General features: G+C 40.3%; 2 long non-coding RNA genes across 2 annotated transcripts; both read left to right on the top strand.

The window, feature by feature from the left end:
• Nucleotides 1–25,085: 25,085 nt before the first annotated feature.
• On the top strand, nucleotides 25,086–47,875 carry LOC114480430 (uncharacterized). Its single transcript, XR_003676109.1, has 5 exons — nucleotides 25,086–25,097; nucleotides 26,246–26,247; nucleotides 33,485–33,494; nucleotides 44,030–44,037; nucleotides 47,743–47,875. It is a non-coding gene; the product is annotated as an uncharacterized LOC114480430 (long non-coding RNA).
• A 6,283-nt stretch (nucleotides 47,876–54,158) lies between these two features.
• Nucleotides 54,159–55,129, top strand: LOC114480429 (uncharacterized). The gene is made up of 3 exons (XR_003676108.1): nucleotides 54,159–54,292; nucleotides 54,742–54,806; nucleotides 55,002–55,129. It is a non-coding gene; the product is annotated as an uncharacterized LOC114480429 (long non-coding RNA).
• The last annotated feature ends 16,960 nt before the right edge of the window (nucleotides 55,130–72,089 follow it).

Here is a 72,089-nt window from a genome sequence, read left to right as displayed (position 1 = left end):
TGTGAACAGGGAGAATGAGTGAGTGGTAATACCTAAAGCAGGTATTTGGGATTAACGTGTCTAAAGTTAAGCCCAGTATGAGTTTTATCCCACATCCCAAGGCGTGTCAGTGCATCGTATACCAGTATATGTGCAAAAAACCGCTACCGCAAACCCAGGAACTGCCCCGGGCCCGCAGATGCAGCCAGGCCAGCAGAAAGAGTGGGGGCCAGATAGCCCCAGGCCACCCCCCCACGGCTGAGCAATCCCCCAGACGCCCCCAAGATCCCAGGCTGAGAGGCAGCCAACGCCTCCCACACACACATCCGAGGAAGCCCCAAGCAGCCGAGCACCCAGCGCATCCCGCCACTGACCCCAACCCCCGACCCCAAGGCCCCCCGCCATCATCCCTCCCCCCACACCCAAGCACCCAACCCCCAAGGGGAGGGCCCAGAGAGCCCCCCACTCGAGACCCCAGCAGCGGAGCCAAAGCCCACGCCCAGCAGACGGCCAGAGCCGCGCCGAAGGGGCAGCCAGCGGGCACCCACCGGCGGGCCCAGAGCCAGCAGGGAACAGACCCCACGCCAGAAGGACCCGGAATGGAAGCAGCACCAATAGCAGCGCCCCCACGGACAGCGACCATGCCCATAGTCACCGAGGGCACCAAGGGGATGCTGCAAGTTGCCCCGCCGGCCCCCAGGCACACCAACTAGGCACCCCAGAGCGCGCCAGACCGCCTTTCCTTGATGCCGCCCACGCGATGAGCCTTAAAAAGCCCCCCACCCACCCCACCAAAGGACCCAGCCACGCAGAGCCTGGCTTACAATGACGTGAAGTGTCCATGTAGGAGGCCTGTCTGGTATGAGCCCGGCCCAGAGCGGCCCGGCCCGCCAAAGTAGGTGACGGCCGAGCAGGAGAGAGGCCAGCGCCCACACCAGGGCCAACACAAGCCCGAACGACACCACAACATAGCACCCTCCACAGGGGGGCGGCCCTGGACCCCCGACGAGAGAGGACGCCACCAACCGCCCAAGCAGGGCCACCCCGCCAGCCATGGACCGATAGGCAGGCGAACCCAAGCTCCCCCAGCTAGGCACCGCAACCCCACACCAACGCCGCCAGCAGAGCCTCCCCCCACGGAGGCCACCCCCAATCACCCACGCGCCGACACGAGACACCCCCCAACGCCAGCACAGCCCGGAGGACAGCGGGCCCCAGTCACTAGCCCCACCCCGCCCAAGGCGGCATGGTGCCTCGCTGAACCGCGGCCAGTCCCCGGGCAGACGGCGGGGGAGCGCGCCCTGAGACACCAAACCCAAAGACCCACCCCCAGGGACACCCCTGCCCAGACATGGCACCCACAGGGCCCAGCACACCCAGCCAGCAGACCAACCACCCCCGACGCGGATCCGCCAACAATCAGTTATTTTGAGCACCATGTGTCTTATATTTGCAATGTCATGTCATATACAAGATATACATTATAATTTTCAGAGGAAATTGTTTTCTCAGTGCAGCAGCTTCCTGCTAATGGCTGCCTGGAGACGATTAGAGCCATATAGAGAGAGACTGCGTCCTAATAGTCCCTCCCATCTCCTTTCCTATCCACTTTTCCTTAACCCTGTGGATTAAGGAAAGGAGTTAGGAGAGGAGTAAGGAAACGGCCATCACGTTTGTTTTGACAATGAGACACACTTCCACTAGGTGACGTAATAATCTGACAGACACACAGACAGACATGTCTCTAAGTTCAATGTAATTTAATTCAAATTAAGGTTAACCTAATTAGCTTTACTATTTGTTTGTTTTTTACAATTCATTTTATAACTTATAACTACTTAATTTATTATTTAATAAAATTATTTAAAAGTCAAATCATTTAATCTTATTTGATAAATTAACAATGAATAATAATATCTAAACAATACAATTTAATGAGTTAATTGTTTAATGTTATTAGTTAAATGAACAATGATGAATAATATTTAAACATTAAATAATGTAATGAGTTAAACTCAAGGATCCTGGGCCTCCCTCTAGTGGTCAAAGCTGCATCACCTCCACATTAAAGTCACTTCCTGTCTTTAGAGGTCCTTGTCTGCATCCTAATAGTCCCTCCTATCTCCTTTCCTATCCACTTTTCCTTAACCCCGTGGATGACGTCACAGGGTTAAGGGAAGGTGTTAGGAAAAGGTGTTAGGAAAAGGCCATCACGTTTGTTTTGACAATCAGACACACTTCCACTAGGTGATGTAATAATCTGATGGTGGTGAAGGTTAGTGGCGTTTGCCGTGGTGAAAAAACTACACATTTCTTAAAATGAACTAAAAGCTCATTTCTAACACTTTCCACTGATATGTCATAAATCACAGGTTTAAATGTAAATCAAAGGAAAAGAGGTTACCATGGCTACGAGGAACTAAAGGTAAACTAAAAGAACGTCACATTGACAATGGTTGCTCACACTCACCTTCCACTCACTAATATGAATTATGTTGAATAAAACATCGTGTGGATGAAAATGTCTCTGATCCTTTTTTCTACAACGGTAAAATAATCACATTGGATATTATCATTATTATTATCACTGTCCATTAAAGCATGTTGGTGGATTATCCTCCGCCAAACTAGTAGATTAAGGCTCTATTAGCAGATAACAGATGATACTAGGATATGCTAACGTTACTGGATAAAGTTAGCAACACAGCCTTAACCACAAGGTTCAATTTTAATAATTTGATTTCATCCACCGATGTGGAATTAGAAAAAATACTTAAAAAAAAAAAGGAATTCAAATAATAAAATAAATAAAATAATTTTTTTTTTGTTGTTGTAGTAAAGTAAATTAATGAATCCAATATAACTTTAGGACATCTGATTGTACAGTGATGAGTGTCAGCAGAGAAATGAGGAATGGATTCTGGAGTACGAGCTAGCATGATAAGTGAACATAACAAAAACAACAATGAAGAAAGCTGTTTTTGTGATATTGCTATGAATTTAAAGTACATAATAGAGATTTTTAAACAGCAAGCTTAAACATAAAGGTAACTTATGGATTGAGTGTTTTAAGCGTTGTGTTTCTCTGAACTGTAAATATCATGTATAAACTCAGCTAATTATGATCATGGCAGAGAGAAAGGGAAGTTAGAAACCCTCAGTGAGATTAAAAACACACAAGTTTAAAATATGCCAACAATGTTGAAAATACATTGTACCAGACGAAACAGGGAACTATACTTAATACTATAAGTATTATAGGCTACAACTGTATTATACAAGTTATTATACTAATCATGTAATTTTGTTTGGGTGTAAGTGAGGACCAAGGATGCTGCATGGTGAGGACCAGTGATGCTGCATGGTGAGGACCAATGATGCTGCACGGTGAGGACCAATGATGCTGCATGGTGAGGACCAATGACGCTGCACGGTGAGGAATCTGAATCCCCTGCTGTGGGAGCTTGCATGAAGGGCGGAGCTACAATTCCGTGTTTAGATATCGATTTTGCTTATTATTAAAACTAAACGCAGATTGTTACGATCATGCTTTGATTATCAAAGATGGATTATTATTCATGGTTTCTTTTTTAAACATACAATAATTAAATGTTATTTTCAGAACATTTAATTTCAACTTAATCTAAATCTAACAACAAAACCATGTACGTAAGCAGAGACAAAACTGATGTAAGATTAACACTAAAAAGAGTTTGAGCAAAATACATCAAATCTAAATCGTTAACAAATAAAAATTTATATATTTTAAATATTAAACTTAACACACATTAAACCACTCATACAGTGGTATGCAAAAGTTTGGGCACCCTTGTAAATGTTCATGATTTTCCTTAATAAATAATTGGTTGTTTGGATAACAAATTCCAGTTAAATTTATCATATAGGAGACAAACACAGTGATATTTGAGAAGTGAAATAAAGTTTATTCAATTTACAGAAAGTGTGCTAGAATTATTTAAACAGAATTAGGCATGTGCATAAGTTTAGGCACCCTTGCATCTTATTGATTTTAATACTCTTAGCACTAATTATTGGAACTCAAAATTGTTTTGGTAACCTCAGTGATCCTTGATCTCCATACACAGGTGAATCCAATCATGAGTCAGGGTATTTAAGTAGGAAAATTCTAGGTGTTTCCTCTTTGCATCTTCTCTGATTAGTGGCAACATGGGAGCCTCAAAACACCTCTCAAATGACCTGAAAACAAAGATAATTCAACATCATGGTTTAGGGGAGGGATACAAAAAGCTATCCCAGCGATTTAAGCTTCCAGTTTCAACTGTGAGGAACATTGTGAGGAATTGGAAGACCACAGGCACAGTTCTAGTTAAGGCCCGAAGTGGAAGACCAAGAAAGATCTCCGAAAGGCAGCGGCGCAGGATGGTGAGAACAGTCACAGTCAACCCGCAGACCAGCTCCAAAGACCTACAACATCAGCTTGCTGCAGATGGTGTCACTGTGCATCGTTCCACTATTCAGTGCACTTTACACAAGGAGATGCTGTATGGAAGAGTAATGCGGAAAAAGCCTTTTCTCTGCACACGCCACAAACGGGGTCGCTTGAGGTATGCTAAAGCACATTTGGACAAGCCAGCTTCATTTTGGAACAAGGTGCTGTGGACTGATGAAACTAAAATAGAGTTATTTGGGCATAACCAGGGGCGTTATGCATGGCAGAAAAAGAACACAGCATTCCAAGAAAAGCACTTGCTACCTACAATAAAGTTTGGTGGTGGTTCCATCATGCTGTGGGGCTGTGTGTCCAGTGCAGGCACTGAGAATCTTGTTAAAGTTGAGGGGCGCATGGATTCCTCTCAATATCAGCAGATTCTGGAGAACAATGTCCAGGAATCAGTGACAAAGTTGAAGTTGCGCCGGGGCTGGATCTTTCAACAAGACAATGATCCTAAACACTGCTCAAAATCTACTAAGGCATTCATGCAGAGGAACAAGTACAACATCCTGGAATGGCCGTCTCAGTCCCCAGACCTGAATATTATTGAAAATGTATGGTGTGCTTTAAAACGGGCGGTCCATGCTCGGAAACCATCAAACCTGACTGAACTAGAGATGATCTGCAGAGAAGAATGGTCCAAAATACCTCCCACCAGAATCCAGACCCTAAGATCAAGGATCACTGCGGTTACCAAAACAATTTTGAGTTCCAATAATTAGTGCTAAGAGTATTAAAATCAATAAGATGCAAGGGTGCCTAAACTTATGCACATGCCTAATTCTGTTTAAATAATTCTAGCACACTTTCTGTAAATCGAATAAACTTTATTTCACTTCTCAAATATCACTGTGTTTGTCTCCTATATGATAAATTTAACTGGAATTTGTTATCCAAACAACCAATTATTTATTAAGGAAAATCATGAACATTTACAAGGGTGCCCAAACTTTTGCATACCACTGTATATACCTAATAAATCAAATAGGCTAAAGTCTAAGCCGTGGAGAACCCCGCACGGCGCACACACATCACACACACACACACAACTCTTCAGCTGCTCTGGTTCTGCAGCGACAACACACTTTTCTGACTCAAAATCACAATAGCCGCTTAAATATCCATGTGTTTTACTGTAGTGTGCAGTTTTTGGGCTGAAAACTATAATAAATGTGTAAATAGCGTCTACAGACACACCTACTCATGAAGCGAGGTGAACAGGCGAGCACTGTCTACATACCCCTCACCTTCAAAATACCGTTAACAGGATCGATAAGAATGTAGCTAGTCGGGACCGACAGACGTGGCCCCGGGGCTGTTTTGATACAGGGTTTCGGCACCCATACCTAATCACTAGACATTCAAACCCCATTTTAATTCCAGGCTGACCCCACATGGGGTCCTGACACGAAGGTTGAAAAAAACTGCAATGACCTAATGACGCCATATCAATTGCTTGAATTTTATAAATACTTTTTTTTTTTTTTTTTTAAAGTTTTTTGGGGGCAGGGGGGTATACACACACACACACACACACACACACACACACACGTACAAAGGTTAATATAGAATGATTAGAATCATTGGGACACTCTGGACACCTACTTAGGACTTAGTGACAGCAAAATTAATTTATTTCCAGTTATGATTTGATGTGCAAAAGGAATTTTCCAGCATTTAAATGTGAGAGTGCACGTAGTTAACTTCAAACTAAATAATATATTTCTTAAAAAAGATGCGAGTGTTTTAAATCTCTGAAGAACTGAGTAAACAGTTGTTTTCCCTCATTTCACCTTCTCTCCCTTTCTTTGACTTGTTGTCCTGGTTTTCCTTTCTTGAGGAAAGACATGCTGCTTTCTATCTCCTGCTCCACGTCACATCCATAGTTCAGACTACCTGTATACATACGTATACCTGACTCAGCGCTGCAGAAGCTGATGTGGGTCGTACCAATTGCACTGTTTTAAAGGGATGGTAGTGTTCACCTTGCTTCATGAGTAGGTGTATCTGTTTACGCTATCAGTAAAAATGCAGTCAAACACATGGCTATTTAAGCGGCTATTGTGTTTTTGAGTCCAAAAAGTGTGTGCCGCTGCAAAAGCAGATGACTTGTGTGTTGTGTGCGCATCATCTCCACGGCTAAGCCTTTAGCCTAGCTGATAGTCCTCCACTGCAGCCACGCTTCAGTCGTCTGTCGCGCCGCCTTCGTTGCGCCGCCTTCATCTGCTTCAGTGGTAGCGGGTGCTGGCAGGAAAACCAGCTGCTTCATAGGCCGCGGGTCATCCCGGCGTTTACCCGCACATCAGCAGGGCCGCTACAGTGCCTCCCCTGCTGGAAACGTTTAGTCCGAGACTTGAGTAGTGACTTGTGATCGTATATTATCTTACAGCTAAAACGTTGAGTTAATTTGTTTAAAATATAATATAAAAATACATTACCAATTAACTGCATGCATGAGTATGTGGCTAGCTATTACCGTTTTCAAAACTCTACCAAAATACACGACCGAGTGTGATTAAAAACACTCAAAGTAGGTTAAGACAATATCAATTTCACACTGTATTTTTGAGGAAACATTTTTGCTTACCACACTTTTGAAGGATGACGACGGAAGGAAGCCGTGCACAACCTGCGCACATGGAGAGAGAGCTGAGTCCTGCATGTGTAATATTGCTTGCACGTCTGATATAAGTTAAATGGTTGTGTTTGATTTAATCTCCCATGTTTTGTAGCCTTGACATCTATTAGTATTAAATTAATCCAATGAAACCTGGTTATTTTTACAGTAAAAACCTCAAAGTTAGTGTAATTTTAAGACAACAGACGTATATATTATGAACAGCATCATTAAATCATTGTGTGTGTGTGTGTGTGTGTGTGTGTGTGTGTGTGTGTGTGTGTCTGCGGATCAACTTAAATAATTACCAGTTTAGATAGTTGCTGATAATAGTGGTGACGTTAGACAAACATGGCAGCAGACAAATTAATCAACTCTCAAAAAAACGACATTTTCATTAACCATTCCTGCTTCAACACAGATGTGGAGGCGTCACCTGAGGACTGGAAATCCCTCAGACACCGCCTGCTCAACACATTACACAACTTTTGGACTTTCTCTCGTATTTGTATGGTATGTTGAAACGGAACCGTTTTTTCCACCATTGGTAAAAAAAAATAATCTGAATGAAATAACCCACACTAATCCTGTTCCTTTAATTTTAGAGGGGTTATTTATCTTCAGAATGACTAGTTTAAGATCCAAACACTGAGGGACCCACGATGGTCCCCCTCGTACAAGTTAAAATATGCAATGTATGCATATTGCTTTTACTTTCAACACTTTCATTAATCTTTCAATTTACTTTTGATCTAATCATAGATTTCAGTTTTTGTCATTTAAAGGTGCGTTCACACCGACAGACCCTACAGTGGGTAAAATGTTCTAGGATTTAGGAGGTTGAGTGAGCTCCCAAACCAAGTCTAAACAGGCCAATTCTAGAGCTATTGTTTCCGCCAGTCAAAGAGCGTTCCCAATCAAAGTCTAGAGCGATTAGGTAATATCTACTAAACACAAGTGCACTATCAAACCAAAGTGTGGGAGATGATATAGCGTGCACTGTTTTCCAGAACTTCCTAGCATCAAATTCACATCTCCTTTAAGTGGGAGATTTTGGCCTTACTGATCAACTATGCACTTTTATTCCTGCATTGCCTGAAGGCAAGCCAGTCAACATGGGACTGAAAGGAAAAGGCTTTCCTCCAAAGGGCATTCTTGTGATAGATACAGTAAGTTCTGCCAGGTCATGGGAGAACCAGGGACTATAATGATGCTTGGTCCTACATTTTTTCAGCGGGTCATGTTTGCTGATGATTAGGCTAAAAATATTCTTGAAATATGACGAGGCACCATCTAAGGAGGAGAAAGGGTTAATTCTGTCCCAATTTACTGCTACAATGTTTTTGGAGAAAGGACTGCATGTTAAAGTTCTTTAAAGAGTGCTTGGTCATAATTACTGATGGCCATTTGACTGAGCAGCCAGAATGTGTACATGCAATGACACAGAGGTCACTCACTTGGCTGAAAACTCCCGTTGATAGTTCAAAGAAGCATTAGTATTAATTAGGTCAAATAATGTGGAGGATGAGGGGAATTTGGGGTTGGGTCTGGTAGGCTTAGATATAATGTGGGAGAGGTTTAAAGCATTACATTGCCGCAATACTATGTCAGTTGGATTGATCACGTCCCAGTTTAATTCACTCAGGAGAACAATTTCAGAAGAGATGTAAGGTGCTAGGAGTTGCATACCAGCCCACATAAAGCATGCTCTTATGTGTGGGAGAGAGCGAAGGTGAAATTGCACTGATTTAATTCGCGGATCTCACCGGCGGTAACTGTGCTGCTCTAACTGCAAGTGGCAAATAGCGCTGGTGTTTGTGGATGAGATGCTATTTGCTCTGAGGCCTTTTTTCATACGAGGATGGCAGATTTGCACAGAAGTATGAGTATTCCCTCATTTACATAAATGTGTTCAATTCAGCTTCTGCGGTCAGATTCAGAATGTTCAGAGTCAGACAATTCCGACTTTTTCACACAAAGCGAAACAAAAAAATGTGTACACAAAATCCGTCCTCTTGCATCATACTTTGAGAAGACTATTATCAGGAGAGCAACATGGTTACATGACTAAAGAATGTTGTTGTTCAGTGAAACACATTGGTTGAATGGAGGGTTGGGTTTACCTTCATGTGTTTACTTTGTTTTTCTTCACACCTTTGATTGGACCAATCCCTGTGGGACTGAGGCTGAGTCAGCAGGTAATGATACAAGGTGTGGCCTCAGAGAATAACACACACACAGTGTAGTTCTCTATCACTATGATATCTGATGTAATGAATCCTCTCGCTACCTGTGAACAGCCCCCAGAGTCAAACCTCAAAGGTCAGGTACTGAAAGGTTACAGGTATAGTGTATATGTGAACATTAAATATTACATGTATCTTTGAGTCTGAGGTCCAACTTGTTTTCTAATCAGATTCTGTCACAAACAGATATGAATATAAATGTAGTTTAATACCAATATTTTCTTTGTAAATTTGTACCAAGTAAATAATCCAAACTGGTGGTTCTTCATTTGTCCTACTTCATGTCAGAGTTTAGTCCCTCTGTGTCAAAACAGAAAAACTTCTACCACTGGTTCTTGACTGGTGTGGCTTTGGAGCCCAAGAACTAGCCATGATCTGAAAATCATCAAGAAGATAGCTTGATCCTCAATCTGTAATCCGCACCAAACTGAATCAAACTAAAAGAGCAAACAGAGAAAGTAACATTTATTAGTAATTCAAACCAGCAAATGCCTGTGACCCTCTGAAAACAGGTCTGCAAACAACTGACAGATCTCCACCCACGAGTTAAATCCTGTCCAAAGATCCCACAACCTCCACTAGCTTAAGGTTGAGTTTACAAAAAATGTGTTCCCGAAAACAATACAACACTTAATTTAAGAGAAACTACCATCATAGCCTTAATGAACATAGGCTCTATACTCTGACAATACCCCAAAGGAGCACATATGCTCCAAAAGTCTGATATTTGGGAGCAAAAATAGACATTTATTCAGAGACGTTAACAAATACACATCTCACATTTTTAATTTACATTAAGGTTTCTCATTCATGAAAGGGGAATGTTCACTGCAGTGCAGGTAAGTACTAACCCAATTTTCACAGATCTGTTAAATAATAGAAAATGCATATTTTATAAAGATGTGATGGAATAAAAGCTAATTATTAGCTGCCAAAAACAGATCAGTTTACACAATTAAGATTATCAGGTAAATGCTATGAGACCATTATTGTAGCAAAAACATTTGCAAATGTACTTTGATGTGTGATTTGTACATTTTGGGCCGAGATTGGATGAGTTCTGCGACTTTTGCTATGCTTTATTTGCAGAAAGGTTACGTGTGTGCAGCAATTTGTAAATTTGTGGGTGGGAATACCACCAGGGCACGCACATTTTAGGTGTTAATTTTAAGCTTTATCAAAGGAGATAATTAAACATTTGCTGCTATTTTGCACAGAAGAGTTGTAGTGGCTGTTGTGACACAGTCGGTGACCAGACTAAATGGTTGTTCCGGTTGCTCCAGTGAAGCCACCATCCACCACTGGCTCCAGTAGCTGATTGTGACTGTTGGTAGATGAAACAAAGTGGCTGGAGTTTGCAATTACTGATTGGACCGGAATTTGTCATAACACCTGTCCGAAAAAGTCATAGTGGCTGGCGTTGTGATTCTGTACCCAATGAAGAATATTTATTGTCTCTTAATTTCTCTGCCTGCTTTGTCATTTATGAACTTGCAGGGCTGCCAAGTTTCAGAAAATCACAAGAGTGAGACTTTAGTGACCTGATGCGTTCCAGTGTCCTTTTTGAACATGGCTTTGGCCTGTTTTAACGTTGATTTATACCTTAAGACTGATGTCCTCACCTCCATGCCATCGGCTCTCCCTGCACTGTGGCCTCCTAATGCTAGTTTTAATCTCCAACATTTATCTGGGGACATGTCTCATGTTGTAGGTGTTTGTCACAGATGTTGATGCCTTGATGACAGAGGCAGGGGGCTCCCACTTAAAACACTGTGGCCCAAGGCAGTGCTACCTTAACCTCAGCTCTCCTTGTCTGCAACAGAAAGCTCATTAAAAAGCTAATCATGGAAAAAATATTAAAAAATTACTATCACATACAAAAAATAATCAAATAAGAACAGTTCAAATGATCTTTAGATTAGACAAGGCATTTGTTTCATTTACTATGTATTTATGCTGATATAACCTACAAGTACAATTCAGCTACTAGCAGTGTTCATAACACTGCTAGTGGCTGAATAAGAGTTTTAATTAATTTAAGTTAATGTCTAGCACAGACACACACGGAGTGGGCGATATGGGGAAAAAAAATCATATCATAATTTTTACAAATTTTTTCTTTTGTAAAAATCATGATCACATCACGATTTTTTTCATTCAAATCATTGACTATTTTAAAGTTATTTACCAATAAAACAAACCAATTCACTAACTTAAAAGCATCACCCTAAATGTTAAAAAGGAATAAAAGATAATTTAAGACAAGGTAATTTTCTAAATATTTGTTTTAAATTGTATGTAAGCAATTTATCAAACTGGTTCCAAGTACAATTAACATCAAACAAAAGGGTTGACATGTTCTTATAGTGACACAGTCTTTTTACTTTGTTTAACTAAAGTGGTGTAGCATTATCATTAACAACACTTGCTACACAACAAGGCATCATATCAGTCTAGTGATTTCTATTTGTTATTGAGGTAACACTCATATTAATAAAATCCTACTTTAAACAGTGTTTGAACGCCTCATTTCACACAGTTTAGACAATCATATCCTTTACAAGATAAAACGTTACTGCTTTGGTTACATTAGGCCTGGGTGATATGGACCGATATGTATATCTCTATTTTTCCTCAAAATGGCAATAAGCGATATAAACCATTTATTTTTTATCAATAGTTTTACAAGAAAAACAATAATGGGTCAAAATCTGTGGAGCCACAAAAATCCTTTCATAATCACTAGCAGCACAATAACAACATTTTGTGTCATTTTTGACTTTATCCTCCATTAAGGCTGAAATGTGATTAAGTCAAGAAGATATACGATTGTAATAAACACGGAATGTCTAGACTGTTTGTTTTATAACACCTTTTATCTTCAGCTGCTCAAACACGTTTTATCCATACAGAACACTTTCTGACTGCAGTAAATGGCCGCCCCACTGTCGTAACACTCTGTTATCTTAAAGAGACAGTACACAAACACTCAGCTACTCTGTATCTCCCCCTTTTTTCTCTTTTTAGTTTTACTTTCCTTAAGTAATCCAAAAGCATAAATTTTCCCATGAAGAACAAAACTTTTATATGGGAATGTGAGTGAAACATCGATTAAACAACGATGAAGGACATTCACCATATTGTCAGTCTTTAGTAAAACTGAAATTCAGTGAGCACCTAAATTATCACTATTATTATCAATATAACGTAGTGTACAGTACATTCTGGAACTTTTTTGACAATACAACAGTACAATATTTCTGGAACTCCTTTGACAATAATCATTGACAAGACCACTGTGCAATATTTCTGGAACTCATTCATCACCCTTCACAGACCGAAGGTGGGGCAAGCACCATGGCCTTTATTGTAGTAAAACGCTTGCCTCTTCTTTTCAACCTCGTCCTTTTGCTTAATGCGTTTCTTGTCAGGCCACGAAGGCCGTAGATTTTTCTCGAGGCTGGACAATGTTGTTCGGATTTTCCGGCCCATTAGAAGTTCAGCTGTGCTGGCTCCTGTCACACTGCATGGTGTTGACCAATAACACATTAATGCAATAAGAGGGTCTTTCTGTTTTAATCTACAATTTTCAGTCTGCACAGCCCTCTCTGCATGACCGTTACCTTGTGCGTGGTGTGGGCTCGAGGTAACATGTTTAAAATCCAACTCCCAGGCAAGGTTTCGAAACTCAGTGCTCGTGAACTGAGGACCGTTGTCCGTGACGACGACCTCTGGGATGCCGTATCGAGCGCATGTTGCTTTGAGCTTTAGAGCGACATGAGCACTGGTTGTTGTTTTCATGTGTAGTATTTCGATCTACCTGGAGTAATAGTCTACAATGATTAGGAAGCTTTGTTTGTTGTACTCACATAGGTCCAGAGCTATGCGCTGCCATGGTCTTTCCGGGAGCGGAGTAGAGATCAATGGATCTTTTTGATGAGCTCTCCTTTACTCACAACACGACTGACATGACGCAACCTTGTGTTTCAACTGTGAGGAAATTCCAAGCCACCAGACGGTGGCGTTTGCCCTGTCCCGACACTTAGAGAGCCCTTGGTGTCCGTCATGTATTCGATCGAGGATGTCTGCCCTCAGCATTTCTGGTATCACTATGCGGTTACCTCTGATGACCAGCCCATCATACTGTGACAGTTCACCTCTCATAGGGAAATACTCTCTAATGTTGCTTGGTACTCGATGTGCGTATTCAGGCCATCCTGATGTAATGTACCTGATCACAGTTTGCAGTTCTTCATCAGCTGCAGTACCTGCGTGGATACGGTCCATCTTTTGTGGAGTTGCTGGGATGCTGTCCATGACTGCTGCAATGTAACGCTCAACTTCAGTGTGTCTCCTCGCCTCCCTGTGTGTAACTCAGCGGACTCCGAGACAGTGTGTCTGCCACTAAAAGAGTCTTTCCGGGAGCATATGTAGCCACCGGCTTAAAGTGCATCAGTTGCACCTTAAAGGGACATTGTCTAAATCTTTACAGTTAATAAGTGGGACCAGGGGCTTGTGATCTGTCACAAGTTCATAACTCTCAAGGCCGTAAAGATATTTTTTAAACCTTTCACAGGCCCAGACACTCGCCAAGCATTGCTTCTCTATTTGCGCATATCTAATTTCTGCATCACTCTGCCTCCTAGAGCAATACAGGATCGGTTTTCAGTCATGTCCATGAAGCTGGAGCAGCACTCCACCCAGCCCGTAGCTACTTGCGTCGGCTGAGACTGCGGTGGGTTGTTGACGTCGTAAAAGGCTAACACAGGCGATGTAATCAATAGTTCTTTCAGCTTCTCTAAAGCTGCATGTTGCGCATGGTCCCAGGTCCACGCTGTCTTGGATTTAAGCAACTCATACAATGGCTGACCCACTGTTGACAGGTTTGGCACGTACAGTATTTACCGAGATAGTTCACCATTCCTAGGATACATTTGAGTCCATGAACGTCATCTGGTGCAGTAAGCTCCCGGATGGCTTGCTCTTTTGCAGGATCTGGCCGTATGCCCGTGGCGTCAACTAACTGTCCTAGGAAGTTGAGCTGCTTCTGCCTGAGTTTACACTTTTCCCAGTTGAGCTTGAGGCCAGCTGACTCTACTCTCTCTAAGACTCTCTGAAGATGGAGAGTATGTTCTTCCATATCCTTTCCATACACAACTATATCATCCATATAAACCGAGACACCTTGTAAGCCTTGTAGTATCTCTGACATTTTCCTTTGGAAAATTTCAGGTGCGCTTGTCATCGCAAAAGGCAGCCGCCCAAAACAGTATCTGCCAAATGGGGTGATAAATGTGGTGAGTCGGCTACTCCTGTGCAGAGGAATCTCAAAAAACCCTGAGGCTGCGTCCAGGCTGGAGAACACTGTAGCTCCGCTTAGCTCTGCTGTGATCTCCTCTTTTAATAATAATAATGCATCAATTTTATATAGCGCTTTATCATAGACACTCAAAGACGCTTTTACAGAATTAAGGCATTATTCTTTCACTCCACACTTAGTGGTGGCAAACTACTGTTGTAGCCACAGCTGCCCTGGGGCAGACTGACGGAAGCGAGGCTGCCATAGTGCGCCATTGGACCTTCCGACCACCACCAACACTCACTCACACACTACGTTCATACTAGGCAATGTAGGTGAAGTGCCTTGCCCAAGGACACAATGACAGATACCACTGCGGCGACTGCCACCCCACTGTGGCACCTGGAAATCTCAGTGGTCTCCCATCCAACTACTAACCAGGCCCAGACCTGCTTAGCTTCCAAGATCTAACGGGATCGGGCAATGATAGGCTGGTAGGTAAAATGAATCTTTCTCGATTTACCTGCTCATTTAATTTCTTGAGATCAACACATACACGCACCTTTCCATTCCTTTTGAGTACAGGCACCATGCGGGCGCACCAATCAGTCGGCTGCGTTACCTCCTCTATAATGCCTTTCTCCTCCATGCGGCGTAGCTCTTCCTTGACTTTTGACATCAGTGGTATTGGGACTCTGCGAGCAGTCTGTACAGCATATAGAGAGGGGTCGTCCTTGAGCTGTATTTTCACAGGCTCAGTCATCAATGTGCCATCATCTTCAAAGGCACCATGGACCTCGATCCGTTTCACCAGGCCCATCTTTGCTGCTGTGGATCTACTGAGTGAGTTGTTGACAGATTTTCCTCTAATAACATACACAGGGAAAGAATATGAATTATTTTTATAAGTGGTGTTCGCTTGAAATTGTCCTTGACAGTTTAATTGACCCCCCAGGGCTGGTCAAAGACACACTAGTTGTCATCGATTCTCTCTCTGGAATGAGTGTATTGAAAGTCTCTTCACACATCACACTAGCATCAGCCCCAGTATCAATTTTAAACTTCATAGGTGTTATTCCAACAAGAAGTTGCACTGTCCACTCATCACTTGTGTTTGAATTCACTGATCCCAGGAAGAATTTGCCCTGCTCATCTGTCTCATTTACTTCACTGCTTTGGTCCTGCACTGGCTCTGCCAATGTCCGTTTTTACCACATTTATTGCAAGTAGAATTACGGGTGGGACATCTCTCTATGTCCTTGTGTACTGTTTTTCCACACCGACCACATTTCCTAATGTGCTCTGTATTTCCTCCCTTCTTTACTTCGCGCTGCCATATAGGATTCTTCCTCCTCGCACCTCTTGTACGTTTGCTGTGGCTCCCCCAGCCTCTGCTGCCTGTGCACTAATTTGCATATTCACAGTCTCTGACTGGCGAACAGACTGTATCGTCCGTGCCAAAGTAAGATCAGGCATGAGCTGCAGCTTACGGGACTGCTCTTTATCTCTGATGCCGACCACGATTCGGTCACGGATGTTTTCATCTCTACTTTCCCCAAACTCACAGTGCTCAGATAAATCATAAAGAGCCCTTATAATGCTGGCTCACCGGGCCGCTGTGCTTGCTGGTGAAAAACAGCAGGCTCGTGGATGACGTTTCTCCATGGGAAGAAGTACTCGTCAAATTTCTCCATCACTATCTTATAGTTATTCTGGTGTGATGGGTCAGTAAAAGTAAAGGACTTAAAGATATTTTCCGCCTCACTTCCCATTGCATAAATCAAAGAACAAACTTGTACTTCCCCGGACTTCTTGCTGAGCTCCGTCACCATCCGAGATCTCTCCCTGCCACCCCCTGCTGATGCCCTAGGTGTTATCTGCCCCTCCTCAGCCATAGCCAAAAGCTGCCGCTTTACGCCTCCTCCGCCAGATCTTTAATGGCTTTTTGACACCCTGCTCCTGTGCATCCCATATTGCGCAGCAGGCAAACCATTGAGGACTCGACGAAGCCCCTGCATCCCACTTCAACGGGGCACATGATGGCCTTCCAGCCAGCTCTAGTGGCCTTGGGACAATGCTATCTTGCAGCCCGACAGGATATGCTAGAGGCTTGCATTGCTGGTGCTACAAAGGGGACAGATCTCTTCAGCACCGAACCACTGGTGGAGGTTTCTGGGACAAGGTAGGGTGTCATAGGTGGATCTGATTAGGAAGCTGAGCCTGGCTTGGGGGATCTTCCACAGGTCAGACCATGACAAGGACCTGTCTGTGACACCTTCCCATGACAACCAGCCTCCCTGCCGGCTTTGCGACATTGCTTTGCTCCTGCTCGGTCCTCGTCACTTCTGCCACCACCATGGCTCTCCGCTCTTCTTTGGAGGCCTTTGACCAGAAGCGGGGGGTCTCACTCCTCCCAAGGCCTGCTCATCCCTCCTGGACTCTGCCAACTACCTCACGATGTTTAAGCCTGCTGATTGCCATGTCGACCTCTTCCTGGGCTTTCCACTTCCTCCCTGTTCGTATCTTGGAGCCAGCTGTTCTCACCAGTTGGTCATTGGATTCCCCCAGTTTCAGCACCATCCGAGCCTTCTCTTGCCTGTAACCCAGGCCATTGGATCGCAGTGGTAGTTGTAACGTATTCATGCCGAAGAGGCCTACGTCTGACTGGCATCTCGGCAGTCCCAGCCACTTCCTGATGTATTAGTTAGTCAGCCCATCCATCTTGTCTACCACCGAGGAGAGGACTTCACTAAATCTTCAGAGGCCACATCACCCTTGGGTACAGTATGAACTGGTAACTCCATACTTTGTACTTGCCGGGGAGCTGGCTCTCATTGATCCTGACCAGGCCATCGGCAAGCTGCTTCCTCACTGTTTCCCCCATCTGTCTGTCAGAGAGGTCTTCTGTGTAGGTGCGACCCAGGCTATGGACGGGTTGACTTGCCAGCACTGGGATCTCTTCACCGCCTGCGACAAAGATGGTACAGTCATTTTTTTACCCCTTTCCTGAGGGAAATTATGTAGTGTTACTTCTTTCAGTGCAACACTGAGTTGTTGAAAGTAGCTTGTAAACCTTGTTTGGGAATTACCATTTCTATGTAAACACGAAGCAGAACACATTAATTCCAAATGAAGTCATTCGGAATAAATAATTCCAAAAACATCATGTAACTGTGGCCAGTATGTCAGCCATTTTGTTTTGTTTTTCTCTCCAAAATGTCACTAGCATTACTCACATAGTACAAAAATAATAGGAATAGATAAAGCTCTACTTTGCTCTCTGCACATGCTCTGTGTAACACCTGTTCTGTTGTCCTTAAAAATCTGACCCTCTTCCTCCTCTGTCTGCTGTGAGCTGAACCTTTCATGGCTTCTTCTTGAGCCCAAAGATCTGAATGACTAAATCTGAAGTTCTTCCAGACTGTATCATAGTATGTCTTACATGTCGCTGGGAAAAAGAAAGGCAACAGGCATAAATATGTAAAATAACACCACCACAAACAACAAAACAGATTTTTTCCAGATTAAAGTTACTTACATATAAAGACTCCAGTGTCCACTCCAAATAGGTCTGGACTTGCAATGAGAGTTTCCATCAAATACAAATGGATCTGACAGAGGAACTTGAATCGGTTCACTTTGTTGGATGATTGTCTGGTTTTAACCAAGTAGCGGTTCATGATGTACCGCAGCACGGCAGCTTCAGGTAGCTGAGCTGAGCACCTCACACACAGACGGCGGTGTGTGAAGGGGGCGGTGGCGGTGCATGTCAGAGCTTCCGTAAACAACATTCCGCTCCAGAGAATATTAAGTTGACAACAAACAGGGGCAGTTTTGGCCCGTGGAACACGTTTTTTTTGGGGCATTCTTAGGTAAATTGTGGGACAAATGGCCCTCGCTGATTTCCGACATGGGAATTTATCGTTTATATTGTGGGATGACAAATTTTTACCGGTGAGAATGTTTTTGACGATAAATCATAAACTTTAAAATATCGCACATTCCTAGTGGTGGAGGTAGGATACTGTTACGGCCCTCGCCGTATTATTTAGTGTTTAGTTTGTGCTCTTGTTGTTTGTTGCTGCCTGGGGTGTGTTTCTGTGACAGAGTGAGATGTCTCCCAAAATGGAACAGCTTTGATGATGCTTCCCAGGATTGGCTGCCAGCAGGAGGAGTGGTGGGCTGCCCGGATTGGCTGAGGAGGATGTCACCACTTTCAAAAAGCCAGCGCAACTGTCAGTCGAGGTTTACCAACCTTGACAGCAGCAGCATCACTTTTTGTCCGTCTGAAAAACTCTGTCTCCGAATCCGTTCGTACCTTTGTGATCCCCGTTTGTGAAGTGATTATTTTGGTTAAGCTTGTCACCTGTAGATATATAGTGCACTTTATTTCCTTTCTCATATAGTCTGAGTTCCTGCGTTTTGTGCAGTTTTCCGTTTCTTCTGTTCTTGTTTATTGTATTTTGTACCTGCTGGGCAGGCCTCTTTTTGTTCAGGAATAAATTTGTGATAATTTTTGGAACCTGTTGTCGGTGGTTTTTGGAGAGCGAGTTTTATTTAGATTACATTTTTATGTTACGTCCTGGAGCTCCTAGACCGGGACGTAACACATACACACATTTCCTTTAAACAAACAATGAAAAACAGTATTTAACTGCAATAAATCATTTTCTCACTCTTTTCTTTCAAGCATCAAATAAAGTCTTAAACTTGTATTGAGCTAATCAAAGTGTATAAATCAAACGACATAGAACAGTAAAACATATTTTAAACATCTTTGCTCATATGAAACAGAAGCTAACAACAGAACACGCTACACATGGCACGGGCTCGTCTGCTAACTTACTACTGTTCATAAAACTCTATCGAACTCAAATATCAAAACTACAAAGTCATGAAACTCTTTAATTGTTAGTAACTTATTTCTGACATATAAGCAGTGTTTCTGACAATAAACATACCTGAAAAGAGGAGAAATTATCACAAATGTGATTCAGGTCTGCTTCCTCCATCAGGAGTGTTAGTAGAATGAGGAAAACAGCATGTGTGGGGGTGGAGACAAAACCAATCGATCCCAGAAAGTCTAACTCAAAACACTCAGTGGATCACAGATAAGCATCACTCAATCTCAATTTTAACAATAAAGAGTCAAGTAAATCATGTCTATTTAACACTCTTTTAACACTTTTAATTGTCTTTTAACATTTAACTGGTATTTAAGTATTTAAACTCATGAACTCAGTGTTTTAATCTAAACTGTGTGTGCATTGCTTTTTAACGTCACACATAAGTTGTTCTGCAATTTACAATACATCCCCGACAACATACATACACAAAAATTACAAAAACAAAAAAAACAAAACAAATACATAATAACTCCAGAAATCACACATTTTATAGGAAAATACTGTACACAAAAGGACAAAAGAATGCAAAAAATGTCTAATAACATAAGACAACAACAAACAAACAGAATGACAAAAAACATGTAAATTTACTACAACAACTCTTTGTTCTTTCCACATGCAGCCCTTGGTCTAATTTTCCAAAGTAAACGTACAAAATGGCAGAAAAACACAAAACAAAATCAAGAATACAGTAAAAAAAAAATTTAAACAGTTACAACATTGCAGGAAAATACTGTAAAAGACAAGAGAAACACAGAAAATACTTCAAAAGCTGTACAAAATAACTACAACTTGCACTTTTTGATTATGTAAAGCACATTAAGTTGTCGTGTGTATGAAATGCGCTATACAAATAAATTTTCCTTGCAAAAATGAACCAAACAACAACATTAATACACAAAATGTCTCACATATTGAAAATGACACCACAAATACAAGAAAAACACAAAGAAAAAAAATGACTGCAAACACACAGTACTAACAAACAAGTAAAATCAGAACAGAAATACCCAAAAGTGACTCAAAAAAAAGCAAAATAACAGACAGCACAAGGTGACTTTCTCACCTTGTGCTGTGAGTTTATGGCAATTCCTGGCAGTTATCTGGAGCTGACTGGAACTTCCAGTTGACTCAGCGTTAACGGCAACTTACAGTGACGAAAACTGCCGGAAATCCCACTTTTCATGCAGTGATTTGTCCTCTCGACACACTTTCTTTCTGAAAGCATGTCGACGACTTTAGAGACCAGCTCGACAAGACCCGCCTATCGTTAATTCTGATTGGTTCATTATTGTGTGATGCCTGCCGTGGTTGGTTAGACTTAGGCACAAGGAGACATGGATTGGTCTGGGATTGGTTATCTCGGTCAGTCAATCAGAGTTACTCGAGTTACGGCAAGCCATGAGGATCAAAGTTCATTATCACAAAAAGAATGAAGAGTATTGAATAGGGAAATATAAGTGTGAGAAATGTATTGTGTGACGTGTGGTGTGAGAATACGTCAAATTGCGTGACTGTCACACAAAGCATGATGCTTGACAGCTCTGAACTTGCATTCTCCATTTTGAGCTGTTTTTTCCCTTATTAAAAATAATGTGATTACAGATTTTGGTGTCCACATGGACCTAATGTTAAAAATATTATAAAATGACTTAGAAAGGTATATTGATCATTCTATCACTGTTGAGTGTAGGTGTGGACCCAAATGCAAGGAGAGAAGGAGGCAGAATGCAAGCATACCATTCTCGGAACCAATCCATGTTTATTTCTTCAAAACTTAATCCAAAATGGCAGAACGAAGAAATCAGGGAATGAAATGCAGCAGGACACGAGGAGGGAAGACAATGACATTAACAATAATCTAGCAGTCATACTGTGACCAAGCACTCAGCTAAATAGTGGTGGAGGCCTGATTGGGAATGGACCACACCTGGGTGAAAACATGAGGCAGCTAATCAGTCACCAACCAAGCACAGACATCACTGGGGGGTGGAGCCATAAGCAGAAACACCTGAAACACAGACAAGAGTTAAACTCGAACACAGACCAAACAAAGACTCAGAGCAAAAGTGCTAAACACAAACCAAACAAAACCTGACACATTCAAAACCCAATTAACTAATGTAATCAATTTATTCAGCTATTTATTATTGACTGGTGAAAAAAGGTAACCTATAGAGCAGATAACCCAATCAATACATTTCCATCTGTAAAACTCTTTAAAATATTCAAATTCTACCCCAATTTTAAAGTTAAAAACAAATATATATGTATCTATATATATATCTATATATATATATATGTATAGCATCTCAAACACAAGCAAAAGGTGCATTTACACCGAATGCGACTTCAGCGACTATAGTCGCTTAACTTGCCCGTGATGAGTCGCTTGAACATAGTCACGCTTACTGTTATCTTCATTCCTTCATCTACCTAAGTGGGGAAAAAGTCATTGCCGATTGGAGATCGCGACACAGCATCACTCGAATTTGCCTAAAAACTTCAACATTTTCAACTGCCAGCGACTTAATTGCATGAGTTGCGTAGCTTCAAAGGATTGATTTTGAATATTAGAACAAAACACAACCGTGTGTTTTTAAAAGTATGAATTTTGTAGCAGGGGTGTTTTTGAGCGCATTTTAGCGTAATACCCTGGTCACGATTTTTATCAAATACATATATTTCAAAAATGTATTTGATGTCATATTTGATATCAAAATGTCAACAATGAAGAGACACATCTTCAATAAAACAATTTCTCTAACAAAACAAGTTGGGTCACTTTTAAATCTATTTTAGATGACAAAAAGTGACTAATTAACAGTCAACATTTTGACTTTACAGTTAATGTTGCTGTAAATTGTACATAACACTGTCAATATACATGGAAAAGTATTGTTTAAGGTCTTAAAATGATCCCAGTCCATTCCAAATTTTGGTTAATTTTGTCACTTTTTGTCATCTGACAGCAAAAATAGATTTAAAAGTGATCCAACTTGTTTTGTTTGAGATGTGTCTCGTCATTGTTGACATTTTGATAACAAATATAACATAAATACATGTTTTGAAGTGAATTTACTTGACAATTTAGTGTTTGTGATAAATCGCAACAATCTTTCTCAGGGTGTATCACTAAAATGCTCTAAAAAACACCCCCACAACCACGAGAATCTGTTTCTTACTTCTTATATATCATACTTTGAAAAAAATACAGTTGTGTTTTGTTCTACCAAATAAGACCCTTTGGAGATATGGCTGTTAACTTATTAAATGGTAAGAAATTGTGAAAGAAAAAGGCACAGTGCAAGTTTGAGAACAAAAAAAAAGTGCTTATTTTATAAATATTATGATTGCATTAATAAGCATGACGTATTAAAGGTATGGTATAACGAGACAACCCATATGAGGATCAACATAAAAATGTTAGAATTAGAACTGAAGCAGTTCATAAAACCTGAGCAGAAAGGATAGAAAAAGTTGCGTAATGAGACAAACTATAGATATGTAGTGCAGTAAAATACAATATTTGTCTTTCAAATGTATTGGAGTTAACTTAAGAAGTATCCCCCAAAATAATACTCAAGTATAGTAAAAAAACAAACAAACTCAAAAACACTACTTAAGTACAGTAGATAAGTAAATGTACTTTGTTATCATTACTGTCTGGAACACCATCAAGAACATCTTTCTTCCTGTTGAAAGGGAGTTTCTCCTCTCTATTGTTGCTGCCTAAAATGCCTGTATTTGCGTCAGCTTTTTAACTTATTCAGTGCCAGCCGTTTTTGAGCATTTTGACTGATATTTAAAGACCCACAGAAGATTTTGTACTATTTCTAGCTTGTTTTGTTCTTCTGTAATCAGAAGTTGAATATAGGCAAATTTACACAAATTGCCAGTTTGTGACAAAAAGCTGAGAAAAACAGCTTTTTCTGAAAAAATCTATTAGTGACTTTAAAGCAATTTTCTTTTGCATTAGGGACACCTCAAGATTGGTTTACTTCTATAAAACTACAAAAACAACACTGAGACCGGGCTTTTGATGGCAAAATTATTATTATTTTGATATCTGGGTCAGAGTTGAATGAATTTCTTACTGTATTTTGGCATTCCTCCAAGTCTCTTTCCTGTCAGTCTGCACACTTCCTCCTCATCCCGGCCATGCCGAGTGTCACAGCTTTCTCCGTAAACTTATCAGTTTGCCAAAAAAAACCCTGATTGCCTTTGAATTATTTCATAACAATACAGAAAAGCGCTCAAATTCACAAAAACTTAACAAGATATGGATTATTTCCATCACATTTTAAAGGTTTCTAATGCAGAGAATATCACAGAGAATCAGTTTGTTTAAGTTTTTGAAAAAAAACACAAAAAAATCCTAAAATTAATAAATAGTTCTTTCCTGTGAGAATCTCATCAATGCACTCATGACTTTTGCTACAAACACTTTTGCTGCAGAAGAGTCTCATATGTTCAGCCAACACCAGGGGGCCCAAGCACCAATGTTATTGGCCATTTTAGACTGTACCTGTAATAAAGCTCTGTCAAAGAGCATAATAGTAGAGGTTTCATGAGGTTATTTTCTTAGACACGTTTGCCGCAATTTTGCTTGAAAAAGTCAGTTTTGCTGTTGTGACACAGTCTGTAACCATTAAAAATGGTGATTCCGGTTGCACCGAGGGACTCCTGGTGGCTGCCGGCTTCAGAAAATTATGTGGCTTACACAAGGTGGACGGACTTCAGCCACGCTGTGATGCCAAATCAACCTGAATCTTTGGTCAGATTGGTTAAAACAGAAATTTGCGGTGATTGGACAGAATTGCAGGGGACTGGCTGAATTTGCTTTATTAAATGCGATCGCCAATTCCTGGAGGGTCTGGCTGATGCTACTCATGTGGAAATGTTGGGTTCTTTTCATGAAAACATAACTTCATGTTATGGTTGATGGGTGCCATGAGATGACTTGTTCTTCCATTAATAACTCCTAATGGGTCTTGGAGAGGACATTGTGAGGGATAGTGAGAAGAAGAAAAGAGCAACTTGGAATCTCCCCTGCTGCTACTTTTCACTCAAACCTTTCTTAAGTCTGAAAACATAAGAAACACATGATTTTATCTCCAAATCAGCAGAAAATGACAGAGATGCCTAAACTAAAGATGATCGCTGTCTTTACCTGCTGGTGATGTATGGTACTACACTCAGGATGGCTTTGAATTTTGTGACACAACTGAAACGCTTATTGAATTTGAATTTTATGTCGGCAGTCTTCACAAACAAAAAATAAAAAGTACAAAACAAACAACACTCAATTGTCTAATTCTTCAGCCAAAAGTGTGTAGGTTGAAGCAAAGGTAATACATTCCTACCCCATCGCAACAAAACAAAACAAGATTCTCTACATAATATCACACTCAAAAAATATTTAACTTATAACACTATTTTCACAATATACAATCAATATATATATATATATATATATATATTCTGCACAAGTTTTATATACACAGTTTATAGACTTTCAAGTAACAGTAGTTGTAGTCTGTATAAGATATGTTTTTATTAACAGGATTATTGAGTATAAAGATAAATAATTATAGTATTAAACACAAAAAGAAAGCGTGAATAATAGTCCATTCCAACACAACCCCAGAACATAAATTAACAGAGGAAAATAACGTGATGTCAGATGCACATTAAGCAAGAAACTGTGCAAGTTTCTAAATTGCATCAACAGGAATAAATATTCAAATAAGTAGTAAGCTGCTTCTCAAATTAAAATTTTTTTTTCTCACCCCCAATTTCCACTGGATGCGGCTCCGCTGCGTTACGTCTTTGCAGCGTCACAAGAGCTGATAGGTTTCCACTTTATTCTATGTGTTAATTTCCACCGGGTCTGCTCCTTCCCAGCTGCGGTAGTCCGGTGCCCTTCATGAGATATACGCAAGGCTAGTATTTATGGCGGACACCGGAGCACGACGCATCAATCATCACAGAGCAAATGAAGCTAAACCGGAAATTAAGCACGTATTTCGCAATAAAATATCGGGTTACTTTTCAAAATAAAACACTTCAGATTATATTTCAAGTAACATCACCAAAATGTGTAAAAACAAAATCACATTCACTGTATTGTTTCCTCTCATACTGTAACTGCACTGTAAACTGCAGCAACTTTGATTTAATTCATGTTTTACTGGTGCAGTTTTATCTCTTCTCTGTTTGGCTTGCAAAAAAATGTGTCTATGACAAATCCAGAGAGTCCAACCTTCTTGTTCTCTTTCGTTAGGAACACTGACCTGTTTATCTGTTTATTGTTGCGTTTATAACACATACATTTAACTGTGTTCTCGCGCAATTATATATATATCGTGAGAACTGATCTGTCTCGTGACGTCACAGTCGTCAAACCGGAGTGCACTGTGGCGCACTCAAAACGCAACAGGTGTGAATTACCGGATGGCGGACAGAAGGGCAAAACCGGATCGGTGCCTTGGTGCAGCGGAGACGTATCCAGTGGAAACCCTCAGTCAGCGCAGCGCTGTGAGTGAGAAGCAGAGAGGGAGGGCGAGAGAGACACACACACACACATACACGTCTATTGGGCCAAAAGTGGTCCGTCGCTGTAAGCTGCCAACAGTGGCCCAGTGTTTGCGGTTATTTTAATGAAACAAAAATTACATAGACATTTTTCATTTGAGGCCCTTTTTCAGAATATAACTTCAGATGTGCATTTTTTAAATTTTTTTTAAAAAAATAGCCAAGAGGGGTCCACAGCCCAGACCATCATCCACATATCTAAGAGGGGCTCTCCATAGACTACATTGGAGCTGTGTGTGTTCACACACCTTTCACACCTCTGTGTGAACCATCCTCTCACCATCTCCCCTGGCTCCCTGAATACCCACACTCATTTGGACTGTACTGACACCCCTCCCCCCACACTGCCTGCTCCCCTCACAATAAACATCACAGCTGACCAGGTGAAAAGGCAACTGGTCAAACTCCACTATGGAAAAGCTGCAGGACCTGATGGAGTCTGCCCCAGAGTACTGAAGGCTTGTGCTTTGCAGCTCTGTGGAATATTCCAGCACATCTTCACCATGAGCCTGAGTCTGAGTCTGCAGAGGGTCCCTGTGCTGTGGAAGACATCCTGTCTGGTTCCTGTTCCAAAGACGCCACGTCCCACCAGCTCCAAGGATTACAGACTGGTTGCGTTGACCTCCCACATCATGAAGACTCTGGAGAGACTTATCGTGGTGCAGCTCCGACCATCTATCAGACCACACCTGGACCCACTACAGTTTGCCTACCAGCCCAAGGTTGGAGTTGAGGACGCCATCACCTTCCTGCTCAACCGTGTCTACTCTCACCTTAACAAGCCGGCGAGCACTGTGTGAGTCATGTTCTTTGACTTTTCCAGTGCTTTTAACACCATCCGTCTGGCTCTACTGGGTGAGAAGCTGACAGAGATGCAGGTTGACTCCTCCATTGTGTCCTGGATTGTGGACTACTTAACTGGCAGACTACAGTATGTACGCCTGCGACACTGTGTGTCTGACAAAGTGGTCAGCAACACCGGGGCCCCTCAAGGAACTGTATTATTTCCCTTCCTCTTCACCACCTACACCACAGACTTCAGTTACTGCAATGACACCTGTCATCTCCAGAAGTTCTCTGATGACTCTGCAGTGGTTGGATGTGGTGGAGTACAGGGCTGCTGTGGACAGTTTTGTCACATGGAGTGAGCTGAACCATCTACAGCTCAATGTAACAAAGACCAAGGAGCTGATTGTGGACCTGAGGAGAACCAAGAGGCCAGTCAACCCTATCTCCATCCAGGGGGTCAGTGTGGACATTGTGGAGGAGTACAAATATCTGGGAGTGGTGATTGACAATAAACTGGACTGGGGGAAGAACACTGACTCCCTCTACAGGAAGGACCAAAGTTGCCTCTATTTTCTGACACAGCTGAGGTCCTTCAACATCTACAGAAAAATACTGAGGATATTTTATGAGTCAGTGGTGCCGAGTGCAATTCTCTACGCTGTTGTTTGCTGGGGGAGCAGATTGAGGGTCGCAGACACCAACGGACTCATCTACAAGGCCAGTGACTTGTGAGAATTGGACTCTCTGACAGTGGCGACAGAGAGGAGCACCCTGTCCAAAGTGTAGGCCATCTTGGTCAATGAGTCCCACTCACTCCATGATGTGCTGGTCAGTCACAGAAGCACCTTCAGCACCAGGCTGATCCAACCACGGTGCTCCACAGAAACCCACAGGAAATCATTCCTGCCTGTGGAGATCACTGTAACCTCATAGATTGATTGTTGTACATATCGAAATCATATTTGTATTATTTTTGTAAATATCTCTATCATAATTGTATATAATTTGTATATTTCTATCATTATTGTTATTATTATTAGTGTTATCTATCCTACTTTATTTTCTACTACTGTAATGTGTGTATATCTGATCCCTATAATCTTTTATTTAATTATACACTTATTTAACGTTTGTTCATTTTTTCATCTTTGTTAATGTTTTTATTCTTTTATTTGTGATTTTTTTTCTGTGGCTGTAACATAAGCATTTTCCCCCTGGGATTAATAAAGGAATTCTGATTCTGATTAACACAGTTCAGCCTGGACCGACATTCACATATCCAAGAGGGGCCCCCCTTAGATTTCAATGGGGCTATGTGTGTGTGTGTGTGTGCGTTAACACACAGTTCAGCTCAGACTGACATCTACATACCAAACAGGGGCCTTCCACAGGGTCTGGAGCGCCCCTGTTTGATATATAGAAGTCGGACAGGACTGCAATGGAACAATGTGTTTTACACAAATTCATTGCTATTAAGTCTGTGTAACTCTAAAATTTGAAACTCTTAAACACCTCATCTTTATACAAATATTGTGAAAGTCAGTGATCGCAATTAGTTTTTCTTACAAATCCTTGATTTGTTTGGCTTTGTTACTATGTTGGATGCACAAACATCATGCACTTATCGATTACTGTACCATCACACAATTTTTATATATGCATCACCATTTCACAAATAAGAAGAAATACAGTAGAAATATTTGTAAAGTAATATTTTCTGAATATTTGAAACGCTTCCTGACAAAAAAAATAAATGCTTTTCATTTTACTATGAAATTACTATGAAATGAGATAAGTGTGAATGTCAAATTGAATCAACCTATGATTTCATTTTGTTTTACCTCTTTATGACTCAAAAGCAAAACCTTTCGTTTGAGGCTGTGATTTAAAAACTTCTGCAAATACAGTTTGTTGTGGTCTAATGAGCATCTTTATGACATTCATGTTAGAGTAAATAATTATAACAATGTCACAATAAAAAATCTAAGTGAATCTTTCTCTATTCAGGATGATTGTAAACACTGATAGGATCTTCTGTCTGTGTAAACACTGGGTTGTTAATGTCACTCTATGCTATCTAAGAGGGGTCCTTATTCTCTGTCAGCTATAAAATCAATCATATCATCAATCATTTGTGCATAAGTTTCCATTTTTATAAAAAAAAAATAGACTGAGGCAGCTCTGATATTATTTACCATTACACTCACCTTTCTAAAATAAATAAGAGTTTTGAAAATAATTTTCAAGTATTACAATGCCTGCAGATTGTGTTCAAAACAAATTTAATTACGCTCATTTAATTTAATGACTCAAAGACAAAGACAGCTATTATCATCAATGTCTATATCTGTAGATGTGCCAGTTCAAGGTCTGACACATTTGGCAATTGTATATTATTAGATTAAAAACACTTTCATTATTTATTCTACATTGGGCTTCATTTTTCTCATGAATCTTTGGAGCCATCAATTCTGGAGTGTGTATGTCGCTCCATGCTATACAGAAAGGGGGAAATGCTTTCATGCATCAATTAAATAATTAAGCTCAATATTTCAAACTGCATATGCACATGATAAAAACAGTCATATAAATAACTTACCAAAAATGTTGACATGTCAGCAGTTTAGAATATACTTATTGTTTTTTTACTTCTTAATGTGTTGCGCTTGTTTACTAGATATTAGGGGTTGAGTCAAAACCGTGTGCATTATTCAACTATAATGTGAACCAATGTGACAGGAAAAAAAATAGACTCGCGCGAAGTGAGCAAGCACAGACTTTTAATTCAATGTATGAATACAAATAATTTTCCTGCCTCAACAAATGTAGCTTCAGACAAAAATGTTGGACTTTCAGGACTGCATACAGTACCAACCTGCTGTTAATCTCTCAAAATTAAAATCAGACCAACATTCTGTCTTCTTCCAGAAATTATGCATACCATTCACAATGGTCCAAGTAATAAAGACAATCTCACCACAGGAGAACACCAGAGGAATGTTTTCATTGTCAGCAGTTGGATCTGATCAAAGAGACTTGGGGGATATTTCATCAAAGTGTTCTCAGTAGAACAGCTAAGCCGTCCGTGATCATGCTGACTTTTACCATTTCATCAAACTCTTCTCAGCTTCAATCTCTCCAGCTGAGCCAATCAGCTGACAGTGTTTAGCTAAAGGCACGTCCCCATCAGACCCACAAGATCGATCACAGATTTAATGATTAGAGATGTGACGGCGCATGTGCTGCAGCTTTTATGATGAACGAGAAGCCAATAGAAACTAATGCTGAGACCAACAGGATGTGACATCATCTGTTACTGAGCAGTGAAAATAATGACGGACACGTTAGTTTAAAAAAAAAAAAAAGAAAAAAAGACTGACTGTGGTTTGAAGATTTTAAAAGTAGTCAATTTATTACAGCAAACAACCTTAAGCATGTGATCACACACTAATCATGTTCGTTTGATAAGTTTTTTAACACCTGTCAGCATTTAATAAAAGAGATGATGTAACTCACAATTAAATAATATGTAATTTATGAGACTAGTGAGTGTTTGATGACTAGTTTGTTGAATTCAGCACTAAATAAACAGCGGGAGCACAACACTGTAGACGCTGCAGGTGAGCTGTGCACGAGAGGTGCGTGCACTGCGTGCACATCCCGAAAAGCGATAGTGTATTTTTGTCATTGGGAGCCTTAGTGCTCTGCCCTGTGACTGTCTCTGAAGCCCCTCCCTCTCTGTATATCCACAACTTTCTCATTATTAATCTCTGATCAATAAATGGACACATTTATACCGTGTGGTAAACGGAGGTGATAGATACGCACATATCCTTATATATTATTACTGATGGTTTAAACACATGGAGACTGTGATATCTCATTAATAATACACTACACATTAAACATGTAATAAAACAATGATTATCGTCATTTGTATGAATTTAAATGATTTAATGGAGCAGGTTTGACCCACGGACTGTGTTACTATGGTAACCAAGGTGTTTGCTCGTTGATGAAACCGCTGTTCCAGTTAGAACCCGGCTTAACGGAGCCCGGCTCTCAGGTTAAACCTGGACTTAACCCTGAGCTGGGTTTGATGAAATACCCCCCTGGTTACTCAGCAGTGGGAAATATTAGTTAAAAATAGATCATTTCCATGAGGGCTTAAATTAACTTTATCCCTCAAAAAGAAATCAGGCTTGTTGAACATTATTTCTGTATGATAAATAATTCTCCCTTTAAAAAATGGCTGCTTTTCGTTTTTTGGAGGACCGTCGATAACCCCGCCTAGCACCCTCCCACTTCAGAGCTGAACTGTAGCCCAGAAGCTATGTGGGGCCAGCGTAGCTCTGGTTTTAGGCTCCGAGAGCTGGAGCTATGTTGGTGGAAACAGAATGGCTCCAGCTCCAAGTTAGCTCCAGCTCCTGCCCGGTGGAAAAGCATTATATAAGAGCTGGACCCTCTAAATTGAATTTCATGTGGTGAAGCAATGCAGATGCTAAGTTGCTTATGCTACTGTTAAGTTAATTCAAGTACAGCATTTCTGCAAAATAAAAACATGTAACCTGCCTAAGGCAGTGCTACCTTTACTTCAGCTCTCCTTGTCTGCAACAGAAAGGAAGTCATTAATAAGCTAATCATGTAAAAAAAAAACATTAAAACATCAAATGTTTTTTGATTGAATGAATGTCTTTGCAGCAGACTCAATGTCAATAGAAATACACTATTATATTAAAAAATGATCAGATAAGAACAGTTTAAATGAACATTATATTAGACAAGGCATTTGTTTCATTTACTATGTATTTATGCTGATATAACCTACAAGTACAATTCAGCTACTAGCAGTGTTCATAACACTGCTAGTAGCTGAATAAGAGTTTTAATTAGTTCAAGTTCATGTCTAGCACAGACACACACGTAGGAGTGGGCGATATGGGGGAAAAAAATCACATCACAATTTTTTTCACTCAAATCATTTAGACTATTTTAAAGTTATTTACCAATAAAACAAGCCAATTCACTAACTTAAAGTCATCGCCCTAAATAGAAAAAAAGGTGTAAAAGATCATTTAAGACAAAGTAATTTTCAAATATTTTTTTAAATTGTATGTAAGCAATTTCATCAAACTGGTTCCAAGTACAATTAACTCACTCAGTGCCATTGACGAGATAATTTGTCATTTGCATTTTTTCACGGGGATTACTAGAAAACACCCTAGCGGAAGTCCGTCATCAATATCTAAGCTGTGGGGTGTTGTAGTGACCAACTATGCTATGAAGATGGCAGCAGTACACCTTTAGATGAGAAATTAGCCACTGATGCTACCCAGTAAAAGAGGAAGAAGCAGGAACAGGTAAGATTATGGCACTACAGAGTGATATTGTGACGTATCCAGCAGCTCACAGCACCACATACAAACACAGAACATGTGTGGACCTGAGTAGATTATTGATAATGTTGTGGTCGTGAGATAAAACCATCAACTAACAGGGCTGCGTGTTGTGAGGAGGGAGGAGGAGGGGGTGGGGTGTACCAAATACCCCCAGCCTGTGAGCCAGATAGCAAAATAATAGGTGACATTTAGGAGGTAGCAGCGCACCTTTGGATGAGAGATCATCCATGCTGAGCAGAGCTAAGAGGGAGAGAACGAAAGGCGTTTACGAGACAAAATGAAGCTACGTACGAGAGTTGACATTCCCAGCAGTGCACAGCAGTGCACACTTGACCAGAGCATGTGTGGAACTCATGGATAGTGTGGCGATGGTGCGATAAAACGATAAAAAAAACGCAGTGATACTCTGCATGTCCGGGAGGAAGAGGAAGTTGCGTGTGTACAGATTGATGGGAGAGAAAGTTGGAGGAACGCCAAAATACAGTGAGAAATCCATTAAACTCTGACCCAGATAGTAAAATATTAATAATTTTGCCATCAAAAGCCCGGTCTCAGTGTTTTTATTTTTTGCTTTATATAAGGAAATAATGTTCAGATAACAAATTCTTTTTTTGATGAAAGTAGAGCCTTCAATCTTTCAGAATCTGGTGTCAGATGTCAGATAGTCATAGTAGAAAATGTTCTGTGGGTCTTTAAAATGCCCTGTTTAAGGGCAATAATTCTTCGGTGTCTGTATCGCTGACATGCTGACTAGCAAATGGTGTGATTTGGCAAAGAAAAAAACCTTTGGATGTTCTGTGTATGGACCACAGCAGTGACGTGCCTTTGGACGTAACCGCGCTATGCTAAATACTATACGTAAGTTCACATTTGTGAATTAATTCCATGTGACCGCTGCTGTTACGTTCTCTAGCTAGTGGGTGGGATAACACTACAGGCAGGATGACAGCCCTAGAGATGATAGAGAAACTTTTTTTTTTGTTTATCGCGGGGGTTACGTTCTAAAAATAACCCACAATAGGCGAAATCCGCGAAGTAGTCAGCTTTATTTTTTTACTATTTTTATACATGTTTTAAGGCTGTAAAACCACATTTCTCTCTTGTTTAAACACTCTCACAGTTCCAAACTTTGTAGATTTTAAAACATAAACCTGTTTTCAAACATACAGCACTTCAGAGTCACACTGGTAGTGATCAGACATTGATGCAGAACGCAATCAGTCTTTGTTGACGATGATGTCACGTCAACACGGACACTGGTCTGTTCACCCATTCAACCATGGAGTAGAAGCTGTGTGTGTCCACCTGGAGCTGTATGACACGCCCTTTATAACCGAGACCGGACTAGGAAGGATTAGGTGTGAAGGAGAATCAGAGAGGAGGTGGTAGTAGCAGGTAAAAGTTCTCTATGTAGCACTGAGCTAGCATAGCATTAGCCGCTAATCATACCGGCTTTTTTCACTGGTGGTTTATGAGAGGATAAAAAAGGAGCACAGCTCCTCACTACAGAAGACAGTGAAACTCAGCGAGTTGGATGTGTTGCTGGTGGGTGAACGCAGCATTAGCCAATCAGGACGCAGAACACAATGCGTGTTCATACACTGTAAAAAAAATGCATCCAAAATTGCACGGTAAAAAAATCTGTGAAACAGCAAGGGACTACTGTACACCTAAAGCAATTTTCAGATCGTGAAAGGTCGACATACAGTTATGCCACGACTTGAAGACAGATGTTCTGATTGGGTTCTACGTTAACATTTAGATCCCTTCAGAGCTTTGTGCACACGGTTTAGGTAAAAAATAAATATAAAAGGTTGAGGTTTTGTATTTATTTCAGCACTAACTATTGTCTGTGTGCGTTTATTAAGAGAGCACAATTTTAACAAACAAGTTCTGTTCTCTGTTATTGTAAAGCACTTGGTGATTTTTATCTGCGAAAAGCGCTATATAAATAAATGTTATTTACATACTTACTTTTGAGTATAAATTTGCCTTTAAAGATGGACAATAGTATCTACAATTGTCTTCTTGTAAAATGATTGGGCTTACATAACTTCTGTTTTAATCTCCACGCAGGAGATGCAAAGGTGGAATATGGAGGAGTGCAGAAGTACAATAAAGTTCCACAAAGTGATGAATGCTTCCATTTCCTCCAGTTTCTTCAAGAGGGTTTGTATTTATGTGCAATTTAAATTGGTATAGACAAATTACCTATGAGTGAAGAACTTGAATTGGTGGTTTTAATAGTTTATGACATTTCAATTCTCTTAATTTCTTTCAGTTATGGAGAAATTCAGCTTTCAGTCTCAACTCTTCACAGAGGGTGGACTGATCCTGATCAACACTTCCATGCATAATATATTGAAATAAAAAAAAAAATGAAAATGCTGTTATTTGCATTGACCAGCTCACATATGTCAGACCCTTTGATAAGCAATATTTTAATGAAAGTGAGAGCATGTACATTGTTCCACATTGTTACATGTTTTAGAAATTGTTTTCTAATTGTGATGCATGTTTTGAAATAAATGTATTTCAGGAAATCATTGCTTCTTAAATGTTTATTTCCCAAGGAAATTCTAAAAGTTAAAAACAAAATTTATACCTTTTTTAGTATTATTTACAAATAACTCTTATGTAGTTACAAGAAAAAAAAACTCTTGGAGAGTTAATATTTAGACTCTAACACTGAGTTAGTGTTACTAAGTGTTAAATTATTAACTCCAGACAGATTTAGTATTTGACACTTAATTAGAGTTAAGGCACCAACTCTCCAAAAAGAGTTAAATTAACACTCTCTGGTGTGGACCCATATAGACACTTTAAAAGTGTTGAAATCAAATCTGACAGTGTTAATTTGGGCATGCTGGATTTGCTGTGTGGGAGGCCTACCCAAAAGATATATACGAGGGATTTTCCTTTCCAGCCTCAGAGTTTTGCCATGATTCGGCCAGCATGCTCTCAACAGGTTTCATTCTTTGTTACTTGTGTAGGACTTTTGTTTGTATTAATAAACTGCAAATTATTTACAAGTCATTGGTCCGAAGACTTTTTCCACACCACCTTTTTGTCATCGCATCCACATCACAAGAAACAACAGTGTGAACATGTTTTTTGTGAGCTCAAGATTAAGGTGGAAGTCGTGGGATGTTTGGACAGGACTTAATTTCTGGGTGAAGATCTGTTAGTTGGGCTACCATGGCTTAGTGGCTCATCCAATAACCGAAGGGTTGGGGGTTCGAATCCAGCTCCATCCGAGTCAGTGTCTATGTGTCCTTGGGCAAGGTGCAAAATGACAGCTACACTTCTGTCAGTCTGCCCCAGGGTAGCTGTGGCCACATTGTAGGCCGTTTTATGGGCTCCAAAGCAATACCAGTCGAGAACCAGTGGTAGAAGTTTTGATGTTTTGACACAGTGGGACTAAACTCTGACATGAAGTAGGTTAAATGAAGAACCACCAGTTTGGATTATTTACTTAATAGAAATTTAGGAAGAAGTTATTGGTATTAAACTATATTTGTATTCAATCTGTCTGTGACAGCATCTGATTAGAAAACAAGATAAACCTCAGACTCAAAGATACATGTAATATTATGCTATACCCACTGTAACCTTTAAGTATCAACAGGACCTGACCTTTGAGGTTTGACTCTGGGGGCTACTCACAGGTAGAGAGAGGATTCATTACTTCAGATTTCATAGCAACAGAGAACTGCACTTTGTGTGTGTGTTATTCTCTGAGGCCTCATCTTGCATCATTACTTGCTGACTCAAAGCCTCCATCCCACAGGGATTGGTCCAATCAAAGGTGTGAAGAAAAACGTTTCACTCAGCAACAACGTTCTTTAGTCATGTGACCATGTTGCTCTCCTGATAATAAAGAGTCCTCTCAAATTATGATGATTTGTTTTGCTTTGTTTGAAAAAGTAGGATTTTTCTGACTCTGAACATTCTGAATCTGACCGCAGAAGTTGATTTTAACACATTCTTTGAATCAACCAGTCTGCAGGTGAATAAAAACCCCATTCTTTATATTTCAGCCCTGTTTTAAAGGCCTGGAGTGGCCATGGGGTAAGGGGAAGAAGAAGGAAAACCTTGCTGGACCTCATCTTTGACAAAATCGGTCAGAAGCTCCTGGACTTCAATATCTGTCAAACTCGTCAATTCCAGAAAAGAAGCCTTCATCATCCATAATAATTGACACATTTTATTTAAAAGATGAAGTGATGATGCTTTAAAATAAACTGAAGAAGCCTCTCGGACGAGAGGTGAAATGTCCCCAAAATAAACTTCAAGTCCAGTTGCTGCTACTGAGATACCAAATCAAGAGGAAGACCACAACCATCATACCATGTAAACTCAAATGTGCAATGCCTACAGTAGAGTTGTACCCAAGACCACACTTGCTCGAGACCAGAAAGGACCAAGACCAAGACATGAACTATGGCCATATCTTCAAAAGGATTGTGCTGCGTTTGCAACATGAAACCACAGAAAAAAATGACAATGTGCCATTCACAGAGCATACATAAACCGTGATATGGACGCAAATTGTCTCATTTGAATTTATGTAAATGAGGGAATACTCATAAGGCCCCAGAGCAAATAGCATCTCACCCACAAACACCAGCGCTATTTGCCACTTGCAGTTAGAGCAGCGCAGTTACCGCCACTGAGACCTGTGTATTTAATCAGTGCAATTTCACCTTCAACTCCTAGCACCTTACATCTCTTCTGAAATTGTTCTCCTGGGTGAATTAAACTGGGACATGATGATTTCCAACTGACATAGTATTGCAGCAATGTAATGCTTTAAACCTCTCCCAAATTATATCTGAGCCTACCAGACCCAACCCCAAATTCCCCTCATCCTCCACATTATTTGACTTCAATCTTACTAAAGCTTTTTCGAACTATCAACTGGGTCAATGAGTGACCTCTGTGTCATTGCATGTACACATTCTGGCTGCTCAGTCAAATGGCCATCAGTAATTATGACCAAGCACTCTTTGAAGAACTTTAAAATGCAGTCCTTTCTTCAAGACATTGCAGCAAGTAATTGGGACAGAATCAATCCTTTCTCCTCCTTACACTTTTAGCCTAAACATCAACAAACAAGACGTGATGAAAAAATGTAGGACCAAGAATCGTTATATTCTCTGGTTCTCCCATGACCTGGCAGAACTTATCTATCACAAGAATGCCCTTTGGAGGAACACCTGTTCCTTTTAGTCCCATGTTGACTGGCTTGCCTTCAGGTAATGCAGAAATACAAGTACACAGTCGATCAGAAAGGCCAAAATCTATCACTTAAAGGAGATGTAGATCAGATCCTAGGAAGTTTTGCAAAACAGTGAAGTCCACGGAAAATAAACTTTCCTCTCCCCACTTACCAACTTTTATGGTATTCAATGACATTGTTATCAGTGATAATGGGGGTTGATAAGTCCTGTATGGCCTCACTCTTCTGCCATCACTTTGTTAATGCAACTACAGCATACTCTACCTCAGACCCCAATACAGCCTCTTTCAATACTTGACCTTCCTCATCCTGCAACACTGGTTTCTTCTTTAAATCTCCTTCTTTTTCGGAAGTACTGGAGGAACTCACCAGCTTGGACCATAACAAATCTGCATGCTTTGATGGGCTTGAGCCCATGTTCTTAAAGGTCCCATGTCATGCTATTTTTCACCCATCTTCATTTGTTCTAAGAACAACAAAAACATAGAATTTGAAGTCACTTTCTGAGCAACTCTACACAAACAGGCTGATTTGACGCCTACTTACGCATATTCATGATGGGACACTGACTTCTTCCTATCCCGCACGGTGACATAGGGCCAGAGGATGGCCCGCCCTCCTCCCACCCACTCCGAACATGAGACAGAGCGTGGGGGCTGGGCGTTCGCCGGTACATACATTGACTATAGAAAATACATACATAGCACTGCGCGAACTACGCTGAAATGCTTACCTTCATGGGCGTGTCTGTTTACATGTTAATCAGGGCAGAGCGCTTTCTGGAGGCGCAGCTTCTCCAGTTCAGTGCTGCATCAAATTCGTCATCAAAGTGGGAACACGTCATCAAATTGGAACGAGGTGTTTGAGCTCTACCTGCAGTAAGAAAGGAGCAAATCACCTTCTAACTAAAGATTGAGGAAATCAATGAAAAACACACTTTGGGCATGTGTATGAAGCCCAAATAACACTTTTTTGATGTTTAAAGCACAGAAAAGTTGATTTAGCTTAACCCTCTGGGGCCTAAGGCGTTTTTGCTGTTTTTTCATTGTGTTTGATTTTACCTTTATATTTCATATAAGGAAATTCATAAACCTTGCATGTTTGGTATCATTTTTTTTAGGAAAACCACCCAAATATGACTATGAAGTATTTTCTTTAATACGACATACTGTATTAACACAGTGGATCTAAAACCACTATAAAAACAAAAATTCGAGTGGGAAAAAGTTTTTTTACTATAAAAGTCACAAACATTTTTAACGAATCATTTTTCTTGCTTGTATAGCAAATATAAACTATGTATTTCAAAAACTTATATACAGATTAATCAAAAAACAAAGTTATATATAGCTATTTACAGTGAAATGGAAGCAATGTCTCAGGCAATTCTGTGCAAATATTTACAAAAAAAGTATGAATCACAAATACAGGGAAATGCTAATTATTTCTACCTCATTGTGTTGATATAAAACAACAAACAAATATACTAGACACTACACTACACTCTAATCTCACTCACTACACACTAACTAAACAGTCAAATCACAGTAATAATCACTATAATCTCAAATCTCTCAACTCACCCTCTTTTTCTCCGTCTCTGTTTACCTGTCGCTTGAAAACAAAATTCCCGCTATATGTGGACATTATGATTGGACAATGACCTTCTTCTTCTCAACCAATAGGAAACAGCTATAATGAGAGGTTTCAGCGTGGTTCTTTCTTGCTGCACAACACTTTCGCTTTCGTTTTAGACGCGCTCTGCAGCGGTCTTCCTGCACGGAGCCTGCACTGACGGCTTAAAAAAATGTCACAAAAAAACACACGTACATTTTCCCTCATAACTCCACTTCTATTTGGCCTATCAACATGATTCAAGAACTGTTTCGTAGTTTGACATCCGCACGTTCGACACAGATTGAAACGGAGAATCAAGGACGCTGCGCTTTTCCACTATTGGCTCTTTAAAACGATCATGTGATCAGGACGCGCCGATGCGTCCGTCGGCCCCAGAGGGTTAAAATGGGCCCTTTAAAATTAGCTTCTCACATCATTACTGCCCCATTACCAGAATATGTAATCTATCTCTACAATTTTCTCTCCTTCCCCCTGACTGGAAATCGGCAAAGATCTTCTCACCCTCTTCAAAGGTGGCTCTAAAAACAAATCACATAAACCTCTGCTCGCGACCCATTTTAATCTTACCAAGCCTATCCAAAGTTCTGAAGTTGTTTTTTTTAAACAGATAAGCCACTTGCAATCGAGTTTTCGGGCTGGATAGGGGTTTGTAACAGCCACTATGAAGGTCCTGGATGACATCATTAGACAGAACACAGATCTGTATATCTGTATTTTTTGACCTTGCTCAGGCCTTCAATCCTCCTTCAAAGGCTCTCTAGCATCGGCCTATGTAGCACTTGCTGTGACTGGTTTGCCAGCTAGCCTACTGACTGTGTCTAGCAGGTAAAGATGGAAAACATCCTGTCCAACCCACTTACCATCTCCAAAGTACAACACTAAAACAACTGGACACACTTTACCACTCAGCTTCCACACTCACCATTGCGACTTCTTTTCATGCCCGGTGGCTTCACCACTGGTTTTGTTTACAAGTTTATTCTGGGTAAACACCTTCCTACTTCTTCTCTGTTATAAACCATTGACCCATTTCAGGCTGCAATAAAATCTCCTCAAATACTCCACGTTGCAACTCTTTTTATTGAAATATATGTTGTGCTTTCACACTGGTTTAATCCCAACAGCTGATCATTTTATCACCTTGATTTGGCTCGGTTTGCCTTCAGAGAGCAACTTCTGATCCGCACTTGTTTTATACCCTGTTGTTTTCACTGTCAGTCTGTCCAGGAATCAGCCCACATCACGTTTGAAGCAAAGGAGACATCGTCGTCACTCGTAAAAAGTTGCGCATGTTAAATTAAACAGTAACTTTTTTTCACCAATGTGCAGCATCCTAAGTTTTACTTTGTCATCGTCTGTGTGCCTTCATTGTATGGTTGTTTATAGGTTAGTCTTCAGTCTGTCTAGTTAATTGGTGTATTGTTTTTGCTTATCTCTCTGTATAGATTTATTTCTATATTTTATTTGATTCTTTTTTTTCCTCTTAATTTTTATTTTCCTTTTGTGCCTGACAGGAGCTTTGGGCCTTCGGTGTGTGGCAGCCAGAACCTCTGGTGGCGGTGTGTCCCTCTTTTGTTCAGTACCACTCACATTTGGTGTCCTTGGTTTGGTGTGTCACGTGGTGTTTTAGATTGAGCCCTTTTCTGCTGGCTGCCTTGGTAAGATCACCCCTCTGCTTCCTGTACAGTTATTCCTTTTTGTTCCACCCCAGCAATCTCCGGGGGCAAAAATTCCTCCGGTGGGGTTGTCTGCTACCTTTTTAATCAACACACCCTACCACATCTTGGCATTGTCGACAGGACACGTAATTTTTTAAGGGCTGAGGCATGATTCCCTCCATGTTATTTTAGTGATTTTTAACTACTTGCAGTTTGTGTGATTTTTTTCTCATTTTTTAGCAGCAAAACATCAGTTTTGTTAGAGGTACCCGAATCTTGACTTTAAATGTCAGCCAAGTGTTTTATTTTTGTTTTGTTTTTTGGCCCCTAGTCAGTATGGAGGAGTAGGTGCGGCAACTAAGAGAGCTGGTATTGCAGCTGAAGGCAGATAAGGAGTGGCTGCTTCAGGAGGTGTTGGTCTCTCGTTCTGGTTCATAGCGGAGAAGATGTGGCTTCTCCTGCGTCAGCTACTTACGCCCCGTCTGCAGGCACCAGCACGACTGTAACAGAGCGTCTGGTGGTCATACCCAGGGATTGCAGGTGTCTCACATTTAATGGCAGAACAGGCATAGGTGTCATTGAATGGATTGAGGAGATTGCGGCGTGTATGCTCACCTGCCACCTTTTGGTTGCTGATCAGGCATACTTTATATTTGACCATTTGAAGGGAGAGGCCAAAAACGAAATCTTTTTTGTAGCAGTGTGGAGCTTGGGGATCCAGTCCTGTTTTTGGCAAGATTGAAAGAGCTTTATGGTCCCACTCAGCCATATATGACTTTGCAGCAAGCTTTTTTCTCCCGCATGCAGCAGGAGGAAGACACTCTGCAGGAGTCTTTGGCTCTCATGGCAATAATGGAACGAGTAAAACAAAATGCCTCTGATAGTGTGCCAAACGCTGAGATTCTACTCCGCAACCAGATTATTGAGCATGTGCTTGACAGTATCCTTCGTAGGGTGTTAAAACAGTTTGTCTGCGCCATCCTACTGCTACTATGTGGGAGGTGCATGCAGTTTACGGCCTGCAATGCGGCGTACAGAGTGGCCCCCATTCCACTATTTCTGGTCCATCCCTGGACTGGGTTAACTGATGGCCAGCAGGATCAACTTAACCTACTCACCTAGACTGTGGCCTTCTTACAGGCCCCACCTCCCCAAGGTTGGGCTGAGCACCGCAGACCCTTAATTTGTCGGCGATGCTAGCAGCCAGGCGACTTTGCATGCAACTGATGGAGAGCGGGTTTCTCCTTGTGTTTGGGTTACTTCTGCCTCCGGTCTTCCCTCCCATGCATCCCATCAGCAGGAAAACTGAAGCCCATTGAGCTGCAGAGCCAAAGCTCAAATAGGGAGTCCACAGGCTCAGGGAGTGTTTCAAACTGGTCTGATATTCTCCTGTCCCACCCTTGATGTCCTGATTGGTGGTGTGTCTGTTTCCTGTTTGGTGGACAATGGGTCCATGGTGTCCACAGTAACTGAGCAGTTCTTTTTGGACAAGTTTGCACCTTGGGTCAGATTATCCCCGACTGTGGAATCTTGGTTGTTACGGATCCCCCAGCCCCTGTTTCGTCTGCCCCAGGAATCCTAAGGATGAATGTTATCCGTTGCTGCTATAGGGAACTGTTTGGAGGGAATGGTCCTGCACTTTTCGAGTCTCATTCTGGTGGCAGAGGCTCCGGGCCCAGCTCGTGAAGCCCTCCAGCAATGTCGCAAGGTTGCTGGCCGGGTTCCAACAGACTTTCGTGGTACCGTCAGGATTTGCGGTAAGGGTGCTGTGTGCATACTTACTGGTTTCATGAAACTGGTGGCAAGCACTTGTCCTGAGCAGTTTGTTGACCAGGACGGCCTACATTCCTGTGGTCAACGTGGGAACTGCAGAGGTTCTCCTCTACCCACGTACAAGCTTTGGCACTTTAAGTACTGCACAGGTAGTCAGTCTCCCTGCTGGGGTCACCGAGGTGAAGGCAACCATGGCCACTGTATCATCCCAAGCGGTGTTAAATCCTGTACCGGATAGAGTGGAGGCATTGGACCTGTCTGCCTTAGCCGAGGGAGAACAGTCAGAGGAGAGGACATTACTGCAATAATACAGCTCGGCCTTCTCTGTCCACGAGGGTGACATAGGCTGTTTTATTTTTTTCCCCCAAATTCTGTATTTTCTTTATTTTTTTAAAATTCAGATTTTTTTTTTTTAAATATTTATAATTTTTTAAAGAAAATATTAGTTTTGAAAAACATAATTAATAGGGGTGTAACGATACATACAGTTCGATACATACCTCAGTTTTTCAGTTCATTTTCGATACAGTATGGTACAAAATGCAAAACATGAATTTGCTTGTTGTTTATTCAAAACTTTAGTAAACCAACAATGTATTTAACATTATACAGAATATGAAAAAAATACAATACTATTGTAAAGTGCTTCCTGGTAATAATATTCTCAAACAAAAAATGCATTAAATATTATAGAAATAAGCTCACAGCTTTTTTTTAACAAACATAAAGTACAGCACAGTTCCAGCATGTAGCTCTTGGTTTAGACCTTCATTTTTTTGGCCAGAAAAATGTTCTTGTCCACATTGTCTGCAGTAAGTGCAGATCTGCTGGCAGTTACAAATGCAAAACATAAATTTGCTTGTTTATTCAAAACTTTAGTAAACCAACAATTTATTTAATATTATAAAGAATATGAAAATAAAGTTAAAAAATAAATAAATAATTAAATAAAAAATAATAGTGCTGCCTGGTAATAATATTCTCAAACAAAAAATAAACATAAAATATTATTAAAAATAAGCTCCTCACAGCTTTTTAACAGCTTTTATCCACGGCTATAAAGAATCCCTTGTTATAGCTTTGGTCAGATCTGAATTGCTAGGTAGAGGCTGCTTGGATGCCGAAGGCAGCTGCGTTTGTGTGATGCCTACAAATGTATGGTCACAATTGGTAATTATTGTGTTTGTTTTTTGTAATTTTTTTTAAGTAGTGGAGCCTCATTATAACACAGGATAAACAGCCTTCACCAGATGGTGCAGTTTTTAAATATCAGCCTCAAGGGGAAAGTGTTGTCTCAGGGGAGCGTTGCTTAATATGGGCTTCCAGGCTTTCGTTCCTCAGACTTTATGCGGCCTGTGGAACGATAAGACAGACGGCTCATCTTGTTTTCTTTCCTGAACCAACAGGTCAGTAAATTAGGTGTAATAGTCACCCAAACAGTTGAAATCTTTTAAAAACCTGTAAAACTGGGTATTTTGGGTAGATTGAGTGTGTGCAGTGTGTTTCTTTAGTCAGAATGGATGTTTTCTGCCTGTTCTAATGGCGGCCCAGTTTAGACGTTTGATAAAATGGCGACCTACAATTTATTGATTTGAGGTTTCTTATATGTTAATATACTTGAGTTTATTGTGTTAAGCATCTGTAAATATTTAGTAAGAGCAGTTTTGTGACTTTGCTGGTCACAAAAGTGTTCGGTTATTTGTGTGTTTATGTGGTTTGTGTACAATGTTTAAAACGTGAACCAGGCCTTACAGTATTAAACTACTGGATAAATATATGTTGCAGGTAATGAGCAGCAGTGACAAAATATGTGATGAGGTACATTATTCTTTTAAGCAGATGTTTAGCTGTGTGTTTGTTAGTTATACTAACACTATTGTTTCTGGGAATTGCATGAATATAAATATGCACGGATTGTTGATTTAAATATTTCTATTTAAGGTAAAGGGACGATAATCGACTCCGAAACTGTGAATAAGTGAAGTTATGTAAAAGTGTTGTTTAGAATGATAGAAATGACGAAATGCTAAAAATGAAAATGTTAGAATTTAGAAATGTATATATTGAAAAGTGTTTATTAAAGACTTTAGGCAGCCTGCGGAACAAAGGGAGGGACGGCTCATTTTGTTTTCTTTCCTGAACCAAGAGGACATTATATCTGTTGCCAGTCCTACAGACGTGGGACCTGTAACATTTGCACTAAGGACGTTTTTCTTTCTTGTCGCAATGATATTTGCAGTTAGCATGTTCGTTGTGTTACCGGAAACATACTCGACCTCAGCTGAACAATGTCGGCACACTGCTATCGTTTTATCCACTGGTCTTTCTCCGTTACAGTATTTCACCCGGAAGCCAAAGTGTTCCCAAGCAGGAGACTTTAGCAACAGGGGAGGATCCTCCAGCTCTGGTTAATAAGCAGTCCCCAGAAATATTTTCCCATTAAAAATATTTAACTTGCTTTTCATGCCAATGCTGTCCATTGATGACGTTGATGCAAAATATGCATGCGTCATCTGACCAAAATAAAGATGGCGGCGCCGGAGAATAACTATAGCGAGTGGCTCCTCCGAGGTTCAAAAGTACAAAGCAGTGAAGGCACGCTCTCGTTCGTCAAAAGCAGTCATTCCCCGTAACCCTTGTTCTTTATCCCGGGTGTGACCGGACGGCAGCGCGTCGACGGGACAAGGAGGAAACACCCGCCATGGCAGCAGCTGCAGCAGCAGCACACACACACACATGCCCACACTTCTTTCTGACTTTGAATTCATTTATTCTATTTTATATTCTTACTTGAACTTTATTTTGGGATTTTGAGTTGAAGAGCAATAAACATATATTGCAATATTAAGAAATTCATGTTTTTTTTATTTTTTTTTTTTTTTATTTTAGATATGTAAATCAACATGTATGAATTACTTTTAGTCAAAGAATTGGGAGACAATCGATAATCGAATCGAGTCAAATCAAACTGGAAAAAATAAATTGTATCAATTGTAATTGATACATCAAAAAAAATATTCGCTAGATTAATCGTTAAAAAAAATAATGATAATTTATCCCAGCCCTAATCATCTGGATGGTTATTGTAAAGTTGGAACAGATGTTTATAATACTTTGTAAATGGTTAATAAATACTGTAGAGCATCCATAAACATCAGTTGGATGGTCATTATAAAGTTGAATTGATGTTCATACAACTTTAACAATTGCTTTATACATGCTTTATAAACCGTTTAAATATATGTTAATGAATATTATAAAGTAAGTTGCAACTAATTATTGTATTTTTTATAACTAATTATAAACTAACCCTAACCCAGATCACCTGGTTATGATAGAGTGGAACGAATGGATAATTACTTATAAATATTACAAGAATTAGTTGCAACTTCATAATAATCATTAACATATATTTAAATGGTTTATAAACCATATATAAAGCAATTGTTTAAGTTTTATAAACATCAATTCAACGACTGTTTATGGATGCTCTACACACCATTTACAAAGTATTATAAACACATCTTCCAACTTTATAATAACCATCCAAATAATGATTGTAGATGGTTTATAAACCAATTATTAACTACTAGTAAAGTATTAATTATCTATCTAAACATGTTTATAAATGCTTTATAAAGCATTAGTAAGGAATTCTAATCTTTTTTTCCAACTTTAACCATCCAAATAATAATAGATGTTTCATAAAACATTTATAAACCATTAACAAATATCTGGTCCATGTGTCTCTGTAATGTTTATAGATAATTTTTAAACCATAATCAAGGTTTACTAATCCTTTGTTAAACATTAGCAAACACTAAATAAAGAGTATAACATGCAGTGACAGTCACGTAATATGACCCATTCTCACACCACACGCCGCACTTGACATTTCTCATACTTATATTTCCCAACAAACTCCAAAAGTCACATTTGGAACTATTTTGGCTTTAAACAAGGTAGAGACGGTAAAGAGGTGCTTCCATCAAGCTATAGGAGCCAAAGAAGGGAACACATCTACCTCATAAAACACCTGCCGTGTCATCACACACAATTATATCTAATACCAGGTTAGTACGCCCTGTTTATGTTCTCACTGGCTAATATTAGTTAAAGGATGTCAAAGTATAAAGCACCTAAAAAATGCATAAAAATAAAAAAAAATGTCCTCTATGGTTTATTATGTTGGAAAGAAACGTGATTGTCAAATAGATTTTTTAAAGACAGTGGATTTGTGATTCTAAGTTGATTATTTATATAGTTAAATGTGCAAAGGAAACTCAATAATTATTTATTTTCAACCATATAAATTCTAATTATTATTCGTTTTTTATTGCTTATATGCTTTTGTACATGTACTCTTATCATGCACCAAACAACACTATAAGTAATGAATAAGTATTTATAAGTTGAACAATGTGGCAACTTCTATCATAGTGGGGCACAAACATGGGTTTGTTTGCTCGGAATGTCACATGATCAACATTCATATTGGCATTTAGAATAATGAGCGATCTGAGCATTAATACAGGAAAGAGCAAAGTTTTTATTGTAATTTTTTCTGTCCTTCTGTGTATGTTTGTTGTCCTTACTCCTGTCATTTGACATTTTGTGCATTACTGTAGTCTTTTTGTGTATTTTTCCTGTAAAATGTACGTTTATTTGCAGTCATGTTGTGTATTTGTGCTGCCATTTTCCATTTTTGTGTATTTTTATCTTTTTGTGTACTTTTGCTGTCATTTTCTGTAATGTTGTATATTTTTGCTCATTTTTGTAGTTGTTTTGAGTGTTTTTGGAGTATTTTCTGTTTTTCTTGTCTTTGAAAATGTATCTATATATAAATATCTCTATATATATATATATATATATATATATATAGATATATATATATATATATTAACATATATATGTATTATAATAAATTTGGCAAAATATTAAGTACAATATAAAAACAAAACCATTTATTGCCATTTTCTGAATTTAAAGTTAGTTAATTCTGTTGTGACAAATTCCCCAACTGCACACCATCGTTTAATACATTTGACATTACCATTAGTAATCGATTTAAACCCATTAGATTGTAGGTGCGTTTCCTAATTAATACAAAATGTACTAGTGCAGCCATAAGCAACTGGCAGCTCGGGGGCCAAATGCGGCCCTTGGGCTAACGTTATGCGGCCCCCAAAGTAAATGTAAAAAATGACAGAATAATACACAAAACAAGAGCAAGATAACACAAAAAAATTACAAAAAAATTACAATATATATATATATATATATATATATATATATATATATATATATATATATATATACATTGTAATTTTTGTATTGTATTCTGAGAAGAGCGGCTTTTTCTGAAAAAACCTATTATTGACTTTGAAGCAATTTTTTTTTTTTTTTGCTTTAGGGACACCTCAACATTGGTTTCATTATATAAAACTACAAAAACAACACTGAGACCGGGCTTTGATGGCAAAATTATTATTTTTTGCTAGCTGGGTCAGAGTTGAATGGATTTCTTACTGTATTTTGGCCATCCTCCAAGTTCTCCTCCCGTCAGTCTGCACACTGACGGAGGACATGCTGAGTATCACCTTTTGCCCCGTTTTTTTTATCATTTTTTCTCACCATCGTCATACTCTCCAATAGTCGACTGAGTTCAGCACATGCTCTGGTTGAGTGTGAGTTGCTGGGAACTTCATGATCAACTTTCGTGGGGTCATTTTATGTCATTTTATGACTCGTGAACTCATTTCCTCTACTCTCTAAAACTCTGTCCCCTCACGGATTATCTCTCATCAAAACGTGTGCTGCTATCTGGCTCACAGTTGAATATACAAACTTCCTCTTTCTCTCGACATGCAGAGATGACCGTTTGGCCCAGTTAGTTGATGGTTTTATCGCTGGATACTTTACAATATCACTCTGTAGCGCCATAATCTCTCTCGTTCCTGCTTCTTCATTCTTAGCTAATGATAGACTCAGTGGCTAATCTCACATCTAAAGGTGCACTGCTGCCACCTTCAGGGCACAGTTTGGTTACTACATCACCCTATAGCTTAGATATTGATGAGGGACCTCCTCTTCTAGTAATCCCCGTGAAAAAACGTAATAACATAAAAGTACGTCAATGGCACTGAGCGTATGGATTTGAAATTACGTGAAAGTACGTCACTAGCACTGAATGGAGTTATTTGCTACATTATGTTATTGTTGCAAGGTCAACAGACCTTTTTCACAATGTTATTTGCGGGTCTAAGAAAAAATTGCTCTTGTTTTTCAACAGCAGCGGCGAATACTCGAACAAATAAACTTGATAAGATGTATAAGTCTTCCATGAAAAATATATCCACAGCTATCAAGATAAGAAAAGAAGTTGCTTCGTTAACTAACTGCTAAATACAACATATGAAGTATAAACATTGTAATTAAGAACCTATTTAGTCTGCTAAAATATTCAGAATGTTTAAAGAGAGGCATGGTATAGACTTTTAAATTATATTTAACATTTTGATATGTGTTTGTCTTATTTGGCTGGATGTGCCGTAGCAGCTTCAGTCTGGCGAGCTTGCTGTGAGAGGACAAGCTGCCGTTTATGAGCCCTCTCGAAGGCAGACTCCCTCTTTGATGATTGATGGTGACTGGATCCGCTGACAAAATCCTCCTGAGTGAAGTGCCGGCTGCATACAAAGTGCTCCTTGGCTTTATACAGCTTCTGGACCCTCATCCCTCCTAACTGCTTAGATCCACTGCCTCCCTTTGGTCTGGGTCCATCGGAAAAGCGTGGTAAGACAGGTATGGCTGTTTTCTTGCACCACAAGTGCAACCATAAAGAGAACAAGAGCAACCACGCCGAGACTGAGCCATTTTTGTCACTGTCTAATGCTAAAGCTATAGCCACAGAAAGTTGTTGCACACCACTTTCGGTTTAAAATGTGGAAGTGTGAAAAAGGTCTATGGCCAGCTTTGCCAATGACAAATTGACACAGTGGCAGCTGACAGACCTTGTTAATAGTTTTAAAGGTAAGAGGTAATGTGATTTTTCACATTCACAGCATGCAGGGGGGGGTACAAATTACCCCCAGCCTGTGAGGCAGATAGCAAAATAAGATGGTGACATGTCGGAGGTGGCAGCGCACCTTTGGATGAGAGATCATCCGTTCTCAACGGGAGAGAGGAAAGGAGTTTATGAGACAGAAAATGGTGCTGCGTACAGAGTTGATTTTCCCAGCAGCGCACAGCAGCACACACTCAACCAGAGCATGTGTGGAACTCATGGATAATGTGGTGATGGTGAGATAAAACCATAAAAAAATGGGGCAAGCATGTGATACTCTGCATGTCGGGGAGGAAGAGGAAGTTGCGTGTGTGCAGAATGATGGGAGAGAAAGTTGGATGAATGCCAAAATACAGTAAGAAATCAATTCAACTCTGACCCAGATAGCTAAATAATAATAATTTTGCCATCAAAAGCCCTGTCTCAGTGTTTTTTTTTTTTTTTTTTTTATAAGGAAACAATGTTCAGATGTTAGAGTTGTCACTAAAGCAAAAAAAGCTTTAAAGTCACTGACAGGGTTTTTTTTTAGAAAAAGGCTGTTTTCTCTCAGCTTTTTGCTCTGAAACTGAAGATTTGTGTAAAACTTGCTCTATTCAAAGGCTGATTACAAAAGAATGAAACGAGCCAGAAACAATTTTTTTTTTTTTTTTTTTTTGATGAAATTAGAGGCTTCAATCTTTCAGAATTTGCCCTGTGATGGACTGGCGCCCTGTCCAGGGTGTACCCCCGCCCAGCGCCCTATGAGAGCCGGAGATTGGCACCGGCAGACCCCCGCGACCTTGATAAACAGGAATAAGCGGGTATGAAGATGGATGGATGGATCTTTCAGAATCTGGTGTCAGATAGTCATAGTAGCAAATATTCTGTGGGTCTTTAAAATCAGTCAAAATGCTCAAAAAGGGCTGGCACTGAGGGGTGTAGAAAGTCTGAAAATGGCTGTGACTGAATGAGTTAATAGGTGATATTGTGAGCAAACTTGAATCAAAGGCTATGTCTGTTTTTGTCATTTTGGTCTTGATCAAAGCCCAGAGGTAGAAGAGCTTGGGCTGGAGTTCTTGGAGTTAGCCGAGCCTTTCAAAGGACTAGATACAGATTATAAACAGAGGCAGTAATTTGCTAAATTGGGAAACTTTATTCAGCCAGTTGAGGAGATATTCCCTGGGGGGGGACCATGCGCAGCAAAGGGCCTCTGCCACTGGCACCGTCTGACAAGTCTCGGTTCCTGATTCATTTCAGCGTATTACGCTCAATTTTGTTTGTCGTTTTTGCAGAGCAGATAAGGAGATCCTGAGGTCTCTGACACTGGCAGATCCTGCTCTATTGTGTGATGTCCAAAGTCATGAGACAGGTATACGTACAGTCAACCTCTCCCAGACAGGCCTGAAAAGAGACAGTGTCTTAAAGGGGACATATCATGCTAAATCCACTTTTTTAGCCCTTAAATGCATTTTGTTGTATATTTAGATTGTTTAGAAGTACAGAAAAGTTCAATTTAGCCTCTTCAGGTGCTCCGTTGATATCTATTCTGTTTTGGTCATATTTTTCAATCTGTTTAAATTTTTCTATTCTCTATTACGTTTTTGAACAATAACGTCACAGTATTTGCAGCGGAACTGCCAAATTAGTACATCAACTCCAGGTCCAACACTTCGAGCAATCCGCCATTTTTATTTCTCGCTTTTATTTTGTAGTCCAAGCTCAAGGGCAGAAGTTACGAGAGGATAAGTCAAAATGTTTGGTTGTTGGATGTAGTAACTCACACGCTTCATTACACCGTCTCCCAGCATCAGAACCTTTTCGAAGTGCCTGGTTGAGTTTTATTTTTCACGGAAATGTACCCACATCTGTGGGTAAGGTCATTTTTGTGTGAGCTAAGCACTTCAAGGATGACTGCTTCTGCAACCTCCGCCAGTATAAAGAAGGATTTGCCGAAAGACTTTGTCTGATTGAGGGTTCAATTCCTTCTATCTTTGGAGACGACGAACAGAGCATTTCGGTAAGCTGTAAATAACGCTAAAAAGTGTGATGATAAGACGCCCCTGTCATTGTTTTGTTAGCATTAGCAGTTGCACCGTCAATCATAAGTTAGCGCTGTGTGCTCATTTTAGATCCTTGATGATATGGCCTACGTGATTTAATTTAAGTCTAAAGTTTTCATTAGTCATTTCATTTTGCCGTTTTTGTCTCCGAAAAGACTGTAAAAATGCATTTCGTGACGTTAGCTTGGCGCTAGCATTAGCTCGGCGCTTAGCTCACTTGTTAGGGTTCTGCAGGTTCATCATCATTTTCATCTCGCTCCGCCGGGTCCGACTCTGGCTCGAACATGTAAAGCTGGATGGACAAGTCTTCCGTTGTTGACATTTTGTAAATAACATGTGAATAAACATTTTCTGCACAGCTAAATAATCATATCTCTTCTATCAAACTACAAAAATGGCCGAACAGGGTGGAGTTGAACGGAGTGTCACCTCTGCAACTTGGAGAGGGGGCGGGGTATGAAGTGTCTCATTTGCATTTAAACAGGGACATCAGAAAAGGGGTAGAAAAGGGGCCTGTGGAGCTATAATAATGAGGAATTCAGACCCAAGCATTGCAGTTCCGCTTTATATAGACCACAACTCTATGATTTATATGTAAAAAAGGAAGGACTTAAATGCATGTCTCCTTTAAATGACTTCTATCATGTAACTGACAACGTAGCACCTGACATCATGCATGATGTACTGGAAGGTGTAGCGCCATATGAAGACAAGCTTGTGTTGAATTCGCTTATTGAGCAAAAACAAACTTAACTACAGGATCACAAGTTTTGACTATGGCTTTTGTGACAAGGGTAACGAAACCCTCTGTAATAAGTAAGACCAATCTAAAAAACGTTGAAGGCTCCTTGCGACCGTCAGCAGCTCAAACGTGGTCTCGCAGGCATTCCCCTTTTTAGCGAATTGTATGAACCGGCCTTGGTTACCTTTAAGGGAACTGCATATCGAGACGGCATGACTGTATTCCTTTCTAATGACCCAGATGGGGAGCCCCAATTTGGTCTCATTAAGTCAATTTTAGTATTAGACCAAACATCACACACACCAACAATAAAACTTGTTGTACAGAAGTGGGAAACAAAAGGTTTTGATACGCAATTCTTTGCATACAGTGTGATTCCCACTCAAGTTTTGGTAGCTGTTGATGTGAGAGAGCGGCTTGACCGCCATCCCCTACATGCAGTCAAGTCATTCAGCAAGCATGATGACAGTATATACATTTCACTAGCCTATAGACTTTTGTATTTTTTAGAAAATCAGCTTACTGACATCAGAAGTGTGTACAGTAGGTATGACACCTGTAAACTATGTAAATATAATTTTGACTTAGTTTTATGTCCCGAGAAGCCACTTATTCCCCTCCCCTTTGTTTAGTGGTTGGCTACAAATGCTGCCTAAAAGGAGCCTTTGCCTTGAGGATGATCAATATTTGGTTGATAAATGACTACTTGTATGGGATGAGCCTCCGGACTTCAGGGATGGGAGTATGGGAGTATTGCTATGTGATAAATTGTACAGTAGATGATTTTTTGTTTAATCTCTGTCTACATATCGTTGCTGTCGGGCAGTAAACATTGTGTATCTCCATATGTTTGTATATGAATCTTCTACTTCGTCAAAGTGTTGTTCAAAAGCAGTTAAAAAAAAAAAAAAAAAAAGTAGATCTATAAATTCCTGACGTGTCTATGTGATGTGTGAGGCTGTCGATTGGCAATTTTCACAAATTTAAAACTTTTTAAAGCTACTATTAAAAGTAATTGTGGACATACACGGTTTCCATCTGACAGCGATGATATACAGTAGTAGTCACTCTCAGTTATTAAGTTATGAATCACATTTTTGTCTTATCTTTTTCAATTTGCCGCAGATCTGCATGATCTAAGAATGCAAAGTAGTCACCCTGTCATTCACTTGGATGAACGCTTTGAGTGGTTTTGTGTCTGATTAGAAATCAAATAGTATATAAACCATGTGCGCACACTATAAGTGTGCTGCACTACTTTCCATAGGTCTGAATTTAACAAAACTTTGGCTGTGGGAAAATGATTTTTGGTTCACATCTCTCAACACGCAAACTGTGGCTCACTTATTAATTACATTGATGATGCTGTCACTGTTGGTTAAATTAACCTGGGTTTTCTGTTTAGATTGAAGCTGCCGTGCTGTCTACAAGTCTTGATTTACAACTAACTGCAACACCTCCATCCCTCATGGATGAAGACACGGCAACTGCCAAAAGTCCACCCTCCATGGAGGTCCAAACGGCACCTGTGGTTCCATTGATGATGCCACAAACTATATATATATATATATATAATAGTTACGCAATTTGTAAGCTCCGCTTTTGAAGACTTGGGTTTATTTTTTTTTCCTTTAAGCAACACTAAAGAGTAATAAACAATATCTGCAGCATTGTCTCCAATTGCAATTTTCTTAAGATATCCAACAGATTCTCAAAGGCTCAACTGAAGGCAAGGTGATCCTGGAGTGCCTTGATGAGGAGAATGTGATAACCATTAAGCAGAGATGTTGCCTCGTCCGTATTTTGATGTCGTGAAGACTTTGGAGACAGGTACTTAAAGATATATACTATTAATTTGTTTGAATGTTATTTTGAAAAGGGTGAATTAATCCTCTATCAATCTTCTTTCAGGGGAAAGATAAGACAAAACACTACTTTTCAAGTGTGACATTTACCTATATTTGCTAGAAAGAACATAATTTTACCTTTTTTTAATCAATTGTAGTCAAGTATTGATATTGGCTATTTAGGGGTTTGTATTTAATATAAATTATTACTTGAAAACAGTGTCCTGACTTGTCTGAGGTGAAATGCAAATACAACTATATGATCAAATGTTCATGATTTTTTTATTGACAGATCAACAATGAAATGTGTACAACACATGTACAAAAACACATGTTCAGTAGTGTTTTACTTTACACGACACATGTTTTATCAATACTTTAAATCTAGTTTGACTCTGTTGGTAATATTTGTTTTGTTTTTTTTGTTTACAGTCCTACCTCTGAGGCCAAAAAGTTCCTGTCTACAGCTTTGATTCATGCCTTTCCGTGCCTGCATCGTGAGTAATTAACATTTTATAGTGGAAATGATGCTAAAATAGTCAGTTGGACAGTGGACACGCTAACTCATCTCCCAGCACCTGAGCACTGAACGTCTGTGCTGTTCTAGATGGCTCAGCCACATCCTGTGACCACGCTGTCAAAAAGATAATGTGCTTCATCTCTATTCACCAAAGACTTTCCTTTTTCGTCAGGGAGTCTGGTTCACCCGAGGAAGGAGTAACCATCCAGCCACTGGGTTCCTCAAAGAGAGGCTTTGGAACAGCAGAAAGAGGCTGAGATCACAAAACAGATCACAGAGCACGCAGCAGAGACCGCCATAAAGCAATGAAGAAGGCGCCCGTGGACACGCATAACAGGTAATCGTTGGAACTCAATAATTTCTTGAAGCAATCTTTGTATAATTGGGTGATTGGTAATATGCTTATGTGTACTTCTTTATAGACTGTATCATAGGGAGGAAAGAGCCATACACTTTAAAGAATGGCTGAGACACAATTTGCAGCCCCTCAGCAAGGTGAGCTATATATGCTGAATACAGCAGTCTACAGGTCAGTAGGAATGCACTGAGGACAATAGCTGCAGCACTCAATGCTATTTTTCCTATGCATGCACCTTATAGTACTCAACCACCTCAAATTAATTAAAATATAAACTCCAGACAAACTAATTGGACTACTCCTAGACATCACACAGTACAGTTACTTGCCATTGGCCTGCTTTTCAAGATACTCAAGGGACCAGTGCCCATGTAACTGTCAAACTACTTCAAAAGAGTGAGAAACGGGCACAACAGACTGGAGAGGGAGCTCCATTACACAAATAGAATAATTTAAAAATCAGCAACAAACTTGGAATGAATGCATTTCTATTGTGCTACCACAACGTGGAACACCTATCCCCAACCAGTCAAAAATGCCATAAAAGAGCACCTTTCTGCAATTGCCTTCAGGAGTCTTATCTGGCGTTGTTGGCCTGTGGGACGCCAGAGGCAGCTGACAGCTACCGACAGCCAAGCGGCGGGCGGTCGTTGAAGCTAAAATCATGCGCTCGGAGAGTTTGGTGAGGCAATGGAGAATTACTTTTGTACGGCTTTGAAGAGGCTCCTGTCTAACATCTGGCGTCTCAGGAAGGGGAAGCAGTGCGATGTGCATAGTCGGGATGGTGTGCTCTTGACCTCGACTCGGCACGTAGATCGTTTAAAAGAATACTTGAAAGACCTCCTCAATCTCACCGACAATCCTTCATCTCTGTGGCTGAGGTTGCCTAGGAGATTAAAAAGCTCCTTCGTGGCAGGACCCTGGGGTTGAATGAGATCCGCCCTGAGTTCTCTAAGACCCTAGATGTTGTTTGGCTGTCATTTTTTAAAATTACTCTGCAACACCACGTGGACATTGGGGTGCGTTTGGATTGGCCACCAGTGCCTGCTCCCCGCACCAAGCCACCAACGTTGCCGCCATAGCCACAGTCTGCCTCGCCAGGCTTTCCGCTTCCCAGTCCTGGTTATGGAACGCTGGGTCTGGTCCCTCCGCTGGAACCCAATCTGCCCTCCCTCTCACAGTTTGGAGTATGTGGGACCTGCTCTTTAAGGGGGGGAGCTATGTCAGGTTCTGTTTAGTTTGTTGTCCTCTTTTTGTTCTGTAAGTCTTTGTTCATTCGGTTTAATTTCCATTATAGTTCTTGTTACATGTGTTAACCCTTGTTCCCAGGTATTCCTCTAAGCTTGGCTTCTCATCTACAACCCTGACATGTGACAGTTAGCAATCAGTGACGGAAATAATAAACACTATTTTGTTGTTTAAGCTAGCTGCATCAAGCAGTGGGTTAGAAAAGACTTCACAGTCTTGCAGTCATCTCGACTGAAAAGACGAGCTTCACCATCTTAGTCACAACAGAGTAGAGTGATGCACCAATTTGACACCATAACAACAGATGGCATTGGCTTGGGCAGTGCCCCGTGAGGCAGGGTGTCGGGGCAGGTATAGGGGGCCACATCCCGGCAAGGCGGTCTGGCTAGGCCCTTGGAGGGGGCCCTGGCTTTAAAAAAAACTGAAGCCCGTGGCGCGGGCGGCATCAACAAAAGGTGATTTGGGGCGCCATGGGGGGCTAGGTTGGGGTGCCTGGGGGCCGGCGGGGAGACTCCCGGCGGCCCCCTGGTGCCTTATGCGGCTTGGGGTGTGGTCGTCCTCCCTGGGCAAGCTGCTCCTGGTGCTGCGTCCGTTCCGGGTCCCTCTGGCCTGGGGTCGGGTCCCTGCTGGCTCTGGGCTCGGCGGCGGGTGCCCTCCGGCTGCCCGTTCGGCGTGGCTCTGGTCGTCTGCTGGGCGTGGGCTTCGGCTCCTCCGCTAGGGTCTCGGGCGGGGAGCTCTCTGGGCCCTCCCCTCGGGGGGTTGGGCACGGGGGTGTGTGTGTGTGTGTGTGGGGGGGGGTGGGGGTTGGATCGGTGGCGTGGTGCGCTGGGTCCTTGGCTCTTGGGGCTTTCTCGGGTGTGTATGGGGGGGCGATGGTTGCCTCTCGGTTTGGGATCTGGGGGCGTTCGGGGGCTGCTTGGCCGTGGGGTGGTCGCCGGGGGCCCCTAGATTGCCCGCTCTTGCTGCTGGCCTGACTGCTTCTTCGGCCCGGGGGCGAGCTCGGGGTTTTGCAGTGGCGGTTCTTGGAAATACATTTGTCATGGATGCACTGGCCTTGGGCTGTGGGATAACACTCATACTGGGCTCAACCATAACACGTTGTTCCCAAATACCTGTTTATGGAATTTCCACTCACTTCTTCCTGTTCACAGCCACCACCATTATTCCTAAGCCGCACACTGGTCACCAAACTGGCTTGATAACACAACAATAAGCACAATATAGTTATACACAACCACAATTTCACATCGCATCACATCGACTACTCCCCACCCATTCCATTTCCTATCTTGTATCCCTCTTCCCTGTTAACTTCCCCACCCCCCTCCACCCCCTCACCTTGGTGTAACACTGCCCTCTCTTTTTTACATCCTCCCTTTAATAAGTATTTCTTACCCTTCCCTAGGGAGGGCTGGTGATGGTCACAATTATGCATGAAATAAATACATTTATTTAATGCAATAACAAAATGCATTGCTGTTAAAAGATTGCACTTCTTGTAGTGTAAACCTTCAACAGCATGTGCAGACAAAGGAAAAAAAAAAAAAAAACAACAGATGGCATTCATGGTGCTTCCATCCACCAAGTAACTTACAATCTTGTTTTTCTTACTAGTGCATTGCCCATAGGAAGTCTGTAGTCAACGGATGTCTGCCCATGCATGTATGAATATATACATAAGTAGGTGTTTGTGTACATGTGTATACTGTATGTATATATGTATGTAACCGGATGCATATGTGTGTAGATTGATACATGTACACATGTTCATAACCTTTTCCCCTTTTATAACACTCATAACTTAATTGTAAATTTTGTTGCACATGCAGTATATTTAGTGAAAGCCTTTTTATTATTTTAAATTTTATCTTATTGTTTTGCACATCACAAATATAGCTATTTTAACATTTAACCTTTTCGTGTGTACATTTTTTGTTTTATTATTTTTTTATTTCAAACACTTCTTGCCATAATTTTCCATTACAAACAAACACAACAACCCAGACACCATCCGCTCTCTGCTCCGCTGTGGGTGAGTGTACTGAGGCCAGGGGGGAGTGGGCTCTACACTGGGATTGGCTCTGGCGCGCACTGATGCGGAGCTGTGCAGAGATTAGCTCTATTGCGCCCACGTGACTGACTGTAATGCCGGCAAACGACGGTTTCTATGACGGTTTCAATGAAATTATGTAAACATTGCGGAGCTTCTATCCGAACACAAACACATATTGGGTCCACTGGTGCCACATTTTCCATGAAATGAGCACTTTTATACTTCGCAATTTTGTTTTTTGCCTCTTCGCTTTCTTACTCTACTCTGGAGGGATACACATATTCAGACTCGGGTGGAGCAGACCTTTCTGCTGATACCTCGTTTGACCCAATCCGAGCTTTTTTGGAAGCACTGATTTCACATTGTTCTCTCCCATAGACGCGGTACACTCCCGTACGGTTAATACACAAAGGCGGCGTCCTTTCCGCACGTGGGCGTTCTTCCATGCCTCTAACTGACACACCCCCAGCGTTTAACAACAAGATGCTTGTTTTTTCCATGATTTGGAGACCTAATTTTATATAATTAGCAATTGTTTTCATCTTTCAAATTTGGCTCAGTGGTCAATGACACGTGTCTGTTGTGACAATCTTAAGACACAAATTTATTTCTGCATTACAAGAAAAAAACAGACTGAAATAATAATAAATAATTTATCAGTCTTTGTTAGCTGCGAAGTTTTGTGCATGTGTGCTATGTTTGCTCATATCCTCTGCATGTCTTGGGGGCTGAGCCACCCCATTCTTAAAACCTAGTGACGCCCCTGCTGAAGTCCCGAATGCATAGTAAAGTCCTTTTGGCAAAGCATGGTGAAATAACTTCTCTGGCTAAAATAAAACCACGGCGTCTGTCAGTGCTACATTCAGGTACCACCTCAGGAAATTCAGTTCAATGGGTCACTGCGATTCGTTATCAATTGTGGTCCCCTTAATCATCATTATCTATTCTATCACAGATAAAAGCAGCCAAATAACTTCTCTACTCCAGGCTCGCTGGCCTTTGAGGTAAGGAGAAGAACTCTGACACCTTTGGATTTTAAAGGACTTTGAAGTAGAACGTCTGCTCCACATGTTTGGAGAACACAGTTAAAGTGATACATCTGATGTTGATGCTTCCACAGGGAACTAATTCAAATGAAGTTTTTCAGCATTACGTAATGTGTAGAACAGGCGGTCTCTGAGGGAGGTCCAGTCCTCAGGTCCAGCCTCCACATCCCTGTGTTGGAGCAGGAATAATATATCAGTTGTTCATCAGAGAGGCTGAGGCAGAACGATGCAGAGCTCATCATCTTCTTCTCCTCACTATGAGCACACCTGATGAAGCTGAGCTCTGCTATCCACACCTGGGAAACTCTTCATGCAGGAGGATCGTGCGTTCTCACTCAGTGTCTGTGCTCCTTCACATCATCCTGTCCTCCATCACTGTGCTCACTTTAACTCTCAACCTGCTGGTCATCATCTCCATCTCACACTTCAAGTATTGACATGTTCTGTTGTTTTATGACTTTTTATGTTGTTAGACTTCTGCTGTTTTCTGCTTTGATGATAATTGTTGTATCATATAATGATATCAGTGTGTTTCTCTCTAACTCCTCCAGGAAGCTGCACACTCCCACCAACTTCCTCCTGCTCTCTCTGGCTGTGTCAGATTTCTCTGTCGGTTTCGTCATGGTTTTTCTGATCCTCCTTATTGATGGATGCTGGTTTTTAGGTGCAGACTGGTGTGTTTTTTATGTAATATTAAGTTTTGTATCGACCTCTGGTTCAATAGGAACTGTTGTGCTTATATCAGTTGATCGTTATGTGGCTGTTTGTGAGCCAATGCACTATCAAACTAAAGTCACTAAAAACAGAGCAAAGATGAGCATTGTCCTATGTTGGGCTGCTGGTTCTACACTCTTTCAATGTCTGAAACTAAATTACAACATAGAAGAAATACAGGTCAGTTTGATTCTTGTGCTGGAGAGTGTGTGATTATTATCTATCCTGTTGCTAAAATTTTGAATCTTCTTCTCAAATTCATCTTTCCAATCAGCATCATAGTGGTCCTGTATGTGAGAGTGTTTATGGTGGCTGTGCTCAGGCCCGGGCCATGCGCTCTCATGTTACAGTGGTGACACTTCAGAGTTCACTGAAGGTTAACAGGTCAGAGCTGAAAGCTGCTAGAGCTCTGGGTGTAGTGGTTGTTGTGTTTCTAATGTGTTTAACTCCATTTTACCTTCTTTCACTTACAACAGGGTTGGAGTCAAAAGCGTATCAGCTTTTAGTTTTGTTACAGGTCTGGTTTTCTTCAACTCTCTGCTTAACCCTGTGATCTATGTGTTTCTGTATCCCTGGTTCAGGAAATGTGTGAAATGTGTTCTTTCTCTTCAGATCCTGAAGTCTGGCTCCAGTGAGGCCAACATAATGTAAAGAGGAAAAGTCAGGGAAAATGTGCTGCTGGGATTTAATACAGTCACTGTAAAACTGTGATGAATGTTCCAGAGTTCTGTTTACTTTAGCCATGAATGAAAAGAAAACACCTGCTGATGTCTTGTTTCTAGAAAATTATTTCACACATTGTATTTTATATTTTGAAGACAAAATTGTATATCATTATTAAAGTTAAAAACAACAGATAGATGTTTTAAACTCTTGACTTATAAAGTGCATGATATTGTTTCATAGGAAACTGATCAGTCGATGTGAAAAAAACTTTTAAGTGATCAATCCGTTGTTGTGTCACAGACCTGACATGTTTTGATATGTTAATGTAAAACTGATCTGAAGTGCAATCAGAAGTTGCTGATGTAGAGACAAATGTGCACCAATCACATGCACAGCAGGTTGAGTCCTGTAGAGTTCAACAAATGATAGGAATGATAAACATACACATTTCAATTGTGAATAAAACACAAAGTATAACGTTAGTTGAAGTTAGGCAATAGTTTATTAGGAACAATCAAGTAAAGCAGTAGACTATCAAATGTGATCAGATCACACTTTACCTCTGTTGTTTACAATGTTACTCTTAAATATTTGTGAAATAAAAACTCTAACTGAAATAAAAGTGACGTGTCCTCATTTCTGTTCAGTAATGTCTTGACTTGCAGTGGCCCAAAAGTAAAATGTACAGATGCACAGAATAACACAGTAGGAGTAGATTACCATTTTACAACTGTTTTTGTCTGTACAGACTATAAGCTAAAAAATATTTAATCCTACATTGAGGAAATTCCAAAAATCATTGACAATGAAAAAAATTGACACATGTGAGCAGTTGAAAATGTGATGTTGCGTAAAAAAAATTATAAAGGTGAGAAAGTGTAACTGACAATAAGAAGAGATAGGAAGAAGAAAAACAATGCTTTGAAAAAAAAAACAATAATTCATAATTAAATATGTATGGACTTAACTCTATGGAATCAGAACAGTATCATAATGAATGAACTCTTGCAGGGTTTTTCACAAATGCACGTGATCTGTTTCACAAATATTATTATGAGGCACACTTGCAATATAAATCCACAGATAATGCAAATTGCTGAATGTGCATTTACAAACTGCTTCTGTGCTGTGAAACTTCTGTGTATTTGTGAGTGAAATCTCTGCGGTGAATTTTGAGACTGCCCTGACGCCGCGGGTCAACGAACGTCACCATTGGCTGATAAAACTGATTGACAGATTCATCCGCCAATCAGGTGTGTTTGCTTTCAGCCTATAATATGGCTTCTTACAATTGCAGAGCTACTGATATTTGTGCATGCGCAGTGTTCAAACAAGACGAAGACAATGGCGGACAGAAGAAACAGTATTGAGAGACCGAGTCATCCTCAATCTGTAATGCTGCGTTTACACCAAATGCGTTTTCTGCGGGACCGTTCGAGTTCATCGCGCGAAACCTTCTGCAGGATTCGCAGGATCAAAAAGTGTTTCCCTATTTGCTTCATATTTGTGTCTAAAGCGAAGCTCCGCCCACCAGACTCCCAAAAAGGTGACAACCAGGTTCTGTTTGTTTCCACCATCAACTATGGAGGACCCCCGTTAATTCACTGCTCCTTACCCTCGGAAGGGGAAGAAACGTCGGCTTTCCTGGCTTCACCAGGTTAACCAGCGCCACATCCAACTCGGTGAGCTTCACTGCCTGCTTCAGGAGCTACGCCTGGATGATGACTGCTTCCAGTGGTACCTGTGGATGACCAGCGCCCGATTCAATGACCTGCTGGGTCGGATTGGCCCACGGATGTCCCGGAGGATACCAACTACCGGAGCTCCATCTCTGCAGCCGAGCGACTGTCTGTCTGTCTCCGGTAAGTTTCATAAGCAACTGAAGATGCCATGATTCATCAGACACAATAAAGATAGATACTTTATTAATCCCAAGGGAATTTTAAAAGCAGAATTATTAAAATTGTTGTTTTGGAGATACTTATTCTGGGAGATAAGGCCTGCTTTATTATTGTCTTTATCATAAATATATTACAATTAAAATAAAAGTTAATCATTATAATAAATGATTTACTATTGTTATTTTTTGTCCTCTGGAGACCAATTCTGAAAGATGAGGCTTGTTTCATTAATAATATTTATTGTTTTTAACTCATATTATTAATAATTCATAAATCATTATTTATTTACTACTGTTAATTATTGTCATCTGGCAACACATTCTGGGAGATAAGGCCTGTTCTCTCTCTAATCTCTCCACCTTTTATGTACATGTACACACACCCACATTATATATCTGATTATCAATGATCTGAGCTTTTCTATGTTCACTGTGCAGGTATCTAGCCACAGGTGACTCCTTCAGGACCACAGCTAACAGCTATGGACGAGAGGTCTTCACATCGTACTTCTCTGCAGGAGCTGTTCCATGGCTAGACACCAGCACACCCAAAACGACTATTTTAAGAGCCAACCACATACTTCTATAGAGAAAACTTCCTACTGTATAAATGTGTATAATAAATAGGAAGAATGGGGAGAGAAATGTGTGTCAGCTTCATTTTTAACCAGAAAGAAATAATCCAAGAAACCTCACCTCTGAAAGTAATTTAAGGCATTAAAGGTCTCACAGAGAATCAATATGAGGAAACTATATATTCTTGTATGAACAAAATATATAACTTTGATGTGGTGTACACATAGCTGTTAAGATGCATTGATAGAAATGAAAACAGAAAGCAAAAGTACACTTCAAAATGTGTTTTTAATCAACAATTCTGAAAGAACACAAACTAAACAAACTAAATACCAACTTACATAATAAACAAACTAGTATAAACAACTATTCACAATGTGGTTCCTGCCATGCAAAGAGTGTCGCCCATCCAGCCCAATCAAAAACCTAATTCATTTTTTCAAAATTTAGTGTTACCGGATGATAATCAAGAAGTTTCTAAGTTTGAAATTTAACGTTCCCTAAATTCTGGTGGCACTTTTTGCAGGTAGGAAGCAAGCCTCTGTGATGGACTGGCGCCCTGTCCAGGGTGTACCCCCGCCCAGCGCCCTATGAGAGCCGGAGATTGGCACCGGCAGACCCCGCGACCCTGTAAAACAGGAATAAGCGGGTATGAAAATGGATGGAAGCAAGCCTCTAAAAACATCTCATCCTCAGTCAGAGCTGGTGGTGAGGAGGTGGTCTACTGAAGGTCTGTAGGATAAGCTGCTGCTCCTCTCTTGGAGGGCCTTGGCTGGGCCTCTTCTTTGCTCTTTTTACTTAAAAATAAACAAACACATTATATATATATATATATATATATATATATATATATAATATATATATAATAATAGCTTATCAAGTCACTGTTACTTAAATAAGATCATAGATATATTTTAAATAAACATTAAATTAGGTAATGATCAACATTGTCATCACTAATATACCAAGCATTTATAGATACATTTTATTTATAACAGAATGCAAATCAGCTTCTGTCATGTTCATATCAGATGGTTTGGCTGCACTTGTTTCTGCAGGAGATGCTGCTGCAGCATCATCACCACCATCATCATCAGCATCTTCTCCTGCTCCCTGAGCACTATCTGTTCCCCCTCCCTCTTCTTCTCCATCACTCATTTGATTGTTTACCTCTGAGTGACAGCAAACACAATATATGAAACACATAACTATACATTTTAAATCATTATACTAGATTTAGATCCCCCCACTAGAAGAAGCCCTGTGATACATAAAGGCCTGAATATTAACCTGGTATATATTTCTATATGTCTGCCTGATAAACAAACCTCCAGTCTCTGATGGTTGACCATACTCTGCGGTCCTGTCTTCCTCAACCCTCTACCCCATGTTGCTGCTTGGCTCTCACGGTGAAACAAAGGGGTCGACGAAGGACATGACCACAGGGTATTTCCACCGTTGGATGTTCCTGCAGCTGACCCTACGGTTCTCCTGACTTTTTTTTTCCTCTCATAAACCATCAGTAAAAAAAGCTGGTGTTAGCAGCTAATGCTATCCTCGCTCACTGCCGACTTTCAAAGATGAAAACTACAGAAGAACATTTACCTGCTGCTCCCACCTCCTCGCTGATTCACTTCCACGCCAAATCCTTCCTTGTCCTGGTCCTGGTCCCGGTTAAAATAACAGGTCGTGTCATACAGCTCCCGGTGGTCACACACCGCTACAATTAGCTTCTCCTTCGCGTGTGCGTGTTTGGTGTAAACGCAGCATTACAGATTGAGGATGACTCGGTCTCTCAATGCTGTCTCTTCTGTCCGCCATTGTCTTCGTCTTCTTTGAACACTGCGCATAGTGTGCAGTTTTTTGGCTGAAAACAATAATAAATGTGTAGAAGCGTCTACAGACACGCCTACTCATAAAGCGAGGTGAAGAGTCAGTCAACTACGCATGCAGGTTCTTAAGGAGGACTGACAGGCCGCACGGCAGTATCAACTCTTGTCTGAGGCTGGAGGATTAACGCCACCTTAAAAATACCGATAACAGGGCCGATAAAGATGTAGCTTGTCGGTCCAAAAATAAATAAATAAATAATCGCAGCCTTTGCGATTAGAAAATCGCGTTTTATGATATCATGAGAATATTGCAAATGTGATGAATCGTTCAGCCTTAAGCACCACCAATCTGGCCAGTGAGAGGGGTGGATGTAGCCCCGCGTGGTGGGTCTACAAAACGTAATGTTAAAAGTCCAGTTTGAACAAAAACATAAGCTTACCTGCTACGTTGTCTGACATCGTTGTGCGGAGCTCCTCAAATCACATCTTAATGCTATTGTAGTCGGTATTAGACAACGGCCGTCCACCGAGGACCCCTTCTATAATATACTTATAATTTGTATATGTTACACCCCTGAAAAAAGGAGAATAAATCCCAAAAATGATTCAGGTCTGCTTCCTCACCAAGAGCGTTTAGTAGAATCAAATACATGTTACAAAATATACAATATACAAAAGTACACATTTACAGCGCTTTCTTACATTAAAACGAATAGTGGTGGAGGTAGGATACACATATTTCCTTTAAACAAACAATGAAAAACAATATTTAATGCAAATAAATCATTTTCTCCTTTCTCACTTTTCTTTCAAGCATCAAATATTTAAGTCTTAAACTTGTATTGAGCTAATCAAAGTGTATAAATCAAACGCATAGAACAGTAAAACATATTTTAAACACATCTTTTAAACACTATCCTCCTCTTAAAGTTCCACGATGGAATCCATCTGAGAGAGTTCAGAGAGTTTGGCTCCTTTCTTCGTTAACTGCGGCTTCCAATAGTGCTGCCAACGTAATCCAATTTTTTGCGATAATTCAGGAAAATGCCAGATCCAATCAGCATAAGACCCGATATCATACATTCCAATCTGGTGATGGATGTCTTCCACATCCTCAGGACTTGTGAACTCTCCCATTTCCCGTCCTTCTAATAGAGAAATTTGACCAAAAGCGAAGAAAGACCAGATAATCAATTCCATGATTAGATTCAGGATTGGGATGCTGATAGAGGCTCCTGTTAGATTTGAACAAGACAAAACAAGACAAAAGAGCAGCAAGCAGGGAAAATTTGGGAGAGGGAAAAAAATAGCGTCCGTCTCCTCTGGAGCAAGTGGTGAAAAGAAAAAAAAAGAGTTACAACATTGCAAGAAAATACAGTAAAAGACAAAAAGAAACACAGAAAATACTCCAAAAGCTGTACAAAATTACTACAACTTGCACTTTTTGATTATGTAAAGCACATTGAGCTGCCGTGTGTATGAAATGCGCTATACAAATACATTTGCATTGCCTTGCCTTACAAAAATGAACCAAACGACAACAGTAATACACAAATGACTCACAATTGAAAATGACAACAAAAATACGAAAAAGACAAGAAAAACACAAAAATGACTCTGCAACACACACAGTACTAACAAATAGGCAAAATGACAACAAAAATACACAAAGTGTACTCCAAAAATGCAAAATACAAACAAATGCTAAAATTAATAATATATATATATATATATGTTCTTTCCTGTGTTAATGCTCAGATTGGTCATTTTTCTAAATTTAGACTGGAAGCCACATTTTTAATTGGAATAAACCAACTATCTAATTCGGATTTTGGAGAGGTACTTCTCTATCCCCTGTGTGAATAGGGGACCTAATATCGGGATTCAAATCGGATTTGAATCGAAATCCGATATATTGGTTGAGTGTATTCTCACACCCCGAGTAACCACTACTTAAAATAACAAACTGCCACAAGTGACAATGTAGGGTCAGAGGAAGTGGTCAGGGTCAGTAACCCTCGGTCGCGTATCCCAATGTTTGGGATTAGGGTTTGATCTGAACAAATTAGGAGCAACTTGGTGCAAAAAAACAGCTGAAATATTGCATTTCAAATGGGTTTAGCATTACAATTAGCCTAGCAATAATATTAACCTAGCAATAGCATTAACCGAGCAATAGCACTACCATAGCATTAGAATTAGCCTAGCATTGGGCTAACATTAACATTAGCCTAACATTAGCATTAGCATAGCAATAACATTAACCTAGCAATAAGATTAGCCTACCATTAGCATTAACCTAGCAAAACATTAGCCTACTATTAGCATTGGGCTAATAGTAGCATTAGCCTAGCATTAGCAAAAACTTTCCATTAGCATTATCCTAACAATAGCATTAACCTACCATTAACTTAAACCGAGAAATAGCATTTCACTAACATAGCTTAGCATTAATATTAACCTAGCATTAACATTAATGTAGCATTTGTGGCCCTACCAGCCTGCCATTGCCTGATCCCGTTAGATCATGTGGATCTTGTTGGGTTCTTTCTTTCTTACTACGGACTATATTTTGTTAAGCGCTTTGAGATAATCGTGTTGTAATTTGCACTATATAAATAAAGTTCAATTGAATTGAATTAGCAATAGCATAGCAATAGCATTAACATAGCAATAAAGTAGCATTAGCTTGGCAATAGCAATGGGACTGCAGTAGAACAGGAAAAACCAGTATAATTACTTAGAAGTCAAGTTTACATAGTATGTGTTAACGGGAGGAAAAACTGTAAAAACAGTTAGAAGGCCTGTTTAAACAGTAGTATTAGTTAAAAAGCCAGTATCAAGGTAAAATCAGTTAAAATAACTCTCAGTGAATTTGATGCAAATCCATTGAAAAATAGCCAAGATACAGCATTTAAAATGTGATGGCAAGGAAATGGCAACGGATTTTCTGGTGACATTATAGGCCCCTCCCTATAGAGGTCAACACGGCATATATTCTTTCCATTAGAAGTGTTAGCGTCAGATGCCAATAAAAGTGGTGCCATCTGAGAACGCAAGGCATGATGGGTAATTTTCACATTGAGTCTTGTTTAGTGCTTGACAGTCATCATGTGCATCAAATATGAGGCAGTTTGAACATTATATTGAGAGTTAGATGCATGTTTCTATTATGGCTTGCTATAGATGCTAACAGCGAACATGATCGTAAATGGCGCCAGTCTAAAACGGAAGGCATGATGGGAAATGTTTCAAGACAGATCATGATTAGGCTTGGGCAAATGTCATTTGTGTGAAATTTGAAGCTGATGGAAATTTGTGTGTCAGAGTTATAGGGATTTGAAATTGTGGCACGTTAACAAAAATTAGCGATGCAACGTTAGAGATACACAAATTCCTTTGATGATTTTTAATCTTCAGTGGGTTTTAAGTGTTCTGGCCGAGTTTGAATCTAATCTGGTAGAGCCCCTTAGACTAGTTTGCGGAAATGCGTTTCCAGGGCAAGACGCCATGTTTTACATTTGACTCAAGATGGCTAATTTTGTGAGACTTTGGGCATTCTCAAGTGGTCAAATTAGCAATTAAAAGCAGAGTGTGGAATAATCTATCTATAAAGCAAGGAATCTCTCTCTCTCTCTTTGTGTGGTGTGTGTGTGTGTGTGTGTGTGTGTGTGTGTGTGTGTGTGTGTGTGTGTGTGTGTGTGTGTGTGTGTGTGTGTGGCTCAAATATCTCTGCGGTTGGGGAACAGACAGACCTGAGACTTTCAACATGGCTGCTGCTTGGTTCAAGGGTGTGCAATGTCAAATTGGTTTGGACGCCCCACCCCCACGCCCCACCCCCTGAGTCAACGGTCTCAGTGATAATATCATCAGTCCTAGCTCTCTCTTTTGAAGAAGAACAAGAAGAAGACGAAGAAGAAGAAATGTCTGTGTTCCTCAAATATATCTGCAGATCAGCTTCTATAATGACCAGTGTAGATAGTTACTGATGATAATCGTGAAGTTTGACATCAATGACAGCAGACAAATTCATCATCTCTCAACTAAACATAATTTTAATTATACAATATTAAACTGAATCCTGTAGTTTATTTTTTTTTGCAGTCAAAAAAAGAAAAGATCAGACTGACTTGAGACTTTCAAAATGACTGCTGCTGGATCAAAGGTGTGCAACGTTGGATTTGTTTGGACTGCAATGATACTGTTAATAAATTATTTCATAAATACTTTACAAATTCCGTGTGCATCTAAACTGACTGTTGGATTAATGACAAAACGAGTCCGGACCGATTTTGTTCCGGTCTGAGGAGGAGTTTTAGTCAGTGTTAGGTCAGTGTTTTAGTCAGTCTTTGGTCAGTATTTGTTTGGTCAGTGTTTGTTTGGTCAGAGTTTTAGTCAGTGTCAGGTCAATGTGATAGTTAGCTACTGTGGTAGTTAGCTGCTGTGATAATTAGCTGCTGTGGTAGTTAGCTGCTGTGGTAGTTAGCTGCTGTGGTAGTTAGCTACTGTGGTAGTTAGCTACTGAGGTAGTTAGCTACTGTGATAGTTAGCTGCTGTGGTAGTTAGCTACTGAGGTAGTTAGCTACTGTGATAATTAGCTGCTGTGATAATTAGCTGCTGTGATAATTAGCTGCTGTGGTAGTTAGCTGCTGTGGTAGTTAGCTGCTGTGGTAGTTAGCTACTGTGGTAGTTAGCTGCTGTGGTAGTTAACTGCTTTTGATAGTTAGCTGCTGTGATAGTTAGCTGCTGTGATAGTTGGCTGCTGTTATAGTTCTATTTCATCCCTTCTGACCGCCAGAGGTGGTGCATAAAGCACTGGATGATCATCCTTGCGCATAGGCAGGTCGAGAATTAAATAACAACAAAGTCACATGTGACCTCCCGTTGGCTCACGCGAGTCTATATAGTCACGTGACACCGGAAGCTAAGTCCCTTTTCACCTTCTCGCGCGCAGGTAGGATGTGTGTGGTTGTGAGCAACCTCCACCAACTTTGCTGTGCTGTTTGTTGCTGGTGGCCCTGATACTAGTAAGGTCGGAGCTGCGAGCTTTCTCGCCCTCCAATGGCTGCACAAGCAGTTTTCTCAGCTTTTCTTCATCACCATAGTGTGTATTGTTCATCAACTGGTGAGTTGTTTGTTGTTGTGTTTCGCCGTTGCTTTTGCTATTGGTAGTTTTGTGTTAATATAGCCCACCTTTGTTGTGTGCTACTTACTTTGTTTTAAAAAAAGAAGAAAAATAAATAATAATGAAAAAAAAATTAATATATGTGTGTGTGTGCTGTCTCACAACACGTGACTCTGTGCTGCTAGACCGCCATGAGAGAAATCCCCGTAGACAAGGCTTGCTTTTCTTGCATTTATGGAGGTCTCTTGTAATCAAAGTTGACAATTGACAACGTTGTACATTGTGCGTTTTTCATTGTTCGTGTGCGGTAACTATAACATAAAAAAATGCAATTACAAACTATATTGTTCATGTGATATGCTAACAGACAGCTTGCTAACACAAATCAAATACATTAGTAACCAGGCTAATGAAAACAACCGAGTTCACAAAACTTACTCAAAGTAATAAATCCACACATTTCTGGGCTCTATATAAATGAATTGAACATTCAATACTCATAAAGACGAATATTTCCGACTGTTTAAACGTTTTAGAGCCCACACAGCGTGTTTATGAGGCTTTTCCGTCCTTGTTTCTGCTGCACTGCTAGCTTGGTGCACGAGAAAAACGTCAAGTATTGTCTATGCCTGTGAGCACCCACTCTGCTATAAACAAAGATCTTTTGTGTTGAGAAGCTTCACTCTGATCACTCTTTTTAACCACAGCTTTTTAACGTATTTTACATTGAAATTAACTTATTTATCTTGTACATTATGAACTTATTTGTAACTTTTAAACTAACGTAACACTCTTGTGAAATTAGTAATGACTTTGACTCAAAGGCATGACAATTATATATGTATATAAAACTACAGGCATTGCCGTAATACTGCATTGGCGTTGATTACAGCTGCTTCAGCTTGTTATCAGTTATTGCTAATGGTAGCATCAGTGGCTGATCTCACATCTAAATGGGCACTGCTGCCACCTTCAGGGCACAGTTTGTTACTACATCACCCTATAGCTTTTGAGGCTTTATTATATTCTGTAACTTTGCCTAAACTTATCAGTTTGCCAAAAAAACCCTGATTGCCTTTGAATTATTTCATAACAATACAGAAAAGCGCTCAAATTCACAAAAACTTAACAAGATATGGATTATTTCCATCACATTTTAAAGGTTTCTAATGCAGAGAATATCACAGAGAATCAGTGTGTTTAAGTTTTTGAAAAAAAACACAAAAAAAATCCTAAAATTAATAAATAGTTCTTTCCTGTGAGAATCTCATCAATGCACTCATGACTTTTGCTACAAACACTTTTGCTGCAGAAGAGTCTCATATGTTCAGCAACCACCAGGGGGCCCAAGCACCAATGTTATTGGCCATTTTAGACTGTACCTGTAATAAAGCTCTGTCAAAGAGCATAATAGTAGAGGTTTCATGAGGTTATTTTCTTAGACACGTTTGCCGCAATTTTGCGTGAAAAAGTCAGTTTTGCTGTTGTGACACAGTCTGTAACCATTAAAAATGGTGATTCCGGTTGCACCGGGGGACTCCTGGTGGCTGCCGGCTTCAGAAAATTATGTGGCTTACACAAGGTGGACGGACTTCAGCCACGCTGTGATGCCAAATCAACCTGAATTTTAGTCAGATTGGTTAAAACAGAAATTTGCGGTGATTGGACAGAATTGCAGGGGACTGGCTGAATTTGCATTATTAGTTGCGATCGCCAATTCCTGGAGGGTCTGGCTGATGCTA

The sequence above is a fragment of the Gouania willdenowi genome, chromosome 18 (assembly GCF_900634775.1).
Source record: "Gouania willdenowi chromosome 18, fGouWil2.1, whole genome shotgun sequence".
NCBI lineage: Eukaryota > Metazoa > Chordata > Actinopteri > Blenniiformes > Gobiesocidae > Gouania > Gouania willdenowi.
This window is presented reverse-complemented; position numbering and strand designations above follow the sequence as displayed.